General features: G+C 36.6%; 5 protein-coding genes across 7 annotated transcripts in view; 3 read left to right on the top strand and 2 right to left on the bottom strand.

Annotated features, from left to right (window-relative positions):
- sgsm1b (small G protein signaling modulator 1b) overlaps positions 1-7,422 on the top strand; it is a 39,812-nt gene extending 32,390 nt beyond the window's left edge. The window contains exons 19-25 of the mRNA XM_087790530.1: positions 610-1,974; positions 2,750-2,874; positions 5,095-5,177; positions 5,250-5,359; positions 5,425-5,521; positions 5,588-5,755; positions 5,840-7,422. Coding sequence (XP_087646656.1) covers positions 610-1,974; positions 2,750-2,874; positions 5,095-5,177; positions 5,250-5,359; positions 5,425-5,521; positions 5,588-5,755; positions 5,840-5,928 — 2,037 coding nt within the window. The 3' untranslated portion in view covers positions 5,929-7,422. The remainder of the gene's footprint in view (positions 1-609; positions 1,975-2,749; positions 2,875-5,094; positions 5,178-5,249; positions 5,360-5,424; positions 5,522-5,587; positions 5,756-5,839) is intronic.
- Positions 7,423-7,523: 101 nt separating this feature from the next.
- On the bottom strand, positions 7,524-12,937 carry srsf9 (serine and arginine rich splicing factor 9). Of its 2 annotated transcripts, none has more exons than XM_087790528.1 (5): positions 12,816-12,937; positions 11,444-11,624; positions 11,032-11,261; positions 8,361-8,533; positions 7,524-8,297 (listed from the first exon to the last, which is right to left on the bottom strand). In XM_087790528.1, exons 2-5 carry the CDS (start codon positions 11,599-11,601, stop codon positions 8,043-8,045), a joined length of 816 nt encoding a protein of 271 aa, XP_087646654.1. In that variant the 5' UTR covers positions 11,602-11,624; positions 12,816-12,937; the 3' UTR covers positions 7,524-8,042. The 2 variants fall into 2 exon arrangements, with proteins under 2 accessions (XP_087646654.1, XP_087646655.1); XM_087790529.1 differs by having other exon boundaries at positions 11,444-11,621; positions 12,816-12,931.
- A 2,433-nt stretch (positions 12,938-15,370) lies between these two features.
- On the top strand, positions 15,371-53,740 carry prodha (proline dehydrogenase (oxidase) 1a). Its single transcript, XM_087790515.1, has 14 exons — positions 15,371-15,689; positions 17,901-18,109; positions 21,486-21,520; positions 23,294-23,443; positions 24,852-24,916; positions 32,617-32,733; positions 32,801-32,880; positions 33,804-33,885; positions 34,996-35,088; positions 35,198-35,344; positions 38,525-38,700; positions 40,178-40,276; positions 40,371-40,459; positions 53,010-53,740. Exons 1-14 carry the CDS (start codon positions 15,384-15,386, stop codon positions 53,198-53,200), a joined length of 1,839 nt encoding a protein of 612 aa, XP_087646641.1. The 5' UTR covers positions 15,371-15,383; the 3' UTR covers positions 53,201-53,740.
- Positions 53,741-60,012: 6,272 nt separating this feature from the next.
- On the bottom strand, positions 60,013-60,621 carry uqcr10 (ubiquinol-cytochrome c reductase, complex III subunit X). Its single transcript, XM_087790514.1, has 2 exons — positions 60,475-60,621; positions 60,013-60,324 (listed from the first exon to the last, which is right to left on the bottom strand). The coding sequence occupies exons 1-2, from the start codon at positions 60,613-60,615 to the stop codon at positions 60,277-60,279; spliced, it is 189 nt and encodes a 62-aa protein (XP_087646640.1). The 5' UTR covers positions 60,616-60,621; the 3' UTR covers positions 60,013-60,276.
- A 105-nt stretch (positions 60,622-60,726) lies between these two features.
- On the top strand, positions 60,727-64,476 carry zmat5 (zinc finger, matrin-type 5). Of its 2 annotated transcripts, none has more exons than XM_087792344.1 (6): positions 60,727-60,898; positions 61,718-61,852; positions 61,973-62,035; positions 62,111-62,191; positions 64,059-64,164; positions 64,219-64,476. In XM_087792344.1, exons 2-6 carry the CDS (start codon positions 61,726-61,728, stop codon positions 64,358-64,360), a joined length of 519 nt encoding a protein of 172 aa, XP_087648470.1. In that variant the 5' UTR covers positions 60,727-60,898; positions 61,718-61,725; the 3' UTR covers positions 64,361-64,476. The 2 variants fall into 2 exon arrangements, with proteins under 2 accessions (XP_087648470.1, XP_087648469.1); XM_087792343.1 differs by having other exon boundaries at positions 61,714-61,852.
- The last annotated feature ends 7,613 nt before the right edge of the window (positions 64,477-72,089 follow it).

The following is a 72,089-nucleotide window of genomic DNA, read 5'->3' as shown; positions in this document are numbered from 1 at the left end:
CTGCAGTGTTTACTGTTCAATGGTTCACTTGTGTTGTTCCGCACCGAACTGCAGGACGTTCTTTTGGTTCAGTGACGAGGCTTTATTTGCTATGATAAGATACATTATTGGAAGTAAATACTAAACAGTAAAACATAAAATACCTCTTGTTTTTTTCTTGTTGTTTATTTATGTTCTACCTCAGTTTTCGAAGTGCTTCGGATAAAAGAATATATTGTTTGTAAACACAACTTTAAACCTCTAGAGCAGTGGTCCCCAAGTCTCAAAAACCTTTGCGGCCGACCTCTGACCCCATAAATACGAAGTCATTATAATGCGTTTTCATTTCCCTGTCACATGTATAATACTCGAAGGAACAACATAATGAAAAGAATATCTGAAAATGTTGAATATCCTTTTAAACTTAACGAGTTTTAACACTTAAAACATTATTATGTGTATTTTCATTTTTATAGAATTACATCCACCCCCCAAAAAATGATACCATTTTGGAAACTATTTTGCGACCCGCTTGCAATACCTTCGCGGCCCACCAGGGGAAATAAAACAGAGAATATTAAACAAATGAAAGAGTTGGTTTTACAACAAATGCAACAATTTTCACAACAGGTCTTCGAGTCGGTGGAAACCGTGGACCCGGCGGAGCCGGAGGAGAAGACGTCAGGTGAGACGAAGCACACCTGTCCAGCGACAGACACTCGGGAGGAGAAGATGGACAGTCGGGAGGAGAAGATGGACAGTAGGGAGGAGAAGATGGACAGTCGGGAGGAGAAGATGGACAGTAGGGAGGAGAAGATGGACAGTCGGGAGGAGAAGATGGACAGTAGGGAGGAGAAGATGGACAGTCGGGAGGAGAAGATGGACAGTAGGGAGGAGAAGATGGACAGTAGGGAGGAGAAGACGGACAGTCGGGAGGAGAAGACGGACAGTCGGGAGGAGAAGATGGACAGTAGGGAGGAGAAGATGGACAGTAGGGAGGAGAAGATGGACAGTCGGGAGGAGAAGACGGACAGTCGGGAGGAGAAGACGGACAGTCGGGAGGAGAAGATGGACAGTCGGGAGGAGAAGAAGGACAGTCGGGAGGAGAAGATGGACAGTCGGGAGGAGAAGATGGACAGTCGGGAGGAGAAGATGGACACCGACAAGATCCTGGATGGTCACGTGACCACGCGGCACGAGGCTCAGATCCAAAGTCCGGACGTGGTTGACGGCGGAAGCTCTCGGCCGCCGGAGGAGGAGGAACCTCAGGTGGACAAGACCAGCGTCTCGGACTCGGAGAAGATGGAGATCTCTGAGAGCGAGGGGGAAAAGGAGTGCGGGGTCGACAAGACGGAAGAGGACGAGCAGGACCATCTGTTGAAAGGAGTGGACACCAATAGAAACCCCAAACAAGCGCTCGAACAAACCAATGTTCTCACACTGGAGACGGAGGTTCGGAACGAGTATTTCCAGGCTCCTCCGCTGGGACTGACTCTTCCTGCCAACGGTAGCGGTTCTTCTCTGACCAGGAAGACTCCCACAGAAACCTCCTGGTCTGAGATGATCGACGTGAAACCGTCCGAGAGAGAAGCTCCAGTCCTGGACAAGCCTGGCTCAGACTCGCCCGTCAAACAGATGCTCAACGCCCTCCAGACGGCGTCTCGAGGAAGCATCTCCTCCTCATCTCACGCCAGGAGGTCCCCGGACTCCGACGACTCCCCGTCCGCCCTGGAGATGGAGGACATCCCCGCGGGGATCACCTGCGTGACCTCGCAGGACATCAGGCCCCGACCCCTGACCTGCCTGGCCACCCCCCCGCGGGAGAGGATGAGGGTCCCGGAGACCGGCCCGGATCAGCACCTGGACACCAGTCCCGAGGGGACGGACCTGGCTCTGTCCGAGGACGAGCCCGAGATGGAGAACTTGCTCGGTGGACCAGCAGCAGAAGAAGAAGAAGAAGCAGCTGAAGTCAAACATGAAGAACAAACATATTCTGTGAGTATTTGACTAATAAACTTCAACTTTAGCAACTTTAAGCAATGTTTCTATATTGAATTTGAACAAGAAATACTCAATTTAAAAATATGTTTGGAATTATATGAGTGATCAGAAATGTAATGTTTTATTATTAAACATTTAATTATTTATTTTTTTAAGACTGAATTTAACAGCTTGAAAAATTGATTTTTCTGTTTTTAATATATTAATTAATCTATTAGAACTTTGTTAAAATGAATGAATCATTTTACATGTATAGTTTACTGTTAAAATTCTAATAATAAATAGCTAATAACCATTTAATTCAACATGTAAATGTTGGTATAATAGAGTCTCCAGACTAAACCAACAGAGCGATGAGCTACTGGATCAAACTTTCAGCCAATCATGCGACTCTATTAAACAGACATGTTTACATTGATTTAAAAAGAGGCTACAAATTAGAAAATATTGAATTTAGAACATTTACTTTTAATAGAATTAGAATATCAAATGATGTTATATTAAAAAAAAAAAAAAAATCATATAATGAATCGAAATATTCGATTTTTAAAACATTTATTAATGAATAATAAATAAAAACATTCAACCTTCAATATAGAAATGATCAGATTCAATTATTCCAAAAAATGATTCAATGTTTCAACATTTTCAATTGAACTATTTCTGACGGCAGTGATTGACCTCTGAACAGTTTCCTCGTCTCATGGAATGATGATTAAAAGTATTGTTTTAAAGTACCGTCTGCTCTTATGACCTGATGTCTGGACAGCCAGAGACTCTGGACATGTACCTGATCAACCTGCATCGCATCGACAAAGACGTCCGGCGCTGCGACCGAACATACTGGTACTTTACTGCGGAGAACCTGGAGAAGCTGCGCAACATCATGTGCAGGTGAAGTACTTGTGTTGTGTAGTACTACTACTGAGGTTGTGTTCATTGGGACTCGAACGGTCTTCAAGCTTTGATGGGATTCTACATAGACTAGTGGAGTAATACTACATAGACACGCGGAGTAATACTACATCGACTCGTGGAGTAATACTACATAGACTTGCGGAGTAATACTACATCGACTTGCGGAGTAATAGTACATAGACTCGCGGAGTAATACTACACAGACTCGTGGAGTAATACTACATAGACTCGTGGATTAATACGACAGAGACTCGCGGAGTAATACTACATAGACTTGTGGAGAAATACTACATAGACTCACAGAGTAATACTACATAGACTCGCTGAGTAATACTACATCGACTCGTGGAGTAATACTACATAGACTTGTGGAGAAATACTACATAGACTCACAGAGTAATACTACATAGACTCGCTGAGTAATACTACATCGACTCGTGGAGTAATACTACATAGACTTGCGGAATAATACTACATAGACTAGCGGAGTAATACTACATAGACTCGTGGAGTAATACTACATAGACTCGCGGAGTGATACTACATAGACTCGCGGAGTAATACTACATAGACTCGTGGAGTAATACTACAGAGACTCTCGGAATAATACTAAAGAGACACACGGAGTAATACTACATCGACTCGTGGAGTAATACTACATCGACTCGTGGAGTAATACTACATAGACTCGTGGAGTAATACTACATAGACTTGTGGGGTAATACTACATCGACTCGTGGAGTAATACTACATAGATTTGTGGAGTAATACTACATAGATTCGTGGAGTAATACTACATAGACTCGTGGAGTAATACTACATAGACTTGCGGAGTGATACTACATAGACTCGTGGAGTAATACTACATAGACTCGTGGAGTAATACTACAGAGACTCCCGGAATAATACTAAAGAGGCACACGGAGTAATACTACATAGACTCGTGGAGTAGTACTACAGAGACTCCTGGAATAATACTAAAGAGGCATGCGGAGTAATACTACATAGACTCGTGGAGTAATACTACAGAGACTCCCGGAATAATACTAAAGAGGCATGCGGAGTAATACTACATAGACTCGTGGAGTAATACTACAGAGACTCTCGGAATAATACTAAAGAGACACACGGAGTAATACTACATCGACTCGTGGAGTAATACTACATCGACTCGTGGAGTAATACTACATAGACTCGTGGAGTAATACTACATAGACTTGTGGGGTAATACTACATCGACTCGTGGAGTAATACTACATAGACTTGTGGAGTAATACTACATAGATTCGTGGAGTAATACTACATAGACTCGTGGAGTAATACTACATAGACTTGCGGAGTGATACTACATAGACTCGTGGAGTAATACTACATAGACTCGTGGAGTAATACTACAGAGACTCCCGGAATAATACTAAAGAGGCACACGGAGTAATACTACATAGACTCGTGGAGTAGTACTACAGAGACTCCTGGAATAATACTAAAGAGGCATGCGGAGTAATACTATATAGACTCGTGGAGTAATACTACAGAGACTCCCGGAATAATACTAAAGAGGCACGCGGAGTAATACTACATAGACTCGTGGAGTAATACTACAGAGACTCCCGGAATAATACTAAAGAGGCACGCGGAGTAATACTACATAGACTCGTGGAGTAATACTACAGAGACTCTCGGAATAATACTAAAGAGACACACGGAGTAATACTACATCGACTCGTGGAGTAATACTACATCGACTCGTGGAGTAATACTACATAGACTCGTGGAGTAATACTACATAGACTTGTGGGGTAATACTACATCGACTCGTGGAGTAATACTACATAGACTTGTGGAGTAGTACTACATAGACTCATGGAGTAATACTACAGAGACTCCCGGAATAATACTAAAGAGACTCGTGAAGTAATACTACATAGAATCGTGGAGTAATACTACTTAATTCAACATGTAAATGTTGGTATAATAGAGTCACCAGACAAAACCAACAGAGCGATGAGCTACTGGATCAAACTTTCAGCCGATCATGTGACACTATTATACCGACATGTTCACAATGATTTAAAAATGTATTGACTTGTATGTGATCATTAGACATGATTTAGGATGAAGATGATCAAGAGCAGTTTCCCATCAGTGCGTTGACATCAACATGTCGTTGTGTTGTTGTGTTGTTGTGTTGTGTAGCTACGTGTGGCTCCATCTGGACACAGGTTACGTCCAAGGCATGTGCGACCTGCTGGCGCCGCTGCTGGTCGTCCTGGACGACGGTCAGTGACACGTTCGCTCGCTGTATAAAACCCACAGTTGAACTCTAACCCCGGGGTCATGTTGTGCTCCAGAGGTCACGGCCTTCAGCTGCTTCACGGAACTGATGAAGAGGATGAACCAGAACTTCCCTCACGGCGGCGCCATGGACTCCCACTTCGCCAACATGCGCTCGCTGATCCAGGTTCGTAGCCGACGCTCCTCGACGCCGCGCCGACGCCGCTTGACCAACGCTTCCGTCGCCAACAGATCCTGGACGCCGAGCTGTTCGAGCTGATGCAGCAGAACGGAGACTACACTCACTTCTACTTCTGCTACCGCTGGTTCCTGCTGGACTTCAAACGAGGTGAGAGGTCGTTCAGAGGTCGAGAGCCCGACGAGACGCTGACTTGACTTTTTGTTTTTCTTGAAGAAATGGTGTACGACGACGTGTTCGCCGTGTGGGAGGCCATCTGGGCGGCCAAGCACATCTCCTCCGACCATTTCGTGCTGTTCATCGCGCTCGCCCTGGTGGAGATGTACAGAGACATCATCCTGGAGAACAACATGGACTTCACCGACATCATCAAGTTCTTCAACGGTAGGTCCCGGATCTGTTCGCACGACAGGACTCAGGGTCGAAGAGACGATCTAAATACAGTGATATATTGTGGTTCCTTCGCAGAAATGGCCGAGCGCCACAGCGTCCCTCAGGCCATGACGATGGCCCGAGACCTGGTCCAGAAGGTTCAGACGTTAATAGAGAACAAGTGATTGAAGCTCCACGTCCAGATCTGTTGCTTCTTTCACTCTCCGGGAGTGAGTTTCTGTTCCTCCGGTTCTTCGGTGTTCTTGTTCACCCGGTGAATGTACGCTTTGCTGGAATAGCTTCAGGATTTGATTTTGCCTTAAATTACGCTGCCAGGTCTTGAATCATCGTCTTTTTTTTTCTCTTTCTCCGTGACACACGTTCGACTGCAGATGTTTGTTTATGTGTCGACAACGCGGTTTTATTTGCCTCACGCTGACGTGCAGAAGACTTGACCGAACCAAACTCAACCCCACAAAAACCACTCGTGCACTTTTGTTTGATAGAAAACGACGGAACATTTGTAGAGATTCAGTCGATGTAACGTGAAGCACAGATTTATAAAAGGAGGTTCATGTTTCCTCGGAGACGGTTGGACGTCAAGGACCAGGAAGGTCACGTACATGCGAGTAACTTCACGTCTTGACAGATATTCCTCTTACAGTTGCATTAGCAGCAGCAGGCGGATCTTCAGTAGAACTTCTCCTCCGCCATGAACCTGGAGTTGCAAACGATTTCAACGTCATCGTCTCATTTTATCGACGAGAACTTTTCACGTCTAAAAACCACAACATTTCTCCGGTTATCGCATTTATTTCAACTTAAACCTTTATTCAGCCTTTGCATCTTAAGTCAACATATGGCCTCAGATTAACTTAACTTTCAAACGGGTCGCAAAGCTCGTTTCCAACATGTACGTGTCACACATTTAAGAAACATCTTTGTACGTTTTCTAAAATGTATTCTAATTCAATTTTCCACGTTAGTTTAATCTCTGAAAAATAAAATCAACTCTTACGTTGCAGTTCAACGAAAACCTACATTTCAAACTGACTTTCTTCTCAATCTGAAGGTTCAACTTGAGAAAGATACGCTACATTCTTGCCTTGACAACATCACTACCTTTATCACGTTTGTTCACCGACAGTAAAACGCAGATTTAAAAGTACTAAAGATCTAGTTTAAGCAAATATATCAGTTATCCTTGGACACTTTAAATGCAAGTCGCTATTACTCCAAACATTGAATCAAAACATATTAAACAATCGTACTCTTGGATTGGTCAAATAATCCTTGAGTTAAATAATCACCTGAATGTTAATAAAGAGAACTTACACTTTGGACCTTCATCGTTTCAATCCTTGCCTCGTAGATAGAAGTGGAAATGAAGAACCCGGGGTCGAGTCCATCATCCGTGAAACTCTCTACACTTTAAACCTTGTGTCTCCACATGACCCTCGAAATATTGCCGTGTGTGCGTTTTTGTGTTTGAATATTTAGTGTACACGAGTGTTTATTGTACAAAAAAAAAAAATTAAGCTGTAGTACAAATTGACTTAATGCAATACAATGTCTGTATATGAGCTTCATGGATCGATGCCACTGAGAATATATTTTTTTTCTGTCTTGAAAAAATGTCACCCGTTATAATTTATTGTGAATTAAAATATTATATTTTGCACATCGGTGTCGATTATTTTCAACACGTAGGCAAGAGATTCTACATCCGAAGTCAATCCATGGATTCGAGTGATTTCACATTAAACTGACGAGTCAAACATAAAATTTCAGAATTTATTGTTAAACGCACAAAAAAAACGTGTACGAATCAGAAAATCCGTTTTGCTTAAAATTACACGAAAATCAAAAAAAAAAAAAGCAAGATGGCAACACAAGGGTCACACAAATGTCACATCTACTGACCTTGAAGGAGCAAAATCAAATTCAAGTGTCTAAGAAAAGGGAGCGGAGATACGAAGGCGACGTAAAAATCTTGCCGTGGAGAAAAAAATGTGTCTCTGGGGGGGAAGAGCTTGATTAGGCCGAGGTTCTTCGCTTCTGGATCGGGGTCCGGGGCCGACATTCCAACCCCAATCGTTTTGGTTCAACCACAAAATGTCACGTGGGTGAAAAGAATATTCTACAAACAACAAGCTAATGAAAATAAAAACGAGTGGGAGAAAAACTAAATTAAGGCTTCGGGAGCGATGGAATGTAGGTTTCAAACACGGGTCCTCCTCGGGGGGCCAGAAGGGGAACTTGACGACAAATTTAGCTTTTCGAAACAAACGGGCTTAACTTAACGGTAGTGGCGCGGTGGAGGGGAGTGGTGTTGCGGGGGCCCCCTGCGGGGCGGGGGGCTACTCCGAGACATCGAGTGCCGCGGAGGCGACTGGTAGCGTCCGGGCGACCCTCGGCTGCTGTAGGGAGGAGAGTAACGCCCTCGGGACCTCGAGCGGGATCGTGAGCGACCGCCGCCGCTGCCGCCGCCGCCGCCGCCGCCCCAGCTCGGGTTCCCCCGATCCTCAAACACACGGATGAAAGCATTCTCACCCTGGAAGGAGGTCAGAGTGAGTCACGGAGATCCAGCCGAAGACGGCGTGTTTGGGAAACTCACTTGATGCGAACGGAACTCTGTGCGGTCGAGTCGGCGCAGAGCGTACTCCATGTCTTCTCTGCGCACGAACTCCACGATGCCCTCGCCGTCGCGGGTCACGTCTGCGAAGCAAACGTCTCCCGCTTCACGCATGTGATCCTTCAGGTCCTGCCAACTCCCGCTGGCCGGTAATCCTGGAGGCCGGAGAAACATTATTGAAATGGATCATCTTTAAAAAAGGAGACCCGTTGTATCTTACCGGGTAAAACATGTGCAGAACAAAACAGTACACCGTATTTTACGGACTATAAGTGGCTCCGGAGCACAAGTCGCTCCAGACATAAAATGCATAATAAAGAAGGAACAAACATATATAAGTCGCACTGGAGTATAAGTCGCATTTTTGGGGGAAATTTATTTGATAAAATCCAACACCAAGAACAGACATGTCATCTTCAAAGACAATTTAAAATAAAAATAGAGGCAAGAACTGAATAATTGTACGTTACGTTACATGAAGTGAGAACCTGGTATGTTAACATAACATATGAAGAGTTATTCAGAGAACTATAGCATCAATAACTAACTAGTTTACCAAACCATCCGTGTAACTCCAAATAACTCTTCATCCTCGTGTCACTTTTAAACAACTAACTAACTCCGGAGGTAGAAGATGCTTCCTCTTCTACGTGGAAATGATCAACACAGGCCTAGAGCGCCCTCTTGTGGTTTAGTGTGAGAATAACATGTGAAATGAAATACCGCTAATAATGTGGTAATAATTTCACACATAAATCGCTCCAGAGTATAATCTCACCCCCGGACAAACTATGGAAAAAACTGCCACTTATAGTCCGGAAAATACGGTACTCGTAAATATCAACTCACTAACTGAACCAGTACAATACAAATTATTGTTCATTTCATCGTGGAACGTCCAACTGTACTAGCAAAAGGTTTGGCTTAGAGGTTTAACACACGTAAAACATTTCTTTTAGGGGTCCTTAAATATGTAGGAAGCCACATACGTGAGAAACGTTAACATAAACATTAGCAAAGTAACACAGCTTGTTTAAGTACATTCTAAGTGTTAACAGGGAAACACAATATTAACAAAATGACACTTTCCAAGAGAAAGTAGGACACGGTAAAACATAGTTTGATATAAACATAACACCTACCATTATCTGTAGAAGATGTTTGTCACTAAGCAGACCACTCTACGTTTTTGTTTTTTTTGCACTTTGGGTTTTGTGACTCAACCGGCATCGACTCCTGTCCAACATTAAAGAGAAACTTTGTAGACCAATCTGTCTCCTATTGTCCGTTCAACGGTCCATCAGTCCGGGTGAGGTAAGAGGGAGAACGTCATTAGGCCAGATTCCACGACATCCTGGTCCTCCAAGCAACAAGATTCTACTCCGATCAAAGTCCACCAATGTGCCAGGAGAGCGAAAGAAAGACAGTTGTCTAGTAACCATGTCGTCCATCACCATCTTTCCTCCAAGTTACAGAGAACAGAACCATCTTTCCCGTTCTTTGACTTTTTAGGGCACGAAATGATCAGGCATCAGATCTCATTTTTTGGTAATCTGTTTCTTCCGTCTAAATATTAAGGCAAAGCATGATCCATGAGTGTGTTCTTTTTCGATTTGAAATGGAATAAAATAAGTTTGTATTTTCTCTAGCCAGGATGCGAGACACAGCGAACCCTATTGGTCAGGTGAAGCATTAAGGTCCGTCCAGTTGCACCTTCAGATCCCACCTCTGGATTGATGAGCGTCTCAGATATCTCGGTTTTCTGTCTCCTACATTGAGCTCTAGCATCCATCTTTTGGCAGTTCACCAATAAGTCTTGTTAATTAACCAATAAATCCTCTAAACCAATGGGACTTAAGTCAAAACAAGTCAAAATGTTTGGACGAGTGATTTAAAAATGGGCAGATGATTCAATCCATGTTAAGGCTTGTCCTTCTCCAGTCAGAGTCAAAGCTAGGATTACGAACAATTCAATTCCAATTGTCAACATCATCTTGTGGGAACCTCCAGTCTTTGAAAGGAGGGAACTTGTCCTGGCATAGATAGCTCCCAGTGGTCAAAACACAAGATTGTCCAAAGAGACCTTCATGAAAAGGAATATTCAGGGCACGTCTTCATTATTGCTTTGTCTGAGGTGATGAAAGAAACGTAGGTTTAACGGCATCCATGTTAAGATACTTCCATCTATTGGTATTAAGACCAGGGGAACTGTAGGTCCATCTACCTTGAAGCTATGAAGCCAAATTATTTCCTTTCTTTGTCACAAGAGAAAGTGTTCTGCTTGTTGTTCTTGTTTTTCCTCCAGTCCATAAGGAACAATTTAATCAAGTATCTCCCAGTCCTCCTTTCACTTGATCTTTAGAGGGAAACAAATACTACATCTTTCTACACCTAACATGGTCCATCAAGATGGCTTTTCGTGGTGGTGAGAGTTCCCCTGGACAATAACGGGAGAATTGATACATCTTTAACCATCAACAGGTCCCTGCTTCCAGTCCTCCAGGTAGAAAATAGGCCGTGAACTTAAACCATCCATCTACAGTCAGTCGTCCTCCAGTCCGCCATTAAGAGGTAGAGTCAACTCTAGTACCAACCACGTCCTTCCACTCCACCGCGAGAAAGTAAAACTTTATGACCTTTAATATCCACCTACCGGTCACTATGACGCGGAATTCAGATCTACGATTTGGAGGTCCAAATCTTCCATTGGGTCCTCCTCCTGCTCCACCTCCTGCTCCTCCTCCTCCTGCTCCTCCTCCTCCCCTTCCTCTTCCAGCGCCCATTGGTCCAAATTTAGAACCATTGGACCGAGGATACTCCACACGCAGCTTTGAGTCTCCATATGCATATCCATTCCTTCCATAGACCGCGTCATCTGCATCCCTAGGAAAAGAGAGCAAATACCTCCTTACCAAAATCCAAAAGTGTCTACAAGGGCCTGGATGAGAACCCTCTCAATTCCCTTCCATTGGAGAGTCACTTAGGCCGACATTTTGAAAAAAAAAAGTTGGAATCCAACAACGGAATGAGAGTGGACCTGCCATATACGATCCCGATAAACTCACCGTGGGTCTTCAAAACGGATGAAGGCAAATGGGATAGTGCCTCTATTGTTCTTTAGTTCAATTTCGCGGATTTTTCCATATTTGAAGAAGAGATCCTCAATGTCTCTCTCCTGGACTTCCAAGGGAAGATTTCCCACGTAGATTCGTCCATCCGACATGGTGGTGGAATGAGACGGGACTGCTAAAACAGAAGACTGGAAAGTGACTCCCTGCTCTCACAAGTGACTGTGAAGGAAGTCCATATCATATTGGTTATCTTTTGGATCCTCAAGGTTTTGGGCATGAGCACAAGAATGGCAAAGCACAAATGTGAAGCTGAAAAGATAATGGTTAAGTCATACCTTTTTCGGCCTCATATGGAAACCAAAAACAAACTGACACGTAAGCATTACAGATTAAGATTAATAAAGTATATACTTTATTGAATATTGTTTTGTTTATTTAAGCGCTTTGTGATCCTAGTCTGGAAAAGCGCTATATAAATACAAATCACTTACTTGCAATCATCATCAAAGGTCTGCTTACAAGATCGAACTTTTTTTGTTTTTCTATCACAAAGGTCATATATCTACTCTTTTTTAAAAGGGAAAATTGCTTTTTAGTTGCTGTTAATCTTGTCACAGCAAAAGGGGTTTAAAGTCAAATATTACCAAAACATACAGAAGTCGAAATAATAAAAACAAAGTATGAAAAATAGAGTTTGTAAATTATGTTTTAAAAAACGCCAAACCCTAAGATATTAATGTAAAATAAAATGTACACATTTAATGCAACTGTAACCAGGTTATATTGGGCCTCTATATACTTTAGATAACACTATATATAATTCGTATAAATAACCCACTTTAAGAAATATTCGTTTTGAAATTAGCAAATTGCTGCATTAAAACATACTGATTGTAAACAATAGAAATCACGCCAAGTTACCAAAAATAGCTTTTTGCTATTTTATATTAAGGTGATTAACGGTATCAGAAAGTTTGTCTTTTTATTAAATGCTATTTTGGCATCAAGTTACGAGCAAAGCTACTGGAAGCTACTTTAGGCCGAAGCCCTCATTGTTAGCATTAGCAGCATGTTCACAACACAGCGCGTAGAAACGGATATCTACGTTGAAATGTAAATTCAATTTAATACAACATTATAGCAGCTTCATATAAACGTTGGGGCGCGTTCTTATCACTTAAAGAATAGAAAATAGTAAAATACACCAATGTGGTTGTAAAAGGTGAGTGGTTAGCAAGTAAGCTAACTCAAGCTACATACGCGGACGTTAGCTCTTTCGGTCACATTGCTAACACGCTATTTTCAGAACAAGGTTTAAAAATAGAAACTATACATGTGAATAACGGATCTTTTGAACTGCTGTTACCTTCAATACCGAAAAGTTGGCTTTTTGAAGAACTCAAAAGGCACCAGTGGATTGAGAATCAGATCACAGCGAGTTGTTTCGGCTAATGCTGCTAGCTTGTAGCCGCAAGACAAGGAGCTTCCGGCGACGAATCTCTACCGCCTGAACATGATGCCTCGAATTACAGTGCTGCCCCATAGCGGTGGGGTGGATTTGCAACTATTTATTTTAGTTTTTTAATAAATATATATATCTTTAACAAATAAAACAATCTGACATTAAATACATTATATATAGAAAAAAATAAACCAAAGTGTGATGATGAATATTAGGTACATTTAAAGCTTTGTGTTGGAGTACCACTTGAAAGGCAGCAGGGGGCGCTTTGTACCTTTTAACTTGGTGATCATTGATGACAGCTGTGTTGTGAACTTGGGATGAATGAAGGTAAGTTAGTTAGTACTAGTTATTTGTAAAGATGTTTCTACACCAGAGTCACAAAGCGCTTCAACAATTAAACAATACACATAAATGTATACTTTTAAAGGTATTTATTTATTAAGAAGTAGTATGTGACACATTGTATATCATGATAAAGGTTAGGAATAACCGGGCAGTAATTGAATTGATCTAATTATTTATTATTTATTATGATCTTTTATTTAATTTACATTTAAAGATAGAAACAAACATGAGTGCATCGGTCCTTGAAAGAATATGTTCGACTTCCTTATGATAAAAATAATATATTAAAACATTATGAAGTAAAAAAACCCCAGATACATTTAAATGTACTGTATGAATACATGAAATGTACATATATATGTTTGTTTTTAATCAATTTAATACTTTCACTATAGATTTTCAATTAGCAAATACAATTTATATATTTGCATTTTAAGACGTGTGAAGCTGTTTAAAAGGTTTACAAGCTGCTCATTATTTTTATCTTAAAGTTTAAAATACTATAATAATAATAATAATCTGTCTAATTAAAAAAATTACTTCATATTTACTTTAATACAAAATTCAATTTAATTTCAATATAAATGAATCGAGTTATGTTGATATTAGGCGGAAATAATTGTTGGAGACGAAATCTGTTCAGAATTATTATTAAATTCACAAGATGATGAATTAAAATACTGCAGTTGTTTACAATATCTTTCTGAAAATACTCATTAAAGTCCTTACTTGCAGAAAAAAGGAATAAAAACATATTTTAAATTCAACTTCTTGTGAACGGTGTGAACTACAAAGTCTCCCATGTTTGTTCTTTGTTTCATTTTAAAATAAATACTACGATAAAAGTGTTCATTGATTCTCCATGTCATGTAAAATTCAGGTTCTTGGAGAAACAGCAGCAAATATTTGATCATATTCAGTTGAATGTATTGATAAATTCTAAACAAGTAAAAGTAAATCCTTTTCATTGAACCGTTGATCCACGAGGAACATTTTATTTCTAAACCAATGTTTGAGGAAGACATTTATTTATTGAACTCTGATTTTATTTCAAATTAAAAATAACTACGAGGAACAGAAATACGAGCCACGGTGACGAGAAAACCTGCCGATGAAAAGCAGATCATTTCATAGGGAATTTATTTATATTATTATTTAAAACCACAGATAAGTTTAAACCTTCAAGTCTTGAAATTAAATGACTGACAGGTTAATTCTTGTGAAGACTGGGCTGCAGGCAGGAGGGAGTTTTTTTAATGGCTGTCTCTGAAAGATTTAATTTATATTTTCTTATTTTATGGAACATTTTTACTGTTTTTCACTGCACATTTGGGCCAATTTTAAAACCAATTTAACGTGTTCTTTTATTTACTTTTAATCAAAGCTACACAAATAATAACATGTCATGTGATGATCTTCATTCTATAAAGTATATATCAGTTAAAACATATATGAATATTTCTCACTGTTTCGTGCTCTAGGCAGGAAAACGTTCGACCTAAAGTGTACGAACACAACAATAATAACAACACAAACTCAAACTAAATAACAATAATAACAGTAAATAGATTATTAGAAACTTGTATTGCCAGTGTTGTTTAATACAGATTAAAATAATCCAATAAGATGAAACACACATACAATAAAACGCAAAATATGTCATAAACACTGAGGGCCACAATTTTCACAAGAGTTAATATTTGTTGATTTTTTTTTAAATACTTGGTTTTTCTGAAATTCAATAGAACATTATTTTAATGGAATATTATCAAATAATGCTAATGCAGCCTAAAATAATGTAAAATTACTCAGTTTTGGACATTTAAACTCTTCCCTTGATTGACAGGTCTCTTGGAAACCATTGTTTTAACTTTATTTACGCTTTTTATAAAATATCTTGAACGTATTTTATTTCAATCCATGATATCGTGAATACTTTCTAAATACATTACCTCCTCCTGCCCTGGAATATTGTTACTAATGGTTCAGAACGTTCTTTCATTCAACGACCAAAACAAGACCGTGACGTCATTGGCATCCTTGTGACGTATCCGCGTAGCCCCGCCCCCTCGCCTATAACCCCCTCCGAGCGCGAGCCTTCATCAGAAACACTTCACGTCAATCATGTCGTACATGAGGATCGTTTCCAACCTGACCAGGGTCCACCCGGTCCTGGTCTCCGCGAGGTTCCGGTCCACCGTGCCCTCGCCCAAGACCCAGGAGGAACTGGACGAGCTCGCCGTCGAGACGCAGCCGCAGGAGCTGATCAGCAGCAACAGGCGCGCAACAGTGGAGCGAGTCAAGAGGGCGGAGGTGGATTTTAACAACACGAGAGAAGCTTATAGAAGCAAAGACAACATGGAGCTGCTGAGAAGTTTACTGGTGTTTAAGCTTTGTACTGTGGACCTGCTGGTGGACAAGAACAAGGAGGTGAGTACAAGTACTGCAGTTTCTTCTTCCGTGTACAAGTACTGCAGTTTCTTCTTCCGTGTACAAGTACTGCAGTCTCTTCATCCGTGTACAAGTACTGCAGTCTCTTCATCCATGTACAAGTACTGCAGTCTCTTCATCCGTGTACAAGTACTGCAGTCTCTTCATCCGTGTACAAGTACTGCAGTCTCTTCATCCGTGTACAAGTACTGCAGTCTCTTCATCCGTGTACAAGTACTGCAGTCTCTTCATCCGTGTACAAGTACTGCATTACATCCGTGTAAAAGTACTGCAGTCTCTTCAAGTACTTCATTACCTGTGGATCCGTGTACAAGTACTTCACTTCTTTCTTCATCACTTCCATATACAAGTACTGCAGTTTCTTCATCACATCCGTGTACAAGTACTAAAGTCTCTTCATCACATCCTTGTACAAGTACTGCACTTTCTTCGTCCGTGTACAAGTACTGCAGTCCCTTCATCACCTGTTGATCCGTGTACAAGTACTTCATCACATGTTGATCCGTGTACAAGTACTGCAGTTTCTTCATCACCTGTTGATCCATGTACAAATACTGCAGTTTTTACACATAGAGTTTGATATTCCAATTCCAATAAAACAAAAGTAAGTTTTCGAATTTCGATATTTTGTAATTTATAGTCTTTTAAATTCAATATAAAATACAACAGTGTCACTAAAATACCAAAACAACACTGAGCTACTGGATCATGTTCTTCTATGTTGTCACATGATCATCTGCTCGTTGCACGATTGGCTAAAAATAACTCTGGAATTAGAAAATGAAACTCGTTTAAAAAAACCCTTTGTACTAGAAACTAGAAACTTAAAAATATGGAATTCAAAACATTTATTTTTGAACTATTGGAATAAGAAAATTAAACTCTATGTGTAAAATAAAAATCATAAATTTGGAAAATATTATCACTTTATTAAATGAGTCAATATTTCAATTAGGGCTGCACGATATATCGATATAAAAATATTGATATTGCGATATTGTCACATGTGATATGCATCGAAAACATGTGATAATTTATATATTTTTTATTGTATAAATCAATCTTTTCTTAAATGCTCACTTCGACCAATCAGTGTCACGTTCTGTAAAGTTGTCAATTTGTACTTCTATGTCTCGTTGTTGTTTACGTCTCCGTCCGTCTGTGAACTGTGCGGCGCAGCTTGTTAGGCTCGGTTGCTATGGTGACGCGTCTTGGCTTAGTATATCCACGTAAGTAATACTAACTTATGATCTAGTCAAACACTAGTGATCCAGTGAAGTAATACTAACTTATGATCTAGTCAAACACTAGTGATCCAGTGAAGTAATACTAACTTATGATCTAGTCAAACACTAGTGATCCAGTGAAGTAATACTAACTTATGATCTAGTCAAACACTAGTGATCCAGTGAAGTAATACTAACTTATGATCTAGTCAAACACTAGTGATCCAGTGAAGTAATACTAACTTATGATCTAGTCAAACACTAGTGATCCAGTGAAGTAATACTAACTTATGATCTAGTCAAACACTAGTGATCCAGTCACTCGTCTCTTTCAACCTCCTTTGTTAAAGCAACATATTGTAAGAACTTTTCATCTCGTCTCAGTTGTTTTCTTATAAGATCGTGAACTTCCAAACAAACCTGTCCGTCTTCACCGTATGCTAACGAGCTAAGTTGTTAGCGTCATTTATAAAGTGTTATGTGTGCGTCTTCACCGTATGCTAACGAGCTAAGTTGTTAGCGTCATTTATAAAGTGTTATGTGTGCGTCTTCACCGTATGCTAACGAGCTAAGTTGTTAGCGTCATTTATAAAGTGTTATGTGTGCGTGTACAAGGATTTATTATTGATTTGGTGATATCACGATGCGCCGGCGGCTCCTCTCTGATGTCGCTCAGTTTGGCGGGAAACCGATGCAAGTCCTGCTAGACGGAGCGTTATAAGTTATATTTTTCGACACCGAAGCGTGGAAATAAATGAAAACGTTTCCCTTAAACCCCTGTACTCGCGGCTACATTTTTAGGTGAAAGTAAAAAATATCGCATTAATATCGATATCGCACTTATTTCCTATATCGTGCAGGACTAATGACTTTATGGAAATAATTTCGGAACATTTTCCAACGTTTAAAAACAAAAGATGTCGATATAAAAAGTGTCAAATATTGACGACTCTGATCTCCACAGCTGATGGATCTGTGCAAGAAGGTGTTCGGCAAGAGGGTCTTCGAGAAGCTGATGAAGATGACCTTCTACGGTCAGTTCGTGGCGGGCGAAGACCACAACGCCATCAAACCCCTGATCCAGAAGAACCGGGCCTTCGGCGTCGGCGCCGTGCTGGACTACAGCGTGGAGGAGGACCTGACCCAGGAGGAGGCAGAGAAGAAGGAGATGGAGTGAGTAACTGATATATACGTGCCGGCACGCTCGGACCCCGGAGTTATGTAATAACCCTGTGAGCCGACGGCCAATCAGAATCCTCGCCTTAATTTAAACCATAGGAATCTGTTGCACAACGAGTTTACAGTAAAGTAGAAACATGTGTATGTTCTCGCTTAGTACACAACAGATAAACAACTTCTCTTTATCATCAATTAATCAATGTGTATCAATTATGCAGTAAAATTCAATAGTTTAACAAAAAAACAACTTTAATTTATAACTACAAACAAGTTAAAAGTTAACTTTTGAACGTATTGTATGTACACTTCACTGAATGTATGTAGAAACTTACAAATATATATATTTTTATTAGTTTTGTCATTATTCTCATTCTGTGTCTCACGATTGGCTGAAAGTTTGATTTAGAAAATCAGAAACTTTTATTGCCACTTTATTGTATTAATGCATGAATAACATTGTATTCATTAATACAAGTATTAATGAATACAATGTTATTCATGCGTTAATACGATGTTATTCATGTATTAATATATGTATTATTGCATTATAACAATGTTATTTATGTATTCCATACAATGATAATAATGTATTAATACAATGTTGTTAATGCATTATTATCGTAATATAATACATAATAATAATACATTATATTATTGCAAGAGTAACGTCGTATTAATGCATTAATACAATGTTATCATAAGTTAATAGATAGATAGATAGATATAAAATATATTATTGCATTAACAACATTGTATTCATACATAAATAACATTGTATTAATGCATTATTAACATTGTATTAACGTATAATAACATTGTATTCACGTATAATAACATTGTATTAACGCATTAATACCATTGTTTTAATACATTAATAACGATGTATTAACACATGAATAACTGTGTCATGCTCGGCTTGTTTTCCTCTCGCTCACTGGTTGTGCAACATTTATTTTTCCACCGGAGACCAAACGTCTCCTCCATTGGTCGCTAAAGACAAACCCCTGCAGCCTGATTGGTCGAGAGCTCTGTTGGTTCCAGGAAGTGCCCCACGCGAGGCGTCACATGCAGGATGCCAACAGTGTTATGTAACTTCCTGACAGGAACACGAGCTGCTTGTGCTCGACTCGCATGTGTTTGATCGGGTTTTTATCGAAGGAGGTCATCGAAGCACGAAAACAACGTAGTGAACAGTGATTGAGCAACACGAGCACATTCCACACATTCAGACCTTTGTGTTCAAATAAACGACAACAATTCAAATCAAAAACATTGTAAGTAAGTAAGTAAAGGTTATTTGTAAAGATCTTTCTAGACCAGGGTCACAAAGAACTTTAACAATCAAAAACAAAGTAAGTAGGTTACTAACTAATTAACTAAGTAAGTAAGTAACTAATTAAGTAACTTAATAACAAAGTAGCCAAGTAAGTAAGTAAATAACTAAGTAGCTACGTAACTAAGTAAGTAAGTAAATAACTAAGTAAGTAACTAAGTAAGTAAGTAAGTAAGTAACTAAATAAGTAACTTAATAACAAAGTAGCCAAGTAAGTAAGTAAATAACTAAGTAGCTAAGTAGCTAAGTAAGTAACTAAGTAAGTAAGTAAGTAATTAAGTAACTAAATAAGTAACTAAATAAGTAACTTAATAACAAAGTAGCCAAGTAAGTAAGTAAATAACTAAGTAGCTAAGTAACTAAGTAAGTAAGTAAATAACTAAGTAAGTAACTAAGTAAGTAACTAAATTACAAAGTAGCTAAGTAAGTAAGTACTGTAAGTAACTAAATAACTAAGTAGCTAAGTAAGTAAGTTACTACGTAACTAATTAAATAAGTTTGTAAGTAAGTAAGTGAAGGTTATTTGTAAAGATCTTTCTAGACCAGGGTCACAAAGAACTTGAACAATCAAAAACATTCCACACGTTCAGACCTGATTTGTGTTCAAATAAACGACAACAATTCAAATAAACAACAAGATCACACCAACGCAGGAAACGATTGAGTCACTAAAGAGATAAAAGTCTGATGACTTTGACTCAGAGTTCTTTAGAAACATGTGTCAAGAAGATGCAACTGGAAAAATATGAAGTAAAATGACATATTTATTAATAAAAACATTTACATTTATCTTCATTTATAGACTGTCAGTGAAAAGAACAAATAAATAATATACAAAAAGTAGATAAACGCGAAATGAATAAAAACCTAAATAATTAAATGTGCATATAAAACACAAGTCAGTAAGTAAGAAAGAAAGTAAGTAACTAAGTAACTAAGTAACTAAATAACTAATTAAGTAAGTAAGTAAGTAGCTAAGTAACTAAGTAAGTAATGAAGAAAGTAAGTAGGTTAGTAGCTAAGTAACTAAGTAAGTAAGTAAGTAACTAATAAAATAAGTAGGTAAGTAGCTAAGTAACTAAGTAAGTAACGAAGAAAGTAAGTAGGTAAGTAGCTAAGTAAGTAAGTAACTAAGTAAGTAACGAAGAAAGTAAGTAGGTAAGTAGCTAAGTAAGTAAGTAACTAAGTAAGTAACGAAGAAAGTAAGTAGGTAAGTAGCTAAGTAACTAAGTAAGTAAGTAACTAATTAAGTAAGTAAGTAAGTAACTAAATAACTAAGTAGCTAAGTAAGTAACTAAATAACTAAGTAGCTAAGTAAGTAAGTAACTAAGTAAGTAACTAAATAACTAAGTATCTAAATAATTAAGTAAATAACTAAGTAGCTAAGTAGCTAAGTAACTAAGTAAGTACGTAACTAAATAACTAAGTAGCTAAGTAAGTAAGTAAGTAAATAATTGTATAACTAAGTAGCTAAGTAACTAAGTAAGTACGTAACTAAATAACTAAGTAGCTAAGTAAGTAAGTAAGTAAATAATTGTATAACTAAGTAGCTAAGTAACTAAGTAAGTACGTAACTAAATAACTAAGTAGCTAAGTAAGTAAGTAAATAAGTAGCTAAGTAAGTTACTAAGTAACTAAGTGAGTAAGTTTGTAAGTAAGTAAGTAAGTAGGTAAGTAACTAAGTAGCTAAGTAGCTAAGTAAGTTACTAAGTAACTAAGTGAGTAAGTTTGTAAGTAAGTTAGTAAGTAAGTAAGTGAAGGTTATTTGTAAAGATCTTTCTAGACCAGGGTCACAAAGAACTTGAACAATCAAAAACAATACACAGTTAAAATATTTACTTTTAAAGGCCGAAAAACAAGTTAAAATGTATCAATAAATGTAGGTTTACACACATAAATACACAGAAATAGCATCGTCTACATGTTTAGTAACTTATGTACTTACCTAAGTACATGTTTAGTACTTTATGTACCTAAGTAAGTAACATACTGTAACTTTGAACGTGAATCAAACTAAAAATCTATTTTGTTTTTCAGTGCCTGTGTGTCTGAGGCCGAGAAGGAACGTCCAGGTTTGTGTTTTATTATGTTTTATCATAAGTTTCTCTAAGTGAGTCATTGAAATAAAATACTTTAAAGACTCTCGACACATATAAAGAACAAGTGCAAATAAAAAGAACACATTTAGTTTTTCTATTTCTTGCCTTAGATTCTTGTAACTCAAGGTTTTCCCGTCGTATCGAGACTTTCTTCTCTCAGTCGCATGAGGTTCAAGTTCCTCCTGTGAGCTCTGACCTGAACAGAAGCTTCACAGTGACACCACTGATCAAAACTCTTATCAGAGACTGAGATAACGTCATGTTAGTCATGTGACCAGAAACAGCTGAAACACATCAATCAATACTTTAGTCACGAGAAAATACTGGGATTTTTTCATATTCAACAGCACATTATTGATTGAACATGATATTTGTATTTGATTCTTTAGATTTTATATAATACTTTATTTCTATCTTAGTTATTTTAGGGGTTTTATTTCCACAACGTTTGAATAAAATAAAACATAATTCTTTTTTGTCTTATTTACAATGAATGTGTAGATATTACTACATTTGTACATTTGTTCATTTTCGTATTGCAATTTAACGTCCGGCCTCTAGATGGCAGCAGTCATTACGTCCTCAAGGAAGAATGATGACTGAGGACGAGAGGATACAGTGATGACAGAAGACGTGAGGATACAGTGATGACTGAGGACGAGAGGATACAGTTATGACTGAGGAAGAGAGGATACAGTGATGACTGAGGAAGAGAGGATACAGTGATGACTGAGGATGAGAGGATACAGTTATGACTGAGGATGAGAGGATACAGTGATGACTGAGGAAGAGAGGATACAGTGATGACTGAGGATGAGAGGATACAGTTATGACTGAGGATGAGAGGATACAGTGATGACTGAGGAAGAGAGGATACAGTGATGACTGAGGACCAGAGGATACAGTGATGACTGAGGACCAGAGGATACAGTGATGACTGAGGACGAGTGGATACAGTGATGACTGACGACTTGAGAACACAGTGATGACTGAGGACGAGAGGATACAATGATGAGTGAGGACGAGAAGATACAGTGATCCAACACCAGAGCCAAGTACTGGACAATACTACACATATATACTTGTTACTACACTATCACAACACCAGAGTCAAGTACTGAACAATACTACACATATATACTTGTTACTTCACTATCACAACACCAGAGTCAAGTACTGGACAATACTACACATATATACTTGTTACTACACTATCACAACACCAGAGTCAAGTACTGGACAATACTACACATATATCCTTGTTACTACACTATCACAACACCAGAGTCAAGTACTGGACAATACTACACATATATCCTTGTTACTACACTATCACAACACCAGAGTCAAGTACTGGACAATACTACACATATATACTTGTTACTACACTATCACAACACCAAAGTCAAGTACTGGACAATACTACACATATATCCTTGTTACTACACTATCACAACACCAGAGTCAAGTACTGGACAATACTACACATATATCCTTGTTACTACACTATCACAACACCAGAGTCAAGTACTGGACAATACTACACATATATCCTTGTTACTACAGTATCACTATGTATCATAACAGAGTATTGACTATAAACTCCTCTAGTTGTTCAAGTTCAAGGACGACAGAATTGACGACGCGTTGATATATTTTTACAACTTTGACATTAAGTCACACAGTTTGTCGTGTGAAACCGTAAACAACACAAGTTAGTTATACGTTGAGTGTGTATTCTTTCAGACGCAGGTCAGCGCGAGAACAAGTACAAAGCTCATCGCAGGTTCGGCGACAGACGAGGCGGAGTCATCAGCGCTCGCACATACTTCTACGCCGACGAGGCCAAGTGTGACGACCAGATGGAGACGTTCATCAACTGCATCAAAGCCTCAGGTGAGAAGATCCAGGTGTTCTTTAGAGATAACACCTAGATAACAGAGTCGGAGAAGTAGCTTCTACTTTCAGAATCAAACTTTTACTGCCAGTGTAGGTGGTGTCAGTTCACAATAAACACAATGAACACAATAAAACATGAAATGTTTTATATAATAAAACAATATTTTTTTTAATGCTTACATTTTTTTATTTTAAGCATTAAATATTTTTTTTAAAAGAAAACTTAAATTAAATAATTTAATTTGAAAATGTTGATATATTAGTATTGATCAAAAAAGTTACACAACTGCATCAAAATAAGTGACACCACTACATCAAAATAAGTTACACAACTGCATCAAAATAAGTTACACAACTGCATCAAAATAAGTGACACCACTACATCAAAATAAGTTACACAACTGCATCAAAATAAGTTACACAACTGCATCAAAATAAGTGACACAACTGCATCAAATAAGTGACACAACTGCATCAAAATAAGTGACACACCTGCATCAAAATAAGTTACACACCTGCATCAAAATAAGTGACACACCTGCATCAAAATAAGTTACACACCTGCATCAAAATAAGTGACACACCTGCATCAAAATAAGTGACACAACTGCATCAAAATAAGTGACACACCTGCATCAAAATAAGAGACACAACTGCATCAAAATAAGTGACACACCTGCATCAAAATAAGTTACACACCTGCATCAAAATAAGTGACACACCTGCATCAAAATAAGTGACACACCTGCATCAAAATAAGAGACACACCTGCATCAAAATAAGTGACACACCTGCATCAAAATAAGTGACACACCTGCATCAAAATAAGAGACACACCTGCATCAAAATAAGTGACACACCTGCATCAAAATAAGTTACACACCTGCATCAAAATAAGTCACACACCTGCATCAAAATAAGAGACACAACTGCATCAAAATAAGTTACACACCTGCATCAAAATAAGTGACACACCTGCATCAAAATAAGTTACACAACTGCATCAAAATAAGTGACACACCATCATCAAAATAAGAGACACAACTGCATCAAAATAAGTGACACAACTGCATCAAAATAAGTTACACACCATCATCAAAATAAGAGACACAACTGCATAAAAATAAGTGACACACCTGCATCAAAATAAGTGACACAACTGCATCAAAATAAGTTACACACCATCATCAAAATAAGTGACACAACTGCATCAAAATAAGTGACACACCTGCATCAAAATAAGTGACACAACTGCATCAAAATAAGTGACACACCTGCATCAAAATAAGTGACACAACTGCATCAAAATAAGTGACACAACTGCATCATAATAATTAACACACCTGCATCAAAATAAGTGACACAACAGTTTTAAAGTTGTGTAATGCTGACTTGTCACCGACAGGGGGCGCGTCCACTGACGGCTTCTCTGCCATCAAGATGACGGCTCTCGGTCGACCTCAGTTCCTGGTGAGTTTCCGGTTCGATTCTTATTGAATTAATCGATTTCACGATCAATACACTCGATTCTTTCTCTCTTTGTTTGAATTGAATCCACTTGTTAAATTCATGTGGATGTAAAGTTATGTTTTGTTCACGAGGGAATCATTTAAAGAACAATTAATACATAAAATAGTTTGTAAAAAAAATGTAAACTGATTAAAAACTGATTAAATGTTCACAAAAACTCAGAATAAGAAGTGATTTTTATACGTTTAATATTTTAAATTCTCACCAAGTCACAGAAAAACATCAATCAAAGGTTGTAAAGTAAATGTTTTTCATTAACTTTTCAACGAGTCACTTGGAAAAATGGACTTAAATCAAGTTTATTTTGATTTATTTTTAAATGTATTACTTTCTTGTTCAACTCTTCCATCCATCCATCCATCCATCCCTCCCTCCCTCCCTCCCTCCCTATCTATCTATCTATCTATCTATCTATCTATCTATCTATCTATCTATCTATCTATCTATCTATCTATCTATCTATCTATCTATCTATCTATCTATCTATCTATCTATCTATCTATCTATCTATCTATCTATCTATCTCTCTATCTCTCGACCTCGTGAGTAAAATGTTGTTTCTACTGCAGTAAAACATGTTCCTCACGACCTTGTGAGTAAAATGTTGTTTCTACTGCAGTAAAACATGTTCCTCACGACCTTGTGAGTAAACTGTTGTTTCTACTGCAGTAAAACATGTTCCTCACGACCTTGTGAGTACAATGTTGTTTCTACTGCAGTATAACATGTTCCTCACGACCTCGTGAGTAAAATGTTGTTTCTACTGCAGTAAAACATGTTCCTCACGACCTTGTGAGTACAATGTTGTTTCTACTGCAGTAAAACATGTTCCTCTCGACCTCGTGAGTAAAATGTTGTTTCTACTGCAGTAAAACATGTTCCTCACGACCTTGTGAGTAAAATGTTGTTTCTACTGCAGTATAACATGTTCCTCACGACCTCGTGAGTAAACTGTTGTTTCTACTGCAGTAAAACATGTTCCTCACGACCTTGTGAGTAAAATGTTGTTTCTACTGCAGTATAACATGTTCCTCACGACCTTGTGAGTAAACTGTTGTTTCTACTGCAGTAAAACATGTTCCTCACGACCTTGTGAGTAAACTGTTGTTTCTACTGCAGTAAAACATGTTCCTCACGACCTCGTGAGTAAAATGTTGTTTCTACTGCAGTAAAACATGTTCCTCACGACCTTGTGAGTAAACTGTTGTTTCTACTGCAGTAAAACATGTTCCTCACGACCTCGTGAGTAAAATGTTGTTTCTACTGCAGTAAAACATGTTCCTCTCGACCTCGTGAGTAAAATGTTGTTTCTACTGCAGTAAAACATGTTCCTCACGACCTTGTGAGTAAAATGTTGTTTCTACTGCAGTAAAACATGTTCCTCACGACCTTGTGAGTAAAATGTTGTTTCTACTGCAGTATAACATGTTCCTCTCGACCTCGTGAGTAAAATGTTGTTTCTACTGCAGTAAAACATGTTCCTCACGACCTTGTGAGTAAAATGTTGTTTCTACTGCAGTAAAACATGTTCCTCACGACCTTGTGAGTAAAATGTTGTTTCTACTGCAGTAAAACATGTTCCTCACGACCTTGTGAGTAAAATGTTGTTTCTACTGCAGTAAAACATGTTCCTCACGACCTTGTGAGTAAAATGTTGTTTCTACTGCAGTAAAACATGTTCCTCACGACCTTGTGAGTAAACTGTTGTTTCTACTGCAGTAAAACATGTTCCTCACGACCTCGTGAGTAAACTGTTGTTTCTACTGCAGTAAAACATGTTCCTCACGACCTCGTGAGTAAACTGTTGTTTCTACTGCAGTAAAACATGTTCCTCACGACCTCGTGAGTAAAATGTTGTTTCTACTGCAGTAAAACATGTTCCTCACGACCTCGTGAGTAAAATGTTGTTTCTACTGCAGTAAAACATGTTCCTCACGACCTTGTGAGTAAAATGTTGTTTCTACTGCAGTAAAACATGTTCCTCACGACCTTGTGAGTAAAATGTTGTTTCTACTGCAGTACAACATGTTCCTCACGACCTTGTGAGTAAAATGTTGTTTCTACTGCAGTACAACATGTTCCTCACGACCTTGTGAGTAAAATGTTGTTTCTACTGCAGTAAAACACGTTCCTCACGACCTCGTGAGTAAAATGTTGTTTCTACTGCAGTAAAACATGTTCCTCACGACCTTGTGAGTAAAATGTTGTTTCTACTGCAGTACAACATGTTCCTCACGACCTTGTGAGTAAAATGTTGTTTCTACTGCAGTAAAACATGTTCCTCACGACCTCGTGAGTAAACTGTTGTTTCTACTGCAGTAAAACATGTTCCTCACGACCTTGTGAGTAAAATGTTGTTTCTACTGCAGTATAACATGTTCCTCTCGGCCTCGTGAGTAAAATGTTGTTTCTACTGCAGTAAAACATGTTCCTCACGACCTTGTGAGTAAAATGTTGTTTCTACTGCAGTATAACATGTTCCTCTCGACCTCGTGAGTAAAATGTTGTTTCTACTGCAGTAAAACATGTTCCTCACGACCTTGTGAGTAAAATGTTGTTTCTACTGCAGTAAAACATGTTCCTCACGACCTTGTGAGTAAAATGTTGTTTCTACTGCAGTACAACATGTTCCTCACGACCTTGTGAGTAAAATGTTGTTTCTACTGCAGTACAACATGTTCCTCACGACCTTGTGAGTAAAATGTTGTTTCTACTGCAGTAAAACACGTTCCTCACGACCTCGTGAGTTAAATGTTGTTTCTACTGCAGTAAAACATGTTCCTCACGACCTTGTGAGTAAAATGTTGTTTCTACTGCAGTACAACATGTTCCTCACGACCTTGTGAGTAAAATGTTGTTTCTACTGCAGTAAAACATGTTCCTCACGACCTCGTGAGTAAAATGTTGTTTCTACTGCAGTAAAACATTTTCCTCACGACCTTGTGAGTAAAATGTTGTTTCTACTGCAGTACAACATGTTCCTCACGACCTTGTGAGTAAAATGTTGTTTCTACTGCAGTAAAACATGTTCCTCTCGACCTCGTGAGTAAACTGTTGTTTCTACTGCAGTAAAACATGTTCCTCACGACCTCGTGAGTAAAATGTTGTTTCTACTGCAGTAAAACATGTTCCTCACGACCTTGTGAGTAAAATGTTGTTTCTACTGCAGTAAAACATGTTCCTCACGACCTTGTGAGTAAACTGTTGTTTCTACTGCAGTAAAACATGTTCCTCACGACCTTGTGAGTAAAATGTTGTTTCTACTGCAGTAAAACATGTTCCTCACGACCTTGTGAGTAAAATGTTGTTTCTACTGCAGTACAACATGTTCCTCACGACCTTGTGAGTAAAATGTTGTTTCTACTGCAGTAAAACATGTTCCTCACGACCTTGTGAGTAAAATGTTGTTTCTACTGCAGTACAACATGTTCCTCACGACCTTGTGAGTAAAATGTTGTTTCTACTGCAGTAAAACATGTTCCTCACGACCTCGTGAGTAAAATGTTGTTTCTACTGCAGTAAAACATGTTCCTCACGACCTTGTGAGTAAACTGTTGTTTCTACTGCAGTACAACATGTTCCTCACGACCTCGTGAGTAAAATGTTGTTTCTACTGCAGTACAACATGTTCCTCACGACCTCGTGAGTAAAATGTTGTTTCTACTGCAGTACAACATGTTCCTCACGACCTCGTGAGTAAAATGTTGTTTCTACTGCAGTAAAACATGTTCCTCACGACCTCGTGAGTAAACTGTTGTTTCTACTGCAGTAAAACATGTTCCTCACGACCTTGTGAGTAAAATGTTGTTTCTACTGCAGTAAAACATGTTCCTCACGACCTCATGAGTAAAATGTTGTTTCTACTGCAGTAAAACATGTTCTTCACGACCTTGTGAGTAAAATGTTGTTTCTACTGCAGTAAAACATGTTCCTCTCGACCTCGTGAGTAAAATGTTGTTTCTACTGCAGTACAACATGTTCCTCACGACCTTGTGAGTAAAATGTTGTTTCTACTGCAGTAAAACATGTTCCTCACGACCTTGTGAGTAAAATGTTGTTTCTACTGCAGTAAAACATGTTCCTCACGACCTTGTGAGTAAAATGTTGTTTCTACTGCAGTAAAACACGTTCCTCACGACCTTGTGAGTAAACTGTTGTTTCTACTGCAGTAAAACATGTTCTTCACGACCTTGTGAGTAAAATGTTGTTTCTACTGCAGTAAAACATGTTCCTCACGACCTTGTGAGTAAAATGTTGTTTCTACTGCAGTAAAACACGTTCCTCACGACCTTGTGAGTAAAATGTTGTTTCTACTGCAGTAAAACACGTTCCTCACGACCTCGTGAGTAAAATGTTGTTTCTACTGCAGTAAAACATGTTCCTCACGACCTTGTGAGTAAAATGTTGTTTCTACTGCAGTAAAACATGTTCCTCTCGACCTCGTGAGTAAACTGTTGTTTCTACTGCAGTAAAACATGTTCCTCACGACCTTGTGAGTAAAATGTTGTTTCTACTGCAGTAAAACATGTTCCTCACGACCTTGTGAGTAAAATGTTGTTTCTACTGCAGTAAAACATGTTCCTCACGACCTCGTGAGTAAAATGTTTTTTCTACTGCAGTATAACATGTTCCTCACGACCTCGTGAGTAAAATGTTGTTTCTACTGCAGTATAACATGTTCCTCACGACCTCGTGAGTAAAATGTTGTTTCTACTGCAGTATAACATGTTCCTCACGACCTCGTGAGTAAAATGTTGTTTCTACTGCAGTAAAACATGTTCCTCACGACCTCGTGAGTAAAATGTTGTTTCTACTGCAGTAAAACATGTTCCTCACGACCTTGTGAGTAAACTGTTGTTTCTACTGCAGTAAAACATGTTCCTCACGACCTTGTGAGTAAAATGTTGTTTCTACTGCAGTAAAACATGTTCCTCACGACCTTGTGAGTAAAATGTTGTTTCTACTGCAGTAAAACATGTTCCTCACGACCTCGTGAGTAAAATGTTTTTTCTACTGCAGTATAACATGTTCCTCACGACCTCGTGAGTAAAATGTTGTTTCTACTGCAGTAAAACATTTTCCTGACGACCTCGTGAGTAAACTGTTGTTTCTACTGCAGTAAAACATGTTCCTCACGACCTTGTGAGTAAAATGTTGTTTCTACTGCAGTAAAACATGTTCCTCACGACCTCGTGAGTAAAATGTTGTTTCTACTGCAGTAAAACATGTTCTTCACGACCTTGTGAGTAAAATGTTGTTTCTACTGCAGTAAAACATGTTCCTCTCGACCTCGTGAGTAAAATGTTGTTTCTACTGCAGTACAACATGTTCCTCACGACCTTGTGAGTAAAATGTTGTTTCTACTGCAGTAAAACATGTTCCTCACGACCTTGTGAGTAAAATGTTGTTTCTACTGCAGTAAAACATGTTCCTCACGACCTTGTGAGTAAAATGTTGTTTCTACTGCAGTAAAACACGTTCCTCACGACCTTGTGAGTAAACTGTTGTTTCTACTGCAGTAAAACATGTTCTTCACGACCTTGTGAGTAAAATGTTGTTTCTACTGCAGTAAAACATGTTCCTCACGACCTTGTGAGTAAAATGTTGTTTCTACTGCAGTAAAACACGTTCCTCACGACCTTGTGAGTAAAATGTTGTTTCTACTGCAGTAAAACACGTTCCTCACGACCTCGTGAGTAAAATGTTGTTTCTACTGCAGTAAAACATGTTCCTCACGACCTTGTGAGTAAAATGTTGTTTCTACTGCAGTAAAACATGTTCCTCTCGACCTCGTGAGTAAACTGTTGTTTCTACTGCAGTAAAACATGTTCCTCACGACCTTGTGAGTAAAATGTTGTTTCTACTGCAGTAAAACATGTTCCTCACGACCTTGTGAGTAAAATGTTGTTTCTACTGCAGTAAAACATGTTCCTCACGACCTCGTGAGTAAAATGTTGTTTCTACTGCAGTAAAACATGTTCCTCACGACCTCGTGAGTAAACTGTTGTTTCTACTGCAGTAAAACATGTTCCTCACGACCTTGTGAGTAAAATGTTGTTTCTACTGCAGTAAAACATGTTCCTCACGACCTCGTGAGTAAAATGTTTTTTCTACTGCAGTATAACATGTTCCTCACGACCTCGTGAGTAAAATGTTGTTTCTACTGCAGTATAACATGTTCCTCACGACCTCGTGAGTAAAATGTTGTTTCTACTGCAGTATAACATGTTCCTCACGACCTCGTGAGTAAAATGTTGTTTCTACTGCAGTAAAACATGTTCCTCACGACCTTGTGAGTAAAATGTTGTTTCTACTGCAGTAAAACATGTTCCTCACGACCTCGTGAGTAAAATGTTGTTTCTACTGCAGTAAAACATGTTCCTCACGACCTTGTGAGTAAACTGTTGTTTCTACTGCAGTAAAACATGTTCCTCACGACCTTGTGAGTAAAATGTTGTTTCTACTGCAGTAAAACATGTTCCTCACGACCTTGTCAGTAAAATGTTGTTTCTACTGCAGTAAAACATGTTCCTCACGACCTTGTGAGTAAAATGTTGTTTCTACTGCAGTAAAACATGTTCCTCACGACCTTGTGAGTACAATGTTGTTTCTACTGCAGTATAACATGTTCCTCACGACCTCGTGAGTAAAATGTTGTTTCTACTGCAGTAAAACATGTTCCTCACGGCCTTGTGAGTACAATGTTGTTTCTACTGCAGTAAAACATGTTCCTCTCGACCTCGTGAGTAAAATGTTGTTTCTACTGCAGTAAAACATGTTCCTCACGACCTTGTGAGTAAACTGTTGTTTCTACTGCAGTAAAACATGTTCCTCACGACCTCGTGAGTAAAATGTTGTTTCTACTGCAGTAAAACATGTTCCTCACGACCTTGTGAGTAAACTGTTGTTTCTACTGCAGTAAAACATGTTCCTCACGACCTTGTGAGTAAAATGTTGTTTCTACTGCAGTAAAACATGTTCCTCACGACCTTGTGAGTAAAATGTTGTTTCTACTGCAGTAAAACATGTTCCTCTCGACCTTGTGAGTAAAATGTTGTTTCTACTGCAGTAAAACATGTTCCTCTCGACCTTGTGAGTAAAATGTTGTTTCTACTGCAGTAAAACATGTTCCTCTCGACCTTGTGAGTAAAATGTTGTTTCTACTGCAGTAAAACACGTTCCTCTCGACCTCGTGAGTAAAATGTTGTTTCTACTGCAGTAAAACATGTTCCTCACGACCTTGTGAGTAAAATGTTGTTTCTACTGCAGTAAAACATGTTCCTCTCGACCTTGTGAGTAAAATGTTGTTTCTACTGCAGTAAAACATGTTCCTCACGACCTTGTGAGTACAATGTTGTTTCTACTGCAGTAAAACATGTTCCTCTCGACCTTGTGAGTACAATGTTGTTTCTACTGCAGTAAAACATGTTCCTCACGACCTTGTGAGTACAATGTTGTTTCTACTGCAGTAAAACATGTTCCTCACGACCTTGTGAGTACAATGTTGTTTCTACTGCAGTAAAACATGTTCCTCACGACCTTGTGAGTACAATGTTGTTTCTACTGCAGTAAAACATGTTCCTCACGACCTTGTGAGTACAATGTTGTTTCTACTGCAGTAAAACATGTTCCTCTCGCAGCTCCAGTTCTCCGAGGTTCTGGTCAAGTGGCGCCAGTTCTTCAGCTTCCTGTCGGCTCAACAGGGCAAATCTGAGATGAAGGTTCTGGAGCAGAAGCTGGAACTGGATCAGCTCAAGGTGAGGTTTGAATTTGAAGGTCACATGACCCGGCGCCGTCACGTGACCCGCGAGCGGTTCTTCGCAGGAGAGTCTGACGGAGCTCGGCTTCGCTCCCAAGGACGACATCGAAAACTGGTTCACGGGAGAGAAGTTGGGTTTGTCGGGGTAAGAACCAGTCAATCTAGTATTCATGTTTTACTTCACAAACATTCAATCTTACATTTTAAATACTGTGTTTGGTTCCATTCAGAGTATTTCAGCGGCATCAGAAAAATACTAAACATTTCAAATGTCTTTTTTATTATCAATAATCTTTTTTTCATTTCATTTTTTTTGTTTTCTTTGAATAATTACATTTAAAATCCCATTTATATCAGAAAAATACTCAACATTTCAAATGTTTTTTTGATTAAAATGTTTTTTATCATAATAAAAAAAAATGTAATTTGTATATAAAAAGTTTTTTTTTGTTTTCTTTGAATAATTCCATTTAAAAATTCCATTTATATCATTAGTATCAGAAAAATATTCAACATTTGAAACTTTAAACTATCATTGAAATACATTATAAAAATTCACTTGTATATGAAAAAGGTTGTTTTTGTTTTCTTTTAATAATTAAATTTAAAAAAAAGTTGAATATTTTTTTCATCTATAGAAATGTTTTTGTTTCTTTTTAAGCATCGTATTTAAAAAATGTTTTAATAATTAAATTCAGTAGTTTCTATATCTATCGTTTTTTATTTTTTTAAATAATTTAATTGAAACAAGTGAAATATTTTCTAAATCAATGCTTTTTTTTACACACAGAGTTTGATGTTGTAATTACAATAATTCAGAAATATTCTTTCTATCAACATTTTTATATTGAATTTAAATAAATAGGAATTGAAAACAATATTGAATTGAGAAAATGTATTGTTCAATGATATGTGTAAAAATGTAATTATTTATTTGAATTTCTTATAAAAAACCAACAACATTTCAATAAAAAAGTTTGAAAAGTTAAATTCAACCATTGATAATAATAATATATACATACTAACATAATATTCTTTCGGGTAAAAACGCGTCACGTCTTCCTTCAGAGCCATCGACCTGCTCGACTGGAACAACTTGATCAACGACACCACGAAGATTTCCAACCTGCTGATGGTTCCGAACCTTCAGGTGAGTTCTGCAGCAACGAGAGGTGGACTCGTGGACTAGTCACGCTGGTTAGCTATTGTCCAGTTTTGGTTAACTATTGCCTAGTTTGACCTTGAAGTGTCTGATAAACGGAGAAAATATCAGTCTTTCTCAAAAGTGACACAACGTTGGATAACATGTACTTTCCCTGCAGTGTCTGGAGCCGAGAGGCTGGAATTCAAAATATAGATCAAGAGAAACCGAGAGACGAGACGCAGATTTAAATTGTTTTTCTTATTATATGACGTACTTGTACATATTAGAATTCCAATCTCTACTAGTAGGATTCCAGATCCTGCAGGATTCCAATCTGTACTTTGATATATATATATATATATATATATATATATATATATATATATATATATATATTTGTAACATTTTATCTTGAGTGTTTTTATTCTGAGGCAACAGTACTTTTAATTGAGAAATATTATTGTGAAGTATGAGTATTTTTACTTTAGTAATATTATTAGGAAGTAATAGTACTTTTACCTAAGTAATATTATTCTGAAGTATCTGTACTTTAACTTTAGTAAGATTATTTAAAACTAATCGTCCTTTCTGTTATATTTTCATGAAGCCATTTACTTGAGTGATATTATTCTAAAGTAACAATATTTAAACTGTATTAAATATATGTATATATATATATATATATATATATATATATATATATATGTCTTCAATATCTAGATATTCAATATCTAGATATTGAATATCTAGATATGAATATGATACGTTGCATTTTTAAAAAGTCAGAAAATGTTCCTAACATAATTTTCTTCTTGAGTTTGGATCAGCAACATCTCAACATGTCAACATGTCAACATGTCAACATGTCATCATGTCAACATGTCAACATATCAATATATCATCATGTCAACATGTCAACATGTCAACATATCAACATGTCAACATATCATCATGTCATCATGTCAACATGTCAACATATCATCATGTCAACATGTCAACATGTCAACATGTCAACATATCATCATATCATCATGTCAACATGTCATCATGTCAACATGTCAACATGTCAACATGTAAACATATCATCATGTCAACATGTCAACATGTTGTGTGCAGACGGGTCAGCTGGAGCCTCTGTTGGGCAGTTTCACCAGCGAGGAGGAGCGACAGATGAAGAGAATGTTGCAGAGGATGGATGTTCTGGCCAAGGTGAGAGAAATACTTGTGTTTATTGAACCATCTGCAGTTCAACAGCCATATGGACGCGTGAAGAGAAACTAGGCAGCTGCTCACGTGACCCTGGCATGTGTGTGTGCAGCACGCGCTGGAGAACAGCGTGAGGCTCATGGTCGACGCCGAGCAAACATACTTCCAGCCGGCGATCAGTCGCTTGACCCTGGAGATGCAGAGAAAGTTCAACAGAGAGAAGCCGTTGATCTTCAACACATACCAGTGTTACCTGAAGGTGAGTACAGTGAAGTAATATTAATCCACTTACAGTACTGTTACTCCTTACTTGACTTACAGTATTGTTACTCATTACTTGACTTACAGTACTGTTACTCATTACTTGACTTACAGTATTGTTACTCATTACTTGACTTACAGTACTGTTACTCATTACTTAATTTAAAGTACTGTTACTCATTACTTAATTTACAGTAGTTACTCATTACTTGACTTACAGTACTGTTACATATTACTTAACTTACAGTACTGTTACGCCTTACTTGACTTACAGTACTGTTACTCATTACTTAATTTACAGTACTGTTACTCATTACTTGACTTACAGTATTGTTACTCATTACTTGACTTACAGTACTGTTACTCATTACTTAATTTAAAGTAGTTACTCATTACTTAATTTACAGTACTGTTACTCATTACTTGACTTACAGTACTGTTACATATTACTTAACTTACAGTACTGTTACTCATTACTTTTCTTACAGTACTGTTACTCATTACTTAATTTACAGTAGTTACTCATTACTTGACTTACAGTTCTGTTACATATTACTTAACTTACAGTACTGTTACTCATTATTTAATTTACAGTACTGTTACTCATTACTTAACTTACAGTACTGTTACTCATTACTTGACTTACAGTACTGTTACTCATTACTTAATTTAAAGTAGTTACTCATTACTTAATTTACAGTACTGTTACTCATTACTTGACTTACAGTACTGTTACATATTACTTAACTTACAGTACTGTTACTCATTACTTTTCTTACAGTACTGTTACTCATTACTTAATTTACAGTAGTTACTCATTACTTGACTTACAGTACTGTTTCTCATTACTCAACTTACAGTACTGTTACTCATTACTCGACTTACAGTACTGTTTCTCATTACTTAACTTACAGTACTGTTACTCATTACTTGACTTACAGTACTGTTACTCATTACTTAATTTACAGTACTGTTACTCATTACTTAACGTACAGTACTGTTACTCATTACTTGACTTTCAGTACTTTTACTCATTAATTGATTTACAGTACTGTTACTCATTACTTAATTTACAGTACTGTTACTCATTACTTAACTTACAGTACTGTTACTCATTACTTGACTTACAGTACTGTTACTCATTACTTAATTTAAAGTAGTTACTCATTACTTAATTTACAGTACTGTTACTCATTACTTGACTTACAGAACTGTTACATATTACTTAACTTACAGTACTGTTACTCATTACTTAATTTACAGTACTGTTACTCATTACTTGACTTACAGTACTGTTACTCATTACTTAATTTACAGTACTGTTACTCATTACTTAACTTACAGTACTGTTACTCATTACTTGACTTACAGTACTGTTACTCATTACTTAATTTAAAGTAGTTACTCATTACTTAATTTACAGCACTGTTACTCATTACTTGACTTACAGTACTGTTACATATTACTTAACTTACAGTACTGTTACTCATTACTTTTCTTACAGTACTGTTACTCATTACTTAATTTACAGTAGTTACTCAATACTTGACTTACAGTACTGTTTCTCATTACTCAACTTACAGTACTGTTACTCATTACTCGACTTACAGTACTGTTTCTCATTACTTAACTTACAGTACTGTTACTCATTACTTGACTTACAGTACTGTTACTCATTACTTAATTTACAGTACTGTTACTGATTACTTGACTTACAGTACTGTTACTCATTACTTAATTTACAGTACTGTTACTCATTACTTAACGTACAGTACTGTTACTCATTACTTGACTTTCAGTACTTTTACTCATTAATTGATTTACAGTACTGTTACTCATTACTTAATTTACAGTACTGTTACTCATTACTTAACTTACAGTACTGTTACTCATTACTTGACTTACAGTACTGTTACTCATTACTTAATTTAAAGTAGTTACTCATTACTTAATTTACAGTACTGTTACTCATTACTTGACTTACAGTACTGTTACATATTACTTAACTTACAGTACTGTTACTCATTACTTAATTTACAGTACTGTTACTCATTACTTGACTTACAGTACTGTTACTCATTACTTAATTTACAGTACTGTTACTCATTACTTAACTTACAGTACTGTTACTCATTACTTGACTTACAGTACTGTTACTCATTACTTAATTTAAAGTAGTTACTCATTACTTAATTTACAGCACTGTTACTCATTACTTGACTTACAGTACTGTTACATATTACTTAACTTACAGTACTGTTACTCATTACTTTTCTTACAGTACTGTTACTCATTACTTAATTTACAGTAGTTACTCATTACTTGACTTACAGTACTGTTACTCATTACTTGACTTACAGTACTGTTACATATTACTTAACTTACAGTACTGTTACTCATTACTTAATTTACAGTTTCTGTTACTCATTACTTGACTGACAGTACTGTTACTCATTACTTAATTTACAGTACTGTTACTCATTACTTAACTTACAGTACTGTTACTCATTACTTGACTTACAGTACTGTTACTCATTACTTAATTTAAAGTAGTTACTCATTACTTAATTTACAGTACTGTTACTCATTACTTGACTTACAGTACTGTTACATATTACTTAACTTACAGTACTGTTACTCATTACTTTTCTTACAGTACTGTTACTCATTACTTAATTTACAGTAGTTACTCATTACTTGACTTACAGTACTGTTTCTCATTACTCAACTTACAGTACTGTTACTCATTACTCGACTTACAGTACTGTTTATCATTACTTAACTTACAGTACTGTTACTCATTACTTGACGTACAGTACTGTTACTCATTACTTGACTTACAGTACTGTTACTCATTACTTAATTTACAGTACTGTTACTCATTACTTAACGTACAGTACTGTTACTCATTACTTGACTTTCAGTGCTTTTACTCATTAATTGATTTACAGTACTTCAGAATCATATTACTCCAGTAAAAGTACCATTACTTCCTTATAATATTACTAAAGTTAAAATACTATTACATCCTAATGATATAACACAAGTAAAAGCACTGTTACTTCAGTATGAAAACAGTTACTAATAAATAATTAAATAAATACGTAATAATAAGTTTGAATTTGTTCTTAAATGTGTTTGAAGTCAAGCGTGACTCAAAGTTCCGTGTTACTCTCAGGACGCGTACGCAAACGTCTCCGTGGACATGGAGCTGTCCAGGAGGGAGGGATGGCAGTTCGGAGCTAAACTGGTCCGTGGAGCGTACATGTACCAGGAGAGAACCAGAGCACAAGAGATCGGCTACGAGGACCCCATCAACCCGGACTACGAGGCCACCAACAGAATGTACCACAAGTGAGTGACAAACTTCGCAGTTTCTAACTTAGTTACTCGTTTATTGTTGAGTAACGTCAAGAAAACACTGTAGCGACCATTTTAATAAAATATTTATTTAACTTGTATTTCAACTTGTAAAATCAAACATCACATATGAGTAAGTAAGTAAGTAAGTAATATATATTTATATAGCGCTTTTCGAGACCAGGGTCACAAAGCGCTTTAACAATCAAAACAATACTCAAAACAGTACATACTTCAAGGATCAAGACAACACCGAGAACAACACAGGAGTTCGAGAAATTCAAGGAAAAGCCTGCACAAATGAGGTGTCGTCTCTGTCAACAACCCTCTCGGTAACGCAGACCTAAACAGCTCCCATGATGCTTTGCCGCCCAGCCAACCAATCACAGCTGTGGAACCTATAGCAACAATTTAAATCCAGTATAGTAGCGAACAATCAGCCGGAACTTGCTTTTACAACAATAAACATGTTCTGATTCTGAAATATGAGTTGACTTTATTTATTACTAAAATAAACTTCAGTTATTTAAACATTGAGTTTTAGTAAGTGTTTATTCTATGTTATTATTTGTATTCAAGACACCAAAAAATATAAAAGCTAATAAACTTGTTCTGATTCTGAAATATAGGATTGATTACTAAAGATAACAGATACAAGCACATAAAAAAGTTCAATATTTCATTCTAATTAATTATTTACTTCTTTTTTTTTTTTTAATACACAGTTTAAGTACTAGCCACGTGTATTTCTGTATTATTTATTATTATTATATATATATTTTTTTTTTTACATTATAATTTATTTCCAAAATACAACAAAAATATTCCTGTGTTTTTAAAACACTATCAATACAAGTCTTTTTATTCTTAAATATAAATGGAATTTATTTGTTACTTAAACACCTTCAGTTATTTAATATATATACGTCCACTTAATATGTATTATTTACTTAATTTTTTTAATTATAATTCACTTATTTTATTTTATTTGTTTATAATTTATATCATTTGTATTCAACACACAACAAAAAATACTAGCACTGGTACTAAACGTGTTCTGATGGTGAAATATAGGATTTATTACAAAAAGAAAAGCATAAAAGCTCTTAAAACATTTATTATATTGTATTTTGACGTATTTTTTTATTGAATTTAATATATTTTTTATTAAACCATTTTAATCCACTTATACATTTCTATTATTGATTTATTTTATGTTATAATTTCCAAAACACGACAAAATATTCCTGCGTTGTCTTTTTATTATGGATTATAAATGAAGTTTATTTGTCACTTAAAGTTATTTAATTATTGAATCGTCACGTTTTAAATGTTTTCATTTCATGTATATACGTCCACTCATCGTACAAGTCACTTGTTTTATTCATTCATTTATTATGTTGTAATTTATTTGTTCATATTTGTGTTTTTTAAATCCACTTGATTCTAACGTTGACTTCTCTGGTCTCAGGTGTTTGGAATTCATCCTGGAAGACATCGAGCATCGAGGAAACACAAACGTCATGGTCGCGTCTCACAACGAGGACAGTGTGCGATACACACTGGAGAAGTACGTCTCACAAAAGATACACACGAGCAACACAACACCGGGGGCCTCTTGAGACAGTTATATAACGCCTTGACCTCCTCGGGGTTCTGTCCAGGATGGACCAGCTCGGACTCTCGCCCACGGAGAACCAGGTGTACTTCGGACAGCTGCTCGGCATGTGCGACCAGATCAGTTTCCCGCTGGGTAGGTTACACTGTCGCGCTAAAAGTACACACACGCTATGCAGTCGCAGCTGCGACACTTCTTACATCACACACAGTCGCACACACTGAAGTTGTTACGTAAACTTGAAAATGATGGTCTTTTCTATCGACTCACACACGTGTGGACGTTTCTAATGACAAACTGTTGTGTTTTAGTCACATTTATTTACACAAACATGCATTTTGACTTTAAAAAATGAAGTAAAAATCTGAGTGTAAGGATTCTCTGTCTTTCAGGGATTTAGGGTTATTTATAAAAGTTTGTTTGAATATTGTATTTCACTTTTGAATTTACATTGAATTTCACTTTTGAATTTACATTGTATTTCACTTTTGAATTTACATTGTATTTCACTTTTGAATTTACATTGAATTTCCCTTTTGATTTTACATTGTATTTCACTTTTGAATTAACATTGTATTTCACTTTTGAATTGACATTGAATTTCACTTTTGATTTTACATTGTATTTCACTTTTGAATTTACATTGTATTTCACTTTTGAATTTACATTGAATTTCACTTTTGATTTTACATTGTATTTCACTTTTGAATTTACATTGAATTTCCCTTTTGATTTTACATTAAATTTCACTTTTGAATTTACATTGAATTTCACTTTTGAATTTACATTGAATTTCACTTTTGAATTTACGTTGAATTTCACTTTTGAATTTACATTGAATTTCACTTTTGAATTTACATTGAATTTCACTTTTGAATTTACGTTGAATTTCACTTTTGAATTTACATTGAATTTCACTTTTGAATTTACATTAAATTTCACTTTTGAATTTACATTGAATTTCACTTTTGAATTTACATTGTATTTCACTTTTGAATTTACGTTGAATTTCACTTTTGAATTTACGTTGAATTTCACTTTTTAAATGAAAGTTTTATTTTTTATTGAACTATTTCTTTAAGCTTTTCATTATTAAAAATACATTAAAAAAAAAAAGTTGATTTGAGTAATTTGTTAATTAAAATGAAAAAATATTCTAAATTAAATGTTTTTAAACAAGTTTTATATTCTCATTCCAATAATTAAAAATACATTTTCTAAAATTCAATATTTTTTCATTGGTACTATAGTTGATCAGATCATATTGTTATAAAAACATTTATATATGTATATTTTATTGTAAACAATTTAAAAAAGTATTTAGTCACAAGAAAATAATAATTTACGAATTATTGGAATTATTTAACTCTTTGTGTTGAAAAATAACTTTAAAACATTCAGAATTATGAATTAATTTATTAAAAAACTAAACACTTTCAATGTATTAATAGTATATATTTATCTAATTAGGTTTATCAGCAACAAACAAATGAGTTGAAAGAACATATGGAAGTAAATTAGTGTCATAAGAATATAAGATGTTTTCAGCCAATCAGGTGACCTGCAGGCGATCAGGTGACTGTTGGATCCATCAGCTCGTCACTCGTCTATTAATGTCTGTGATACTATTATAGCGACGTAATAGAATAATGTTACGTTAATAAAAGAAACAATTCATATTGAATTTAAAAGACTATGAACTAAAAAATATTTTGTTGTTTTTTCTAAAATATTGGGATTAAAATATCCATCTACGTGTGTAAAAAATAAAAAATAAGTAAAACAAAATAAAGTGAAAAGACCAAAAAAAACACATTCAATATTTAAATAAACAAATTATTGAATTAAATTATATATAAAGAAAATGCTTAAAAAACAACATTTTAATAAAAACATCCAAGTTTCAAACATTGGAATTCAATTTTTTTTAACATCCTAAGGACACTGATATGTTTCCATGACGACAGTATCGCGTCTCATTTATATTTGTTGGATAAAGACGCACAAAGTAACATTTATTAACATAAGAAATAATGATTTCAAATGAACACATTATGTGAAGAAAGTCTCGTTTAATATCAAGGATTGAAACTGATTTTTCCCGTTAAAAAAAAAACAAACAACACATTTATTATATTATGAAAAGAAACGTAAATGCGATGAATCAGTTGAAATAAAAAAGTACTTTCATGTGATGTACGGCGTGTCGTTGAATCGTCTGCGTCCGTAGCTTGACCTTTGACTCTTGACACGTGTTGACGTGTTGAAGAAACTCAACATTGATCAGCGGCGACAAGAGTTCAGCGTCCGATCCATTGTTTCGCAACAACGTGACTACACAACATTCTGACTACACAACATCTGACTACACACCATTCTGACTATAAAATATTCTGACTACACAACATTCTGACTACACACCATTCTGACTACACAACATTCTGACTACACAACATCTGACTACACACCATTCTGACTACACAACATCTGACTACACACCATTATGACTACACAATATTCTGACTACACACCATTCTGACTACACACCATTCTGACTACACACCATTCTGACTACACAATATTCTGACTACACAACATTCTGACTACACACCATTCTGACTACACACCATTCTGACTACACAACATTCTGACTACACAACATTCTGACTACACAACATCTGACTACACAACATCTGACTACACAACATTCTGACTACACAACATCTGACTACACACCATTCTGACTACACAACATTCTGACTACACAACATTCTGACTACACAACATCTGACTACACACCATTCTGACTACACAACATTCTGACTACACACCATTCTGACTACACAACATTCTGACTACACACCATTCTGACTACACAACATTCTGACTACACAACATCTGACTACACACCATCTGACTACACAACATCTGACTACACACCATTCTGACTACACAACATTCTGACTACACACCATTCTGACTACACAACATTCTGACTACACAACATCTGACTACACACCATCTGACTACACACCATTCTGACTACACAACATTCTGACTACACAACATCTGACTACACAACATTCTGACTACACAACATCTGACTACACACCATTCTGACTACACAACATTCTGACTACACAACATTCTGACTACACAACATTCTGACTACACAACATCTGACTACACAACATTCTGACTACACAACATCTGACTACACACCATTCTGACTACACAACATTCTGACTACACACCATTCTGACTACACAACATTCTGACTACACAACATTCTGACTACACAATTCTGACTACACACCATTCTGACTACACACCATTCTGACTACACAACATTCTGACTACACAACATTCTGACTACACAACATTCTGACTACACAATTCTGACTACACACCATTCTGACTACACACCATTCTGACTACACACCATTCTGACTACACACCATTCTGACTACACACCATTCTGACTACACAACATTCTGACTACACAACATTCTGACTACACACCATTCTGACTACACACCATTCTGACTACACAACATTCTGACTACACACCATTCTGACTACACAACATTCTGACTACACAACATTCTGACTACACACCATTCTGACTACACAACATTCTGACTACACACCATTCTGACTACACAACATTCTGACTACACACCATTCTGACTACACAACATTCTGACTACACACCATTCTGACTACACACCATTCTGACTACACAACATTCTGACTACACAACATTCTGACTACACAATTCTGACTACACACCATTCTGACTACACAACATTCTGACTACACACCATTCTGACTACACACCATTCTGACTACACAACATTCTGACTACACAACATTCTGACTACACACCATTCTGACTACACACCATTCTGACTACACACCATTCTGACTACGCATCATCTGACTACACACCATTCTGACTACACAACATTCTGACTACACATCATCTGACTACACACCATTCTGACTACACATCATCTGACTACACACCATTCTGACTACACAACATTCTGACTACACATCATCTGACTACACACCATTCTGACTACACAACATTCTGACTACACATCATCTGACTACACACCATTCTGACTACACAACATTCTGACTACACACCATTCTGACTACACACCATTCTGACTACACACCATTCTGACTACACACCATTCTGACTACACACCATTCTGACTACACACCATTCTGACTACACAACATTCTGACTACACAACATTCTGACTACACACCATTCTGACTACACACCATTCTGACTACACAACATTCTGACTACACACCATTCTGACTACACAACATTCTGACTACACAACATTCTGACTACACACCATTCTGACTACACAACATTCTGACTACACACCATTCTGACTACACAACATTCTGACTACACACCATTCTGACTACACAACATTCTGACTACACACCATTCTGACTACACACCATTCTGACTACACAACATTCTGACTACACAACATTCTGACTACACAATTCTGACTACACACCATTCTGACTACACAACATTCTGACTACACACCATTCTGACTACACACCATTCTGACTACACAACATTCTGACTACACAACATTCTGACTACACACCATTCTGACTACACACCATTCTGACTACACACCATTCTGACTACGCATCATCTGACTACACACCATTCTGACTACACAACATTCTGACTACACATCATCTGACTACACACCATTCTGACTACACATCATCTGACTACACACCATTCTGACTACACAACATTCTGACTACACATCATCTGACTACACACCATTCTGACTACACAACATTCTGACTACACATCATCTGACTACACACCATTCTGACTACACAACATTCTGACTACACACCATTCTGACTACACACCATTCTGACTACACACCATTCTGACTACACACCATTCTGACTACACACCATTCTGACTACACACCATTCTGACTACACAACATTCTGACTACACAACATTCTGACTACACACCATTCTGACTACACACCATTCTGACTACACAACATTCTGACTACACACCATTCTGACTACACAACATTCTGACTACACAACATTCTGACTACACACCATTCTGACTACACAACATTCTGACTACACACCATTCTGACTACACAACATTCTGACTACACACCATTCTGACTACACAACATTCTGACTACACACCATTCTGACTACACACCATTCTGACTACACAACATTCTGACTACACAACATTCTGACTACACAATTCTGACTACACACCATTCTGACTACACAACATTCTGACTACACACCATTCTGACTACACACCATTCTGACTACACAACATTCTGACTACACAACATTCTGACTACACACCATTCTGACTACACACCATTCTGACTACACACCATTCTGACTACGCATCATCTGACTACACACCATTCTGACTACACAACATTCTGACTACACATCATCTGACTACACACCATTCTGACTACACATCATCTGACTACACACCATTCTGACTACACAACATTCTGACTACACATCATCTGACTACACACCATTCTGACTACACAACATTCTGACTACACAACATTCTGACTACACAACATTCTGACTACACACCATTCTGACTACACAACATTCTGACTACACACCATTCTGACTACACAACATTCTGACTACACACCATTCTGACTACACACCATTCTGACTACACAACATTCTGACTACACAACATTCTGACTACACAATTCTGACTACACACCATTCTGACTACACAACATTCTGACTACACACCATTCTGACTACACACCATTCTGACTACACAACATTCTGACTACACAACATTCTGACTACACACCATTCTGACTACACACCATTCTGACTACACACCATTCTGACTACGCATCATCTGACTACACACCATTCTGACTACACAACATTCTGACTACACATCATCTGACTACACACCATTCTGACTACACATCATCTGACTACACACCATTCTGACTACACAACATTCTGACTACACATCATCTGACTACACACCATTCTGACTACACAACATTCTGACTACACATCATCTGACTACACACCATTCTGACTACACAACATTCTGACTACACACCATTCTGACTACACACCATTCTGACTACACACCATTCTGACTACACACCATTCTGACTACACACCATTCTGACTACACACCATTCTGACTACACAACATTCTGACTACACAACATTCTGACTACACACCATTCTGACTACACACCATTCTGACTACACAACATTCTGACTACACACCATTCTGACTACACAACATTCTGACTACACAACATTCTGACTACACACCATTCTGACTACACAACATTCTGACTACACACCATTCTGACTACACAACATTCTGACTACACACCATTCTGACTACACAACATTCTGACTACACACCATTCTGACTACACACCATTCTGACTACACAACATTCTGACTACACAACATTCTGACTACACAATTCTGACTACACACCATTCTGACTACACAACATTCTGACTACACACCATTCTGACTACACACCATTCTGACTACACAACATTCTGACTACACAACATTCTGACTACACACCATTCTGACTACACACCATTCTGACTACACACCATTCTGACTACGCATCATCTGACTACACACCATTCTGACTACACAACATTCTGACTACACATCATCTGACTACACACCATTCTGACTACACATCATCTGACTACACACCATTCTGACTACACAACATTCTGACTACACATCATCTGACTACACACCATTCTGACTACACAACATTCTGACTACACATCATCTGACTACACACCATTCTGACTACACAACATTCTGACTACACACCATTCTGACTACACACCATTCTGACTACACACCATTCTGACTACACACCATTCTGACTACACACCATTCTGACTACACACCATTCTGACTACACAACATTCTGACTACACAACATTCTGACTACACACCATTCTGACTACACACCATTCTGACTACACAACATTCTGACTACACACCATTCTGACTACACAACATTCTGACTACACAACATTCTGACTACACACCATTCTGACTACACAACATTCTGACTACACACCATTCTGACTACACAACATTCTGACTACACACCATTCTGACTACACAACATTCTGACTACACACCATTCTGACTACACACCATTCTGACTACACAACATTCTGACTACACAACATTCTGACTACACAATTCTGACTACACACCATTCTGACTACACAACATTCTGACTACACACCATTCTGACTACACACCATTCTGACTACACAACATTCTGACTACACAACATTCTGACTACACACCATTCTGACTACACACCATTCTGACTACACACCATTCTGACTACGCATCATCTGACTACACACCATTCTGACTACACAACATTCTGACTACACATCATCTGACTACACACCATTCTGACTACACATCATCTGACTACACACCATTCTGACTACACAACATTCTGACTACACATCATCTGACTACACACCATTCTGACTACACAACATTCTGACTACACAACATTCTGACTACACAACATTCTGACTACACACCATTCTGACTACACAACATTCTGACTACACAACATTCTGACTACACAACATTCTGACTACACACCATTCTGACTACACAACATTCTGACTACACACCATTCTGACTACACAACATTCTGACTACACACCATTCTGACTACACAACATTCTGACTACACAACATTCTGACTACACAACATTCTGACTACACAACATTCTGTCTACACACCATTCTGACTACACACCATTCTGATTACACAACATTCTGACTACACACCATTCTGACTACACAACATTCTGACTACACACCATTCTGACTACACAACATTCTGACTACACAACATTCTGACTACACAACATTCTGACTACACAACATTCTGACTACACAACATTCTGTCTACACACCATTCTGACTACACACCATTCTGATTACACAACATTCTGACTACACACCATTCTGACTACACAACATTCTGACTACACACCATTCTGACTACACAACATTCTGACTACACAACATTCTGACTACACAACATTCTGACTAAACTAGATCATCACAAGGTTGAACATTTCAAACGTTGAATTCCATGTTGAAAGGTTTAATCTTGTTTTTTTAATTGAAAACTTTCAAAATAAAATCTATTTTACACATAGAGTTGGATATTCTAAATATATATTATAAATTAATTAATTTTAAAATAAATTTCTAAATGTTATATTTATTTTAATTCATATTTCTTCCAATAGAAATCCATCAAATAAATGTTGGTATAATGACCAGACATTACCAGCAGAGCTCAGAGCTACTGGATCAAAACAGTCATGTGATCGTCATGATTGACTGAAATGTTTCAACCATGTAATATTATTATTTATGTTTGTATTTATTCAATTTTACATTTTAGTTCAGCTTTTAAATTGAATAAATATATACTGTAAAGATTCAGGATAATAATGACAACATTTTTTGGTATTTATTGTTTAATTAAAAATATATATTTTTGAAGTTTTGTAATAAGAATATCAAATTAATTTATTTTAATAAAAAAAAGCTTTCACTCGTTATTGAATTCAATTATTTAAAATAAATGTTTAAAACAATTCTATAAAAGAAAAAGATTTTGAATGTTAGAAAAGTTGAAGTTCAATATTTTTATGACACTAATACTTATAAATACTATACTATACTGATTTACTTCCATAGAGTGTGTTCCTGTCGACGCTAATATCAAGTCAAATCATGTCAAAATAACTAATGAAAGTATTTTCTGACCAACATTTCTCAAGGTATGGAGTCAAGAGTCCACTTTTAGTCTCATGTCTTTCCAAAGATTCACTTTCTTATCACGTCCGCGATACTGTTATCAAGCGCTGCAGGTTCCAAACGCCTTTATCTCGAGCTGCTGTTGCTTCACTCGTCGCTGTTGCTCAACTTCAGCTCAACTTCAGCTCAGACTCGCGTGTCACGGCGGCTTCCAGACAGACTTGAGTGACATTTATCACATTTATCACATGTTTAAGGATCATTTTCAGCTCCTGTCGGGAAGTCTAAGGATTCTCTCTTTCAGGGATTTAGGTTTATTTATAAAAGTTTGTTAGAATATTAAATTTCACTTTTGAATTTACATTGAATTTACATTGAATTTCACTTTTGAATTTACATTGAATTTCACTTTTGAATTTACATTGAATTTACATTGAATTTCACTTTTGATTAGACATTGAATTTACATTGAATTTCACTTTTGATTTGACATTGAATTTCACTTTTGAATTTACATTGAATTTCACTTTTGAATTTACATTAAATTTCACTTTTGAATTTACATTGAATTTGACTTTTGAATTTACATTGAATTTCACTTTTGATTTGACATTGAATTTCACTTTTGAATTTACATTGAATTTCACTTTTGAATTTACATTGAATTTCACTTTTGATTTGACATTGAATTTACATTGAATTTCACTTTTGATTTGACATTGAATTTCACTTTTGAATTTACATTGAATTTCACTTTTGATTTGACATTGAATTTCACTTTTGAATTTACATTGAATTTCACTTTTGAATTTACATTAAATTTCACTTTTGAATTTACATTAAATTTCACTTTTGAATTTACATTGAATTTCACTTTTTAAATGAAAGTCAATTTTTTTATTGAACTATTTCTTTAAGCTTTTCATTATTAAAAATGAAATAAAAAGTTGATTTGAGTAATTTGTTTTTAAAAGGTTGAATATTTAATTAAAATTAAAAGATATTCTAAATTAAATGTTTTTAAACAAGTTTTATATTCTCATTTCAATAATTTAAAATACATTTTCTAAAATTCAATATTTTTTCATTGGTACTATAGTTGATCAGATCATATTGTTACACAAACATTTATATATGAATATTTTATTGTAAACTATTTAAAAAAGTATTTAGTCACAAGAAAATAATAATTTACGAATTATTGGAATTATTTAACCCTTTGTGTTGAAAAATAACTTTAAAAACATTCAGAATTATGAATTAATTTATTAAAAAACTAAACACTTTCAATGTACTAATAGTATATATTTATATAATTAAGTTAATATACTTCCTTTGTAAAAAGTATAGTAAGTTACTTTAACTAAAAAATAGTTCATTATTTATTCTCTGTAGCACTTTAATTGTTTCTCTTATTTTTGTCTGTATTTTATTAATTTATTTGTGTTTATTCCTTTTTTTTTTTTATTAAAAAAAAAAAGTCCTGTATTGTGTTTAAAAAAAACTGTGTTTGATTCAGAAAAAAAGAGCAGAATCTCAGAATTCATGTGTCTCACCTGCAGTTGATACTAAACTCTGCAGCCGCTCTAGTAGAAGAACTCACATTTCTCCTTCAAACTCTTCACTGGCTGCTCTAGTAGAAGAACTCACATTTCTCCTTCAAACTCTTCACTGGCTGCTCTAGTAGAAGAACTCACATTTCTCCTTCAAACTCTTCACTGGCCGCTCTAGTAGAAGAACTCACATTTCTCCTTCAAAGTCTTCACTGGCTGCTCTAGTAGAAGAACTCACATTTCTCCTTCAAACTCTTCACTGGCTGCTCTAGTAGAAGAACTCACATTTCTCCTTCAAACTCTTCACTGGCTGCTCTAGTAGAAGAACTCACATTTCTCCTTCAAACTCTTCACTGGCTGCTCTAGTAGAAGAACTCACATTTCTCCTTCAAACTCTTCACTGGCTGCTCTAGTAGAAGAACTCACATTTCTCCTTCAAACTCTTTACTGGCTGCTCTAGTAGAAGAACTCACATTTCTCCTTCAAACTCTTCACTGGCTGCTCTAGTAGAAGAACTCACATTTCTCCTTCAAAGTCTTCACTGGCTGCTCTAGTAGAAGAACTCACATTTCTCCTTCAAACTCTTCACTGGCTGCTCTAGTAGAAGAACTCACATTTCTCCTTCAAACTCTTCACTGGCTGCTCTAGTAGAAGAACTCACATTTCTCCTTCAAACTCTTCACTGGCTGCTCTAGTAGAAGAACTCACATTTCTCCTTCAAAGTCTTCACTGGCTGCTCTAGTAGAAGAACTCACATTTCTCCTTCAAAGTCTTCACTGGCTGCTCTAGTAGAAGAACTCACATTTCTCCTTCAAACTCTTCACTGGCTGCTCTAGTAGAAGAACTCACATTTCTCCTTCAAACTCTTCACTGGCTGCTCTAGTAGAAGAACTCACATTTCTCCTTCAAAGTCTTCACTGGCTGCTCTAGTAGAAGAACTCACATTTCTCCTTCAAAGTCTTCACTGGCTGCTCTAGTAGAAGAACTCACATTTCTCCTTCAAACTCTTCACTGGCTGCTCTAGTAGAAGAACTCACATTTCTCCTTCAAACTCTTCACTGGCTGCTCTAGTAGAAGAACTCACATTTCTCCTTCAAACTCTTCACTGGCTGCTCTAGTAGAAGAACTCACATTTCTCCTTCAAACTCTACACTGGCTGCTCTAGTAGAAGAACTCACATTTCTCCTTCAAACTCTACTAGATCTTTCTCTCTCTCGTGTTTGATGATCTACTGACTCTTAAGACACTTTGATTTGAGCTTTTCCTTGATTCTCTGAGACTCTTGTGTTTGTAAGTAAGTAAGTAATATTTATTTATATAGCGCTTTTCCAGACCAGGGTCACAAAGCGCTTAAACAATCAAAACAATACTCAAAGAAGTACATACTTTAAAGATCAAGATAATACTGAGAACAACACAGGAGTTCGAGAAATTCAAGGAAAAGCCTGAACAAATAGAAACGTCTTAAGATGTTTCTTAAAGGAGTCAGTAGATCATCAAACACAGATGTTTCTTGAAGGAGTCAGTAGATCATCAAACACAGATGTTTCTTGAAGGAGTCAGTAGATCATCAAACACAGATGTTTCTTGAAGGAGTCAGTAGATCATCAAACACAGATGTTTCTTGAAGGAGTCAGTAGATCATCAAACACAGATGTTTCTTGAAGGAGTCAGTAGATCATCAAACACAGATGTTTCTTGAAGGAGTCAGTAGATCATCAAACACAGATGTTTCTTGAAGGAGTCAGTAGATCATCAAACACAGATGTTTCTTGAAGGAGTCAGTAGATCATCAAACACAGATGTTTATTGAAGGAGTCAGTAGATCATCAAACACAGATGTTTCTTGAAGGAGTCAGTAGATCATCAAACACAGATGTTTCTTGAAGGAGTCAGTAGATCATCAAACACAGATGTTTCTTGAAGGAGTCAGTAGATCATCAAACACAGAGATGGTTCCACAGCTTAGGAGCAACAGCCTGAAAAGATTTCTCTCCTCTGGTCCTGAAGTTCAGGAACCATCAGTAGATTCTGATCCACAGACCTCAGAGCCCGAGCTGGGGTGTAAGGCTGGATCAGATCAGTGTGTTATCTTGATCTTTTAAGTATTTATTTTATTGAGTATTGTTTTGATTGGTTAAGCGCTTTGTGACCCTGGTCTAGAAAAGTACAAATATAACTTACTTCCATGAAAGTTGAATTCCTCGTCCTGCAGGTCAGGCTGGGTTCCCGGTCTACAAGTACGTCCCGTACGGGCCGGTCAACGAGGTGATCCCGTACCTGTCCCGCCGGGCCCAGGAGAACCGGGGCTTCATGAAGGGATCTCAGCGCGAGCGCTCGCTGCTGTGGGCGGAGCTGAAGCGCCGGATGATGGCGGGCGAGATCTTCTACAAGCCGCAGTACTGAGGCGTCGCCGCAGCATCTTCTCCACAAACATTCCTCTCACTCCGTCCGTGTACTTTGTCGTTTATTTATTCTAGTAGCATGTCTTTAATAATGTGTTGTCAGTGATGACAACCGTCTTCAGAACGCACACTCGTGTCACGTGTTTACAGGTTTATTAAGTGCCTTCGATGGCAGTAAATCGGTGAATATTGTGCGAACAATAATGGTTTTTAATTCAATATTTAAAACTAATGTTTTATGGAAATGATTGAATTTAATGATTCAGACGAAATCATTTCGTTTTCAATGTTTTTATGACTGTGACAAACTTCAACTTCGAGTCTCAAGTGCCTTTGATGATAGTTTCTCCAGCCAGAGACGAAGATGAGAACATACTGTGGTTTTTGTTATTTCATGGTTTTTTTTAGTATTTTAATGACAATCTGTGACTTAAAATAAAAGAATCATGTTGGATTTTAAAGATTATATTATATTTGATGAAAAAGGTTGACGCCGAAGAAAGTTGTACGAAAAAATTAAATAAAAAGTTTGATAAAAATATTCCATTGATGTGTTTTGTTTTTTTCAATCAATGTGTCAATTTTCAATATGACATTTTACATCCATTTTTGTTTTCTATTTAAGCTGCCACTCTTCTAATTAAACAAAATAATAACATACAAAGTAAACAGTTAAACAAGATAATATAGTAAGTAAAGTAAGTAATAGTTATTTGTAAAGATAACAGTTAAAATATATACTTTAAAAGGTAGAGACACATAAGACAAACACAACAAGAAAGTTAAGAGAAAGCTCAAATAAAAATGTCTTCAGATGTTTCTTGAAGGAGTCAGTAGATCATCAAACACAGATGTTTCTTGAAGGAGTCAGTAGATCATCAAACACAGATGTTTCTTGAAGGAGTCAGTAGATCATCAAACACAGATGTTTCTTGAAGGAGTCAGTAGATCATCAAACACAGATGTTTCTTGAAGGAGTCAATAGATCATCAAACACAGTTGTTTCTTGAAGGAGTCAGTAGATCATCAAACACAGATGTTTCTTGAAGGAGTCAGTAGATCATCAAACACAGATGTTTCTTGAAGGAGTCAGTAGATCATCAAACACAGATGTTTCTTGAAGGAGTCAGTAGATCATCAAACACAGATGTTTCTTGAAGGAGTCAGTAGATCATCAAACACAGATGTTTCTTGAAGGAGTCAGTAGATCATCAAACACAGATGTTTCTTGAAGGAGTCAGTAGATCATCAAACACAGATGTTTCTTGAAGGAGTCAGTAGATCATCAAACACAGATGTTTCTTGAAGGAGTCAGTAGATCATCAAACACAGATGTTTCTTGAAGGAGTCAGTAGATCATCAAACACAGATGTTTCTTGAAGGAGTCAGTAGATCATCAAACACAGATGTTTCTTGAAGGAGTCAGTAGATCATCAAACACAGATGTTTCTTGAAGGAGTCAGTAGATCATCAAACACAGATGTTTCTTGAAGGAGTCAGTAGATCATCAAACACAGAGGGAGAGGATGATCTAGCAGGAGAAATGTGAGTTCTTCTACTAGAGCAGCTCAGAATTCTGGCTGCAGAGTTTAGTATGAACTGCAGGCGAGACACATCCTTTTTTGTTTAGACACTAAATAAACTGTTACAATAGTGTAAACGACACAAACACATTATAAGATCATGTTGTGACAACAATTATAGATTTTTCTCAGTTGAAACAGTTTGTGTCAGTTTTGTTCAGTGTTGAACTCGAGACATTTGTAAAAAACAACACCAGGTTTCTCAGTTTGACTGACCTAAGTCACCCAAGTACTGACTCAACCCTAGAACCTAATCATCAACAATCACCAGAGTTTCAGTTTTGTCCACATTTAGCTTCAAAGTGTTTTCACTCATTGTTTGATTTCTAGCAAACAATTGACTAAGCTGTTCAGCCTCTGGGGCTCAGTTGGATCAAAAGAGCAGTAGAGCTGGATGTCATCAGCAAAAATGTGATGAGAAACATCCGGAAATCTCTGAATGATTTTACCGAAGGGGATAAAGTACAGCAAAAACAATAAAGGACCCAGAACGGAACCTTAAGGGACTCCACACAACAGATGATTCAGACATTATTTGATTGACAGAAAGGTAAGAGGAGAACCATTCTAACACAGACCCAGACAGTCTTCATCCCTCAGTCTTCTCAGCAGGATCTGGTGATCAACTGATCCAACAGAACCAGAACATCATGATGTCACTGGACTCTTTCAGTAAGACACTCTCCGTAGATGTTTGTGGAAGACGTGTATTAATAATGTTATATTAACTTCATATTAAAGTAGAAATATGTTTAATGCAAAAGTAACATTAAGAGCAAATTGTAACGACCATCGATCGTAAGATAAAACTTTGATCCTACAGTGGACAGAGTTTTCATAACAATAAACTATATAAACGTGCGAGACACAAAGGGAAATGGAAACGGAAAGACTGCATATAAATACACGATATAAAAGTACTTTTATGAGGTTTTTACAAGTGATAATAAACAGAAGCATCGAGTGTTATCTTGATGTCAGGAAGATAAAAACAAGAGAGAGTCACAAGACTTTAGAAGAAACATTTGTTTTTAAGTTGTGTTACAGAAACAGGCGTGTGTCGACTTGTTCGCTTACACTTGCCAAGAAAAAGTGCTCAAGAAAAGAGAAAAACAAATCAAGAGTCTTAGTGTAGAATAACACGTTTATATTAAAGTGCACCTAATGTGCTGATTTAAGTGTGTATTAAATTGTTCTAGGACCTCTATTATACTCTATTATACTCTATTTTACTATATTATACTCATCAGTTTCTCTTTGCACAAAACTCTCATTTAATAAAGATATTTACATTAGAAAATACACGTAAGCTCCGCCCACTTAAAATGCTGTTTTGGCTGAGAAGAAGTCTCGTTCAAGCAGCCACGCCCACTCTGCTCTGATTGGTCTCAAAAACACAAGTTTCATTCAAGGACTCACGTAAATTTCAAACTCACCCCTGAAACTCCCGTTTTGTGCATTAAAAACGAATAATAAAAATAAGGTTTGTTGCTTAATGTACACATTAGAAAAACACCTAAAGGCAGAAGTAACTCTCACCATGTTTACATAAATATTTAGTTTATTAACATGTAGGTTCTTCACTGATGTAGATCTTCTAGAGACACCTGCACCAGAGTGATGTCAGAATGTATAATTTAAACCGTAATCTCGTTTGGATAGATTTCAGACGAGAACTTTATTAAGTAATAACTTGAAAACGGATCAACGTCATGATGAATGAACGACTGCATGTTGAAGACTTTAACATTTACAACATGTGAATAAGTCAGGAGAGTTTTCACATTAGGTGAACTTTAAGAGCAAATTGTAATGAGTATCGATGGTAAAATAAGACTTTAATCCTACAGTGGACAGATTTGAGGTTTATTCATAATAATAAACTATATAAAGGGAAATGGAAACGGAAAGATTGAATATAAATACACAATATAAAAGTACTTTATGAGGTTTTTACAAGTGATAATAAACAGAAGTATCGAGTGTTATCTTGATGTCAGGAAGATAAAAAAAACAAGAGAGAGTCACAAGACTTTAGAAGAAACATTTGTTTTAAGGTGTGTTACAGTAACACACGTGTGTCGACTTGTTCGCTTACATTTGCCAAAACTGCACAAGAAAAGACAAAAACAAATCAAGAGTCTTAGTGTAGAATAACATGTTTATGAAATACATTTGTGAGCAGAACTTTACATGAAATCACAGATATTTAACAATAACTCTGTGGTTTAGTTGAAAAGTGAAAAATACTTCATCACTAACAAAGATAATATCATCCGTAAGAAGATATAAAAGGTTAAGTAAGTAAATAAATAAAAGGTATCATCTCAGGCTGAAGGACATCACGTCTGACTCTATGGTGTGCAGTAGGAGCACCTCAGGGGACAGTACTGTACCCTCTCCTCTTACACTTCAGACTTCTGCTACAACTTTATAAAAGAGTGAAGGGAAGATGTTATTCTATGTTTGTATCTTTTAAGGTCTTTGTGTCGTTTCCTTTGATATACGTATGTTCTTTAAATTGCTCTTTATTATCTCTGCTCTTTGTTCTTCTTAATTTGAACTTTGTTTTTGTTTTAGGTTTTTTTTTTTAAACTATCGTCTGCTGTGACCTGAAACCCTATTTCCCAAAGGTGATTTCCAGAGGATTAATGAAGCCTATTTAATCTAATCTAATCTAATCCAATCTCCGTATACAACTCTACTATTAGGTCTAGATTCTTTGTTCACTTTCAAATAAAAAAAACATGTACAGATATCAAACATAAACAGTAGTGACGATGAAATACCGAATAACTTTCTAAATAATTAAACACTTTTCTATTCATTTCTGCAGGAAGGAAAGATTCTACTCTTCCTTTTCTTCTTCTTCTTCTTCTTCTTCTTCAAATGATCGTTTGTTTCCTTCTTTTTCCTTCTGTGAACCTGATTCTGTGCCAAGATCTCCCTCCTGTTGGACGAACAGAGGAACATCTTAGTGGGAATAACATGTAAAATAAAATGTATAAATTAAATATAGAATTAATCTAATGTTTTTCTGCTCCAGAACTAAAATAGGTTCCTTACTAAAAGTTATGGAGACACATGGCGCCATCTAGTGGAACAAATATAACACTACATATAAACCTTCTTATTTTCCTGGTGTTATTAAAAAACAAGATACTAAATCTTGAACTCAACCTGTTTGTTGTGAAGGAAAATCAAGTTTTTGAATTTGAAGATGACATCTTGAAACTTGATATTGAACCAATATAAAAATTCTATTAAACTTTTTTTTTCTGTATTCTTCAAATATTGTGTACTGACTTTAAATAAAATGGGTATCAAATTTACTTTTTCATGTTTCCTACTTCTTAAAGTAAGTTAGTCCTTTTGCAGCCAGAATTCTGAGCCGCTCTAGTAGAAGAACTCACATTTTTCCGATCCTTGAAACTTTTCACTGGCTGCCAGTTTCTTTCAGGATCATTTTAAAATTCTGGTTCTTACTTTCAGATCTATTCATGGTCAGACCTTCCATCAGTGATCTGATCCAGACTTACACCCCAGCTCGGGCTCTGAGGTCTGTGGATCAGAATCTACTGATGGTTCCTGAACTTCCGGACCAGAGGAGAGAAATCCTTCCAGACTGTTGCTCCTAAGCTTTGGAACCATCTCTGTGTTTGATGATCTACTGACTCCTTCAAGAAATATCTGTGTTTGATGATCTACTGACTCCTTCAAGAAACATCTGTGTTTGATGATCTACTGACTCCTTCAAGAAACATCTGTGTTTGATGATCTACTGACTCCTTCAAGAAACATCTGTGTTTGATGATCTACTGACTCCTTCAAGAAACATCTGTGTTTGATGATCTACTGACTCCTTCAAGAAACATCAGTGTTTGATGATCTACTGACTCCTTCAAGAAACATCTGTGTTTGATGATCTACTGACTCCTTCAAGATACATCAGTGTTTGATGATCTACTGACTCCTTCAAGAAACATCTGTGTTTGATGATCTACTGACTCCTTCAAGAAACATTTGTGTTTGATGATCTACTGACTCCTTCAAGAAACATCTGTGTTTAATGATCTACTGACTCCTTCAAGAAACATCTGTGTTTGATGATCTACTGACTCCTTCAAGAAACATCTGTGTTTGATGATCTACTGACTCCTTCAAGAAACATCTGTGTTTGATGATCTACTGACTCCTTCAAGAAACATCTGTGTTTGATGATCTACTGACTCCTTCAAGAAACATCTGTGTTTGATGATCTACTGACTCCTTCAAGAAACATCTCTGTGTTTGATGATCTACTGACTCCTTCAAGAAACATCTCAAGATACTTTCATTTGAGCTTTTCCTTGATTCTCTGAGACTCTTGTGTTTGTCTCTTTTTTATCTTGACCTTTTAAGTATTTATTTTATTGAATACTGTTGTGATTGTTTAAGCTCTTTACAAATATAAATTACTTACTTTCCTACTTTTGAAATCAAACTTAAGACAAACTCTGCAATAAACAAAAGTTTGAAAAGCATTTTTAAATATATTGAATTAGGTTTAGAGACAATTTTAGCCAAATTTTTAAACAAAAAATAAAAGAATTATAAAATGAAAACTATTTTTAGTCCATGGAAAAACTTCCCCTAAATCCCCAACTACATTTGGAATATATTAAATAATATTTAACATCTGAAACCCAGAAGAAATCATGTTTTGACAATTTTAAGAATTTTACTATATTGCATTAACATGTTCTAATAATGAATCCAGAGAGATTCATAAAGTCTATATATTGCCAATTAAATAAATGAATCAATGAGTAAAAATATGTTATTCTATGTTAATCTTTGTGTAGACCTCCAGAGGGATTTATAAAATCCGTCTAATCTGCTCCTTATTTTTTCTAGTTATTCATTTCAGGAATATTTTAGGATCCACAGGATTCCTGTCGTCGATCTGACTTTTGAGCGACACGTCTGTTGTTATCGAGTGACTTCGAAGGTCATCTTCTCGCTTGACGTCTGTAAGAAACAGATTTATGTTTCCTCGACTCTCTGTAAATAAACATTAACGTTGTACGTACTTGTCAGGGTCACTCGAGAAGAAACAGAAACCGATTTAAAACTAGCGAGATAAGAGTCGAGGTCAAGGATAAACCAGGCCGGAGTTTAAACTGCAGAAAAGCAACGAAGAAGAAGAAGAAGAAGAAGATGAAGAACATAACAAACATGGCGACTCCGAGACATTAACACACGTTTTTAATTTAATCATTTACAGTCGGAGACAAGAATGGAGACTCCGGTGTCAGGAATGGGATGTTGAGGTGAGACGAAGCGGCTTCTTCTCGGTGGATCTCGGCTCTCACACCAGGGTCTCGGTTCCTTTTCGAGTCAAAGCACAACAAGTCCATGATGACTCCTCGACGTCCAGGAGATCAGCAGAGACGAATGACAGGTTTCTCTCTTGAAGATGATGATGATGATGAAGAAGAAGAAGATGACCAGGTCACTCTTCCTTCGGCTCGTAGTTGTGTTTGATGTGCTTCCATAATTTCTGGAAACGGACACAAACAACTTTTAGTCTCACGTCTGTGTGACATAAACAAGTCAGAAGCTACCTTAGCATAGGTTAGCACGATGCTAACCTATGCTAGCAAGGTCAGGGTTGAACATGTCGAAATAAAACCTTTAAAAAGAGACTCACTCCGCGGTTGATCTGCTCGAAGATCGCGTCGCCGCCCTGGTCGAACACCCGCTCGAAGAGCACGGCGCCGACTATGATGGTGACGGCGAACGTGGAGGTTCTCTTGAAGAGAAGCTGGTACACGGTCCTCGCCAGCGCCATGTTGGTTGGATGCTGTCCAGGGCGCATGCGCACGGACCGAACCAAATATCCGGCGTTTGACCCTCGGAGACTTCCGTAGCGTCGTTGTAGCTTGTTATGCTAGCTGGCTAATGCTAGCCGGCTAACGCGTCCGCAGAAGTTCTCTGTATTTTTTGTATTTTAAACCGGTTTACTAAGGTTTATATCGCGTTATTAACACGTTAATTAAATGCTACTAACGTGATTTGAATTGTTCAAGTCAACAAGGGTGTTTTTTTTCAGTTGATTTCTTCAAAACACACAGGTTTGTAACATTTTATAAAAGATAAATACGTTTAAATGGTCTTTGTTACTTTAACAAACACAGTAGTTGGTGTTCTTTCATTTAAAAAAGTGTTTCAAACCGAGGCATTCTATCTATTCTTTTAATTGTTTATTACATTTCTTAACACTCCTTTAATGATTAGAATTTACAATATTGTTTATAATTCATGGTACATTTTAACTTTATTAATGTTCCCCCGACATGTGTAAGGAAGTATATCAGTTTGAATTTAACATTTTAAATGTAGATTTCTCTTTATTTGAATTTGTTTTGTTTTTTTAAGCTTTAAATATTTTCTAAACAATTGAATTAAAAAAAAAGTGTTTATTGAATGGTTTGATTTCTCAACAATTTCAATTACTGGTTTTCTTTTTACAACTATATTTATGAATTATTCGATTTTAAATATAAAACGATTTATTTATTATGGAATTAGAATATTAATAGTACATTTTTTTATTTAATAAAGCTTTGAATTCAGTTGTAAAAGCCATTTAACTTTTTAACTAAAATTTTATGGAATTATAATATTTCAAAACAACTAAATTCTAAATTCAAAATAACTAAATTTCAATGAAAAGAAATGAAAAGTTTCAAGGTTTGAATATTAAATTCAACCTTTGGATATTCTGACGCCACAGATAAACTTCCATACTTTGTTATTAATGTTTAGTTTATTCTTCTTATCATATTATTCAGTGGAAGAAGTTAAAAATATATTCTCTTGACAATAGAAGTTTAACGGAATAAAACCTGCGTACGATTGTATTTTGAAAAACATTTGTGTGGATCAGGAAGTGGCCGTCATGGGGAAGAGGTACTACTGCGACTACTGCGACCGTTTCTTCCAGGACACCATGCACAACAGGAAGAAGCACCTGAACAGTGTTCAGCATCACCGAGCCAAGAAGAGCTGGTTCGACCGATTCAAAGGTGATGTTCGCTCCGATATCACGCCATCATGCCACGATATAAATCCTCTTGAGTACCACTGTGACGCTCACACCCGAGTCACATGTCCTTGTTTCTCATCATCTCGAACGTGCTCCTCAGACTCCTCGGCCGTTCTTCAGGACGAACAAGCCAAAAAACCTTGCAGACAGTTTTACTTCAAAGGTGAGAGACAAACAAACGCACAACTTTGTGTTCACAACTTGTTCTGATTGATTTATTTTTCTTCTCCTGGACCAGGATATTGTGACTTCAGTCCAAACTGCAGGTTCTCTCACATGACAGAAGAAGGTTTTGCCAGATTGAAAAGACAAGTTGAAGGTGAGATTGAATTCACTCCTCGGAGAGAAAACATAAATAAATACACAACTGAATGTATAAATTGATAAAATAATACAATTTAATAACCTCTGATTTTATTTTTGGCAAAGACGCTATTTCTGTGTTTATGTTTATTTTTAATGGTACATTTTAACATTTATTGTACATTTTATTTATTTATTTAGCAACATATATTTATGTATTTATACATTCGTTTTTATTTAGCAACGTATATTTATGTATTTATACATTCGTTTTTATTTATTTATTTCCATTTTTCTAATTTTTATTTATTTATTGGCTTCAACATCGGCATCGATTGCTTTGGTCTGTTTCACTCGTCTAATCAACCGCTAGTAATGAAGCTGATTATATAATTATATAATATATTAATATACTGGTTGTATTTTATATCATTTGCACGTTGAGAATATGGAGGAATATCAATGAAATAATTACAGATAAATGTATAAATACACAACTTAATGTATAAGTAAATATATTTGTGCAAATAAATAAATGACGAATGATAAAAAAAAAAATCTATGACGATCATGAAGCCAAAATATAAGTACATAAATATATGTTGAAATAATACAATAGTTATACACACAAATGGAACCTTCGACCAAAAATCACGTTCTTTGTTTATTTGGAAACATTTATTTCTGATTGATATATTTATTACTAACTGACATTTATAGTCATTAATTCTCTTTGTGATCCTGCTGTAGAAAATACAAATATTACTTACTAACACGGCACTAATATCAAACAGCCACAAGGTGGCGCTTGTGTACTTTGCTGTTTTTCCACTTGTTAATAAAGTTTATTGAATACTTTTCACAAAACACTTTCAAGAAATATTGAAATATTTTACAATATACATTAAAAAATATTCTTCGTTTAAAAAAACCTATTATTTAACTTTTACAAAATATAGAAAAATAAATAGAAAATAAAAAAAGATAAATTCACCAAAAAATATGTTCAATTTGCATAATATTTGTATCTTATGATGTTTGCATCTTATGATGTTTGCATCTTATGATATTTGCGTCTTATGATATTTTTATATTAGGATATTTGTATCTCAAGATATTTGTATACTATGATATTTTTATATTAGGATATTTGTATCTCAAGATATCTGTATCTTATGATGTTTGTATCTTATGATATTTGTATCTCAAGATAGTTGTATCTCAATATATTTGCATCTTGTGATATATGCATCTTATGATGTTTTTATCTTTTGATAGTTGTATCTTATGATGTTTGTATCTTATGATAGTTGTATCTTATGATAGTTGTATCTGTTGATAGTTGTATCTTATGATAATCGTATCTTTTGATAGTGGTATCTTTTGATAGTGGTATCTTATGATAGTTGTATCTTATGATAGTTGTATATTTTGATAGTTGTAGTTGTATCTTTTGATAGTTGTATCTTTTCATAATTGTATCTTTTGATAGTTGTATCTTATGATAGTTGTATCTTTTGATAGTTGTATCTTATAACAATTTCATATCTTCTTAACACAGTCAGAACCTCCTTAGATTTTCACTTTCAGTAGTTTGACTGAAAGATTCTCCATTTTCTGATGAATATAATTACTAGAACAAAAGTACACATAAAGTACAAGTATATAGTTTAAAGTTTCTTTACTCGTCTCTTCTTAATTTGACGCAGGTTGTACAATGTTGAGCAAAACCCCGGAGATCAAAGGACGATTAATTCAATCGTCAAAAAGGATTCTTTCTTGTTAAATCTCATGAGGTTTCATTGAACCTGGATCTCAGGCAGTGACTCCAGCAGGTTCCAGGTCCAGGTTCTACTCACAGATGCTCCTCTCTCTGTCTCCAGAGGAGCGACTCGGGGTGGAGGGCGGCGACGACAGAGTCTTGTCCGAGCGAAGGGTCGACGATTGGCTGCTTCGATGGACGAAGAGACGGACGAGCGACGACAGAGAGTAGGTTGAGTTGGTTTCTCCTCGTCTGCGTCACTCAGTCTCTCTCCTGCTCAGGGAGGCGAGGAGCGAAGAGGACCCGGAGGAAGAACCCGTTCAGATCCCTCCTCTGCTGCTGTCCGTCCCCGACCTCCCCCCCTCGCTGCTCCCCCCTCCCCCGCGCGGCTGGAGAGCGGCTGCGGACTCTGAGTGGGGGTGAGCATGGATGTGTGTTGTTACGTGTGGAGAGTCGAGCGGTTTTACTACGAACGACTGTTGTGTACTTTCAAGAGCCGAGAACGTTTGGAGATTATTAAAGTGTTTTTACAAAAGTTATATCTTGTAATTGTCATTTATAAATAAATGAAATCATCACATGATATAAGAATATAAAAGAATATCATCAGATTATTGAACGATTTAAATGAACATTTCAAATGTTGCAAACATTTTTTAAGCATTATTTTTCCATAATTGATTTCAATTATTTCTATATATCTTTATAAGGTTGAATTTAAATTATATTCATATTTTTTTTCTTTTTTGTAAATTTTATATTTGTATCTTGTATTTGTATAAGTTTGATATTATATCTTATGATATTTGTATCTTATGATATTTCTATCTCAAGATATTTGTATGTTATATTTGTATCTTATGATATTTGTATCTTATGATATTTCTATCTCAAGATATTTGTATGTTATATTTGTATCTTATGATATTTGTATCTTATGATATTTGTATCTTATATTTGTATAAGTTTGATATTTGTATCTTATGATATTTGTATCTCAAGATATTTGTATGTTATATTTGTATCTTATGATATTTGTATCTCAAGATATTTGTATGTTATATTTGTATCTTATGGTATTTGTATCTTATGATATTTGTATCTGAAGATGTTTGTATCTTAAATTTGTATAAGTTTGATATTATAAATACAATTATTCTAAAATAAATGTTTTTAATTCAATATATATTTTTTAATTCTCCAGTATTTTAAATCAACATGAAATATTGGTAATATTATGACATAATAATATAATAAATGTAATAAATAAATTAAACAATTTCCGAAGGAGACCTCCTGAGGGATCAATAAAGTTTTACCTTATAACAATTTAATATTACATTTAAAAGTCTGTGAATTAAATACAGACAATTATTATCTTAACGTGTATTTTAGAAAGATTGTAACTTCAAACTCTGTGTAATTATAAAAAATGTATTAAATAAGTTAATTATTTAAAAAATAAAATAGATGCTTAAAATACGTATCAATAAAATAATTCAGGGCTTGATTTGTTAAATGAATGGATCAATATTCCGAGATTCACTTCCATACGTCCCTCACTGATCAGCTCGATGGTAACGTGAGGCTTCAGAATACAAATGAGACGATTAATACTTCATTATTTAGTTTGTTAATGAAACATGAATTATTCAAGACAATAATGAGACACGTTTACGTCTGGATTCTTGTTGAGAACTTAAGAATTATAGGAATAAGTTTTAACTGATGACACAAGAAATAAAAATAGTTTTTTAAAATAAAGAAAACTTCTCATAGATGGTAACTCTTGACAAAATATACGTGTTAAAAAGTATAAATATTATCATGACATAAATTATTTAATTTAATAGTTGTGTGTGTTGTCAAGAATACAAGATATGTGTAGTATTGACGAGTACTTGCCTCTGGTGTTGTGATAGTGTAGTAACAAGTATATATGTGTAGTATTGTCCAGTACTTGACTCTGGTGTCGTAGTATTTACAGACCACATGACTCTTGACGAAGTCGTAACAGCTTTCATTTGTTTTCAAACCAAAATATTTCCAAACATCAGCTTTAAAATCTGCTGGACTCACTGTATCCTCTCGTCCTCAGTCATCACTGTATCCTCTCGTCCTCAGTCATCAATGTATCCTCTCGTCCTCAGTCATCACTGTATCCTCTCGACCTCAGTCATCACTGTATCCTCTCGTCCTCCGTAATCACTGTATCCTCTCGACCTCAGTCATCCCTGTATCCTCTCGTCCTCAGTCATCCCTGTATCCTCTCGTCCTCAGTCATCACTGTATCCTCTCGTCCTCAGTCATCACTGTATCCTCTCGACCTCAGTCATCACTGTATCCTCTCGTCCTCCCTCATCACTATATCCTCTCGTCCTCCGTAATCACTGTATCCTCTCGACTTCAGTCATCACTGTATCCTCTCGTCCTCAGTCATCACTGTATCCTCTCGTCCTCAGTCATCACTGTATCCTCTCGACCTCAGTCATCACTGTATCCTCTCGTCCTCAGTCATCCCTGTATCCTCTCGTCCTCAGTCATCACTGTATCCTCTCGACCTCAGTCATCACTATATCCTCTCGTCCTCAGTCATCACTGTATCCTCTCGACCTCAGTCATCACTGTATCCTCTCGTCCTCCGTAATCACTGTATCCTCTCGACCTCAGTCATCACTGTATCCTCTCGTCCTCAGTCATCACTGTATCCTCTCGTCCTCAGTCATCACTGTATCCTCTCGACCTCAGTCATCCCTGTATCCTCTCGTCCTCAGTCATCCCTGTATCCTCTCGTCCTCAGTCATCACTGTATCCTCTCGACCTCAGTCATCACTATATCCTCTCGTCCTCAGTCATCACTGTATCCTCTCGACCTCAGTCATCACTGTATCCTCTCGTCCTCCGTAATCACTGTATCCTCTCGACCTCAGTCATCACTGTATCCTCTCGTCCTCAGTCATCACTGTATCCTCTCGTCCTCAGTCATCACTGTATCCTCTCGTCCTCAGTCATCACTGTATCCTCTCGACCTCAGTCATCCCTGTATCCTCTCGTCCTCAGTCATCACTGTATCCTCTCGTCCTCCGTAATCACTGTATCCTCTCGTCCTCCGTAATCACTGTATCCTCTCGTCCTCAGTCATCACTGTTTCCTCTCATCCTCAATCATCACTGTATCCTCTAGTCCCCAGTCATCGCTGTATCCTCTTGTCCTCAGTCATCGCTGTATCCTCTCGTCCTCAGTCATCACTGTATCCTCTCGACCTCAGTCATTACTGTATCCTCTCTTCCTCAGTCATCACTGTATCCTCTCGTCCTCAGTCATCACTGTATCCTCTCGTCCTCAGTCATCACTGTATCCTCTCGTCCTCAGTCATCACTGTATCTTCCCGTCCTCAGTCATCACTGTATCCTCTCGACCTCAGTCATCACTGTATCCTCTCGTCCTCAGTCATCACTGTATCCTCTCGTCCTCAGTCATCACTGTATCTTCCCGTCCTCAGTCATCACTGTATCCTCTCGACCTCAGTCATCACTGTATCCTCTCGACCTCAGTCATCACTGTATCCTCTCGTCCTCAGTCATCACTGTATCCTCTCGTCCTCAGTCATCACTGTATCTTCCCGTCCTCAGTCATCACTGTATCCTCTCGACCTCAGTCATCACTGTATCCTCTCGTCCTCAGTCATCACTGTATCCTCTCGTCCTCAGTCATCACTGTATCTTCCCGTCCTCAGTCATCACTGTATCCTCTCGACCTCAGTCATCACTGTATCCTCTCGACCTCAGTCATCACTGTATCCTCTCGTCCTCATTCATCACTGTATCTTCCCGTCCTCAGTCATCACTGTATCCTCTCGACCTCAGTCATCACTGTATCCTCTCGTCCTCAGTCATCACTGTATCCTCTCGACCTCAGTCATCACTGTATCCTCTCGTCCTCAGTCATCACTGTATCCTCTCGTCCTCAGTCATCACTGTATCCTCTCGTCCTCAGTCATCACTGTATCTTCCCGTCCTCAGTCATCACTGTATCCTCTCGACCTCAGTCATCACTGTATCCTCTCGTCCTCAGTCATCACTGTATCCTCTCGTCCTCAGTCATCACTGTATCTTCCCGTCCTCAGTCATCACTGTATCCTCTCGACCTCAGTCATCACTGTATCCTCTCGACCTCAGTCATTACTGTATCCTCTCGTCCTCAGTCATCACTGTATCTTCCCGTCCTCAGTCATCACTGTATCCTCTCGACCTCAGTCATCACTGTATCCTCTCGTCCTCAGTCATCACTGTATCCTCTCGACCTCAGTCATCACTGTATCCTCTCGTCCTCAGTCATCACTGTATCTTCCCGTCCTCAGTCATCACTGTATCCTCTCGACCTCAGTCATCACTGTATCCTCTCGTCCTCAGTCATCACTGTATCCTCTCGACCTCAGTCATCACTGTATCTTCTCGACCTCAGTCATCACTGTATCCTCTCGACCTCAGTCATCACTGTATCCTCTCGACCTCAGTCATCACTGTATCCTCTCGTCCTCAGTCATCACTGTATCTTCCCGTCCTCAGTCATCACTGTATCCTCTCGACCTCAGTCATCACTGTATCCTCTCGTCCTCAGTCATCACTGTATCCTCTCGTCCTCAGTCATCACTGTATCTTCCCGTCCTCAGTCATCACTGTATCCTCTCGACCTCAGTCATCACTGTATCCTCTCGTCCTCAGTCATCACTGTATCCTCTCGTCCTCAGTCATCACTGTATCCTCTCGACCTCAGTCATCACTGTATCCTCTCGTCCTCAGTCATCACTGTATCCTCTCGTCCTCAGTCATCACTGTATCTTCCCGTCCTCAGTCATCACTGTATCCTCTCGACCTCAGTCATCACTGTATCCTCTCGTCCTCAGTCATCACTGTATCCTCTCGTCCTCAGTCATCACTGTATCTTCCCGTCCTCAGTCATCACTGTATCCTCTCGACCTCAGTCATCACTGTATCCTCTCGACCTCAGTCATCACTGTATCCTCTCGTCCTCAGTCATCACTGTATCCTCTCGTCCTCAGTCATCACTGTATCTTCCCGTCCTCAGTCATCACTGTATCCTCTCGACCTCAGTCATCACTGTATCCTCTCGTCCTCATTCATCACTGTATCTTCCCGTCCTCAGTCATCACTGTATCCTCTCGACCTCAGTCATCACTGTATCCTCTCGTCCTCAGTCATCACTGTATCCTCTCGACCTCAGTCATCACTGTATCCTCTCGTCCTCAGTCATCACTGTATCCTCTCGTCCTCAGTCATCACTGTATCCTCTCGTCCTCAGTCATCACTGTATCTTCCCGTCCTCAGTCATCACTGTATCCTCTCGACCTCAGTCATCACTGTATCCTCTCGTCCTCAGTCATCACTGTATCCTCTCGTCCTCAGTCATCACTGTATCTTCCCGTCCTCAGTCATCACTGTATCCTCTCGACCTCAGTCATCACTGTATCCTCTCGACCTCAGTCATCACTGTATCCTCTCGTCCTCAGTCATCACTGTATCTTCCCGTCCTCAGTCATCACTGTATCCTCTCGACCTCAGTCATCACTGTATCCTCTCGTCCTCAGTCATCACTGTATCCTCTCGACCTCAGTCATCACTGTATCCTCTCGTCCTCAGTCATCACTGTATCTTCCCGTCCTCAGTCATCACTGTATCCTCTCGACCTCAGTCATCACTGTATCCTCTCATCCTCAGTCATCACTGTATCCTCTCGACCTCAGTCATCACTGTATCTTCTCGACCTCAGTCATCACTGTATCCTCTCGACCTCAGTCATCACTGTATCCTCTCGACCTCAGTCATCACTGTATCCTCTCGTCCTCAGTCATCACTGTATCTTCCCGTCCTCAGTCATCACTGTATCCTCTCGACCTCAGTCATCACTGTATCCTCTCGTCCTCAGTCATCACTGTATCCTCTCGTCCTCAGTCATCACTGTATCTTCCCGTCCTCAGTCATCACTGTATCTCTCGTCCTCAGTCATCACTGTATCCTCTCGACCTCAGTCATCACTGTATCCTCTCGTCCTCAGTCATCACTGTATCCTCTCGTCCTCAGTCATCACTGTATCCTCTCGACCTCAGTCATCACTGTATCCTCTCGACCTCAGTCATCACTGTATCCTCTCGTCCTCAGTCATCGCCAGGGTTTTATTGTTCCTTTAGTTCCTTTAAGATCTCAAGGAGTTTCTTCGACGTCCCTTCAGGGTCTCAGTAGAAAACCCAGCTGGAGTTAAAGGTTGAAGGTCGAGTCTGGAGCGAGTGAGACTTCATTATCATTCTGGTCGACTAGTGTTTCTATGAAACCGAGCAGCATCTCAGCCGCTGACATGAAGCTGCAGATGCACGACTCGCTTCACGAGGACGCTTTCAAAACAACAAGATCCATCATTTCCCGTGAGAACAGAATAAAGTGGAAACAAACACGCTTTTACAGGATCGTGTGAAGATTTTCTTCTTGACGTAAACGTTCTTTATGTGTTCGTTAGTTTGTGATTTTATTCTCTTTAACGACATCAGAGTCTAAAGTTAATTTTTGTTAACAACGATACAAATGATTACAAAACCCAAGATTGATTAAAAAATAAAAACGTTTCTACCAAATTGTTTCAAAAGGCTTCTGTTAAAATTGTTAAACATTAAAAACGACTTAAACAATTTATGTTTGAACATGATTTATTTCTGACATTTGCTTCTAATGAGTTCATTTATTAAACATGAACTGAGGTCGAAGGTCACGCCTGCAGCTCCTAACACGTCAAGGTCACTGGACTAGAGAATCTACTACGACGGTCGTTCGAATCAAACCAGTCTTTACCGGAAATATGAATTCAAAATGTTACGTGTTGTTACTTCAGAAATAATACTGTAAATAAAATGAAATGAATTATTACCACAGACGTCTGTGAAGAACAAACAAAAGAAGGTTATGTGTGATGTTTAGAAGAAATTTGGATCTGGAATATCATGAGGTACAAATATTATTAGATACAAATATAATAAGATGCAAATATAAGATACAAATATAATAAGATGCAAATATCATTAGATACAAATATAATTAGATACAAATATCATTAGATACAAATATAATAAGATACAAATATCATGAGATACAAATATTATTAGATACAAATATCATTAGATACAAATATAATAAGATACAAATATCATGAGATACAAATATTGTTAGATACAAATATAATAAGATGCAAATATAAGATACAAATATAATAAGATGCAAATATCCTGAGATACAAATATCATTAGATACAAATATCATGAGATACAAATATAATAAGATGCAAATATCATGAGATACAAATATCATTAGATACAAATATCATTAGATACAAATATAAGATACAAATATCATTAGATACAAATAGAATAAGATACAAATATCATGAGATACAAATATCATTAGATACAAATATCATTAGATACAAATATAATAAGATACAAATATAATAAGATGCAAATATCATAAGATAAAAATATAATGAGATGCAAATATCATGAGATACAAATATTATAAGATAAAAATATAATAAGCTACAAATATCATAAGATAAAAAATATAATAAGATGCAAATATCATAAGATACAAATAGCATAAGATAAAATATAATAAGATACAAATTTAATAAGATAAAATATCATGAGATACAAATATAATAAGATACAAATATCATAAGATACAAATATCATAAGATTAAAATATAATAAGATGCAAATATCACAAGATAATAAGATAAAAGTATCATAAGATAAAAATATAATAAGATGCAAATATCATTAGATAAAAATATAATAAGATACAAATATAATAAGATACAAATATCACAAGATAAAAATATGAGATACAAATATCATGAGATATAAATATTATAAGATAAAAGTATCATAAGATAAAAATATAATGAGATGCAAATATCATAAGATAATAAGATAAAAGTATCATAAGAAAAAAATATATTGAGATACAAATATCATAAGATAAAAATAAAATGAGATACAAATATAAGATAAAAATATAATAAGATGCAAATATCATAAGATAATAAGATAAAAGTATCATAAGATAAAAATATAACAAGATACAAATAT

This window comes from Callionymus lyra, chromosome 5 (genome assembly GCF_982586985.1).
Source record: "Callionymus lyra chromosome 5, fCalLyr1.hap1.1, whole genome shotgun sequence".
NCBI lineage: Eukaryota > Metazoa > Chordata > Actinopteri > Syngnathiformes > Callionymidae > Callionymus > Callionymus lyra.
This window is presented reverse-complemented; position numbering and strand designations above follow the sequence as displayed.

What these genes read in the sequence shown, in the direction of transcription:
- prodha (XM_087790515.1), top strand. Translation starts at nt 15,384, where the DNA reads ATGTCGTACATGAGGATCGTTTCCAACCTGACCAGGGTCCACCCGGTC. An exon ending in GGCCGAGAAGGAACGTCCAG is followed by an intron (nt 21,521 to 23,293) that starts GTTTGTGTTTTA and finishes GTATTCTTTCAG; the next exon opens with ACGCAGGTCAGCGCGAGAAC. An exon ending in TGATGGTTCCGAACCTTCAG is followed by an intron (nt 33,886 to 34,995) that starts GTGAGTTCTGCA and finishes TGTTGTGTGCAG; the next exon opens with ACGGGTCAGCTGGAGCCTCT.
- srsf9 (XM_087790528.1), bottom strand. Translation starts at nt 11,601, where the DNA reads ATGTCGGATGGACGAATCTACGTGGGAAATCTTCCCTTGGAAGTCCAG. An exon ending in ATCCGTTTTGAAGACCCACG is followed by an intron (nt 11,262 to 11,443) that starts GTGAGTTTATCG and finishes CTCTTTTCCTAG; the next exon opens with GGATGCAGATGACGCGGTCT. An exon ending in ATTCCGCGTCATAGTGACCG is followed by an intron (nt 8,534 to 11,031) that starts GTAGGTGGATAT and finishes TCCGGCCTCCAG; the next exon opens with GATTACCGGCCAGCGGGAGT.
- zmat5 (XM_087792344.1), top strand. Translation starts at nt 61,726, where the DNA reads ATGGGGAAGAGGTACTACTGCGACTACTGCGACCGTTTCTTCCAGGAC. An exon ending in CAGACAGTTTTACTTCAAAG is followed by an intron (nt 62,036 to 62,110) that starts GTGAGAGACAAA and finishes CTCCTGGACCAG; the next exon opens with GATATTGTGACTTCAGTCCA. An exon ending in CGGACGAGCGACGACAGAGA is followed by an intron (nt 64,165 to 64,218) that starts GTAGGTTGAGTT and finishes TCTCCTGCTCAG; the next exon opens with GGAGGCGAGGAGCGAAGAGG.
- uqcr10 (XM_087790514.1), bottom strand. Translation starts at nt 60,615, where the DNA reads ATGGCGCTGGCGAGGACCGTGTACCAGCTTCTCTTCAAGAGAACCTCC. An exon ending in TCGAGCAGATCAACCGCGGA is followed by an intron (nt 60,325 to 60,474) that starts GTGAGTCTCTTT and finishes GTCCGTTTCCAG; the next exon opens with AAATTATGGAAGCACATCAA.